This window comes from Coptis chinensis, chromosome 1 (genome assembly GCF_015680905.1).
Source record: "Coptis chinensis isolate HL-2020 chromosome 1, ASM1568090v1, whole genome shotgun sequence".
Taxonomy (NCBI): Eukaryota; Viridiplantae; Streptophyta; class Magnoliopsida; order Ranunculales; family Ranunculaceae; genus Coptis; species Coptis chinensis.
In genome coordinates, this window is record NC_141456.1 from 37,556,543 (window position 1) to 37,628,631 (window position 72,089).

At 39.1% G+C, this 72,089-nt stretch overlaps 4 protein-coding genes across 4 annotated transcripts; all 4 read right to left on the reverse strand.

Annotated features, from left to right (window-relative positions):
* Window positions 1-37,466: 37,466 nt before the first annotated feature.
* On the reverse strand, window positions 37,467-39,325 carry LOC147523829 (uncharacterized). The gene is made up of 2 exons (XM_086572559.1): window positions 39,224-39,325; window positions 37,467-37,862 (listed from the first exon to the last, which is right to left on the reverse strand). Exons 1-2 carry the CDS (start codon window positions 39,323-39,325, stop codon window positions 37,467-37,469), a joined length of 498 nt encoding a protein of 165 aa, XP_086428685.1.
* Window positions 39,326-50,362: 11,037 nt separating this feature from the next.
* LOC147523830 (oleosin Ara h 11.0101-like) lies at window positions 50,363-51,103 on the reverse strand. The gene has a single exon (XM_086600067.1). It carries the CDS (start codon window positions 51,009-51,011, stop codon window positions 50,592-50,594), a length of 420 nt encoding a protein of 139 aa, XP_086456193.1. The 5' UTR covers window positions 51,012-51,103; the 3' UTR covers window positions 50,363-50,591.
* Window positions 51,104-51,768: 665 nt separating this feature from the next.
* LOC147523831 (Protein kinase superfamily protein) lies at window positions 51,769-57,458 on the reverse strand. Its single transcript, XM_086600054.1, has 3 exons — window positions 57,246-57,458; window positions 55,484-56,901; window positions 51,769-52,898 (listed from the first exon to the last, which is right to left on the reverse strand). The coding sequence occupies exons 2-3, from the start codon at window positions 56,713-56,715 to the stop codon at window positions 52,019-52,021; spliced, it is 2,112 nt and encodes a 703-aa protein (XP_086456180.1). The 5' UTR covers window positions 56,716-56,901; window positions 57,246-57,458; the 3' UTR covers window positions 51,769-52,018.
* A 12,707-nt stretch (window positions 57,459-70,165) lies between these two features.
* Window positions 70,166-70,973, reverse strand: LOC147523832 (uncharacterized). The gene is made up of 2 exons (XM_086572570.1): window positions 70,826-70,973; window positions 70,166-70,710 (listed from the first exon to the last, which is right to left on the reverse strand). The coding sequence occupies exons 1-2, from the start codon at window positions 70,971-70,973 to the stop codon at window positions 70,166-70,168; spliced, it is 693 nt and encodes a 230-aa protein (XP_086428696.1).
* Window positions 70,974-72,089: the final 1,116 nt, after the last annotated feature.

Sequence of the window (72,089 nt, forward strand, 5' to 3'; positions counted from 1 at the left end):
TGGATTGAACAATGGTCATACTTGGGTGGTTTAGTATGTATTCTTTTCCATCAAGTAAGGAAAAAATGGATAGCCGGCCTATTATCTGAACTTAGTTGTACACGGCCACAACCAGTGGGTCTACTCTACTCTTATCCAATTTCATGAAGGACCTCAACTTCACTAATGTACTTCCCTTTGAGGTAATTATATTGATATCTAAAGACAAAAGTTACAAAGATAAAGACTGCATCTGTACATTTTTACCTTTGAAGTAATGGTAATATATTCCATTTTTACCTAACTGTGTACATCTCCATTCACATCTCCATGCATTTCTCTCATGCTCTCAGCTCTACATGGTAACATTGTACGTGACATGCATGTTCAATGAAATTAGATCCTGGTATAATCCACCATACACGTACTAAAGGATCAAGATTAAGGGATGGTAGCATTGTAGCAATCCCCAAAGAGTTGCAAGTATTAACCATATATGTAGCAAAAATTTAGATCAAAATAACTTACAGCCATTGATAACCACTTTCGCAGCCAATAATACCATCTTTTGGTAAGAACTTGACCCACTTTTCACTCAGGGACTCAGGGTGCTATCACTTCTTCTCTTCCCTCCACCACACACAGAGCTTAGTAGACATATTACCTTCCACTTGTGTGAATAAGATGTATCGTTCAATTCAAGACAACAATATCTTTGTATCTATCACTGTTGTTCTGTGTAGTGTACCATAGTATAAAATATCGGATATGAGTATTTATTGATACTCAATTTCTTGATATGTATCGTGGATATATCCTTTTCTTTGGAGATATTTTACATTGTTTTGCAAATATTGTTGATATATAAAAAATATCAACAAATATCATAGATATTGTGGATATTTCTTGATATATCAAGATATATCATTTATATTTATTTGAAATATAATGGTAAATATTAAATAAAATTGTTACCTACACAAAATATCACCAAATATCCCCATATATCCCAAATATCGCCAATATCATTGAAATATCGCTGATATTTGCAATCTTATATATCTTTAAACATATCGTGATATTTATGTATCCCTTGTTGAAATCTCAATATATAGCAATATTTTGTACTATGGTATGTACTATGCCCTAGGGGTGTAATATGGGCAGGCCGGGTCAACTTCGGGTCAAATAGTGATGGGGCGGGGTCTAGAGGATACAAATCCAGTGGTCCCCGACGGGGCGGGTTGAATTGTCATGTCTTAGTACCATCACCCGGCCCGTTGGGTCAGCTTACGGGGCAGGTCATCTGGGTCGGGTGGAAATTATCATTTTAACCCAATTTCACTCAAAAAAAAACTTTCTAATTCTGTAAGTAATATATTTCTAATTCACAGCATAGAGAAAAAATGGAATCAATCAATAAAAAAAAAAAAAAAATAAAAAAAAAAAAAAAAAAAAAAAAAACTTGAATTTGAACCCAAAACCATATGTGTAAATTTGAAACTTATTTATCGTGATTTACCATTTGTAAATTGATTATTTTTCATAGTATGATAAAATGAAGATGGGAGCAAGGATCTATAGTACAAAACAATAAAATATAAACTAAAAGAATTCAAAATTAATACAAAGATGAATGATTTATCTTCTCCAAAATTCGAAACTTGAATATGTGAAATTGATGTTGAACTCATAAGTTTGTATTCATATCTATCAAATTCCTACAAAAGTTAAAAGAAATTATAAACAAAATACAAAAATATTAGAGTTAGAGTTTTGAAATTGTGCAGGTCAACGGCTTTTGACACAGTGCGGGTCGGGTGGTTTGACGGGTCGGGTTTGAGCATAGAACCTACACCCATAGCCCGACCGCACAAAAACGGTGGCGGGGCGGAGTGGGTCTATTTTCGGGTCAGTGCGGATTTGGGTGGCGGGTGAAGACCGGATACCCTATCGGATGATGGGTCAATAGTTTTTTTTTATACTCATACTATGCCCACATGCAAAAGCGGACCCTCATTTAATATAGCTAGTCTACACTAAGTATCCAATACTCTATATATGTCTCTATCTAGGCCATATATAGTCACAAATTCGGAATTCATCATTAATTCGGCAATGATGAAATCATTAATTCGTACAAATTCGTTAAAAAAATCGGAAAAGCCATAAATAATTAAAACATAAAATAGTATGCAGTGTGTGATTGTACATCATGTCAGGGTTACTTCAAGCATGTATCAAATTTTCAAAATTTGAAAATATATGTGTAAAGTCTTGTTGTATCCTATGATATCCTACAAATATTTGTAATTCATAAAATAAAATATTAAAATAAATGAATTGAAAGCTATCCATCATAAAAAAAAAAAAAATGAAAAAAAATCGCTAAACATCGAGAATTATGAGACTTTTATCATTAAGTTTTTATTGTTTATTCGTTTAAAAATTCGGTAACCAGTCAATTCGGAGACTTTTTATCTTTTTAAAAAAAAAAATTGAAGATTTTGTGACTATGATCCAGGCAACCTGAATTAGAGAAGATAGAGAAAGTATATATATATACACACACGTTCTACTTTTAGTGTTTAATTAACAAATAACAATTATGCAAAACCAGATCTCCTGTACTTATCGCAACACTTTGCTTATTAAGGTACTAGGTATTATCCATGCCTACGACATGCATGGTTTGTTATGAGGTGGCATTAATCTTGGTACACCCTAGTATTTTCAAACGTGTGGCCTATATATGTGAGAATTTGTAAATATTTTATATTTTGAAGTGGTACTTCATGTTGGATAATATACTTCCCTGCCGTTAGTTGTTTATTTTGTAGATGTCAGTATGTGGTAATGAATGCAATTTTTAAAATAGTGTAGATCTTGCTTTATTTATAAAACCCAATTTGAAAGTCATGAATTGAACACAATTTCATCCACTTTACTCCCACCAATGGATAGTTCACATTTAATCAAAATATGTAAAATGGCACACACAACACCAAATCTACAAACAAATCAAATTCATCCCAAAAGAGTTTGACATGGTTCAATTAAGGTTAATAAAAATCCGCTACGGGTACCTTCCATTTTGTGTTGGGCAGACTAAAAAAAAGAATTATCTAAAATACATGTTTTGTGATTGCCCTCCCCCTAACTACATCACTGGCAACTAGGGGTGTCAATGGGTTCCAATAACCCGATAACCGATCCGAACCAAACCGATAAAAAACGGTTTCGGATTTGGTATTTCGGGTTCGGTTCGGTAATGGGTCCATTTTCTAGTACCGATAAGATATCGGTTTGGATTCGGTTTGTCCTTCCACCGAACCGATATTAACCCGAACCGATAGTTTGGTATAAGTTTTAGAAAATTATATGGCTGAGATCAACTAATATAAAATCAACGGCTAGATTCAATGTAGATGGGTATGCCCACTTTTTGGTGAGAATGTAGATCGATTGTTTCTCAAAACCCCTTTCTCTCTCATATCAACAAAAAGCGTCAATTTCCCCCTCGTTATCTCACTCAATCCGATATTTTAGAAACGAGGTTGCTATTAATTTCCGATATACACCGATATAATAAAATATTTTATTTCGATATAATCGAATATTCGGTTGATTTATAGATCCCGTGAATTTAGGCGGTCGCAAGATCAATTTCTCATTCACATTTGAAAGGTCAATTTCTTTTACTGCCCAAGTCCCCAATCACCTTTTTTTTTCCCTAAAAAAACACTTATCTATTTGATTGAATGATGGGACGTTTGTTCTGTAGCCAAGTAGGTGAATTTGTGAAAGCAACCGATTCTTTTAAGTAAGGACGATCTTTAATTTCTATCTTCATTGATTTTGGAAGGAGATAATTTGCTTGGAACGAAGCTTTGAGATTTTTCTGGATATGCTGTCTTTAAAGATTTGGGATTTTTCACTTGGTCTTTTGTTTATTACTTTATTTTGTACACTATCAGATCCTTAATACAGTATGTGGATATCTGATTATGACTCTCGATCTTCTATTCTTAATTCTTCTATATGTGGTCTGACTTGAAAAAAAAATGATAAAAATCATGGTTTTTGTTCAAAGAGACAAAGTGCTAATTATCGGTTCGGGTTGGTTCGGTTTCGGTAGACAGTATACCTTATCGGTTCGGATCGGTTTCGGTAGCTAATATACATTATCGGTTCGGATCGGTTTCGGATTCACTAAATTTTTATCGGTTCGGTAATGGATTTTACAAAATCCGATCCAAACCGATCCATTGACAGCCCTACTGGCAACCTTCTAGTGCCCTTTCTCTCAAAGATCCAAACTTCTTTGCCTTCTCCAACACTCTCCAATTTTAAAATTGTCAAGTCCTTAACAACAAACACAATTAAAAAGTTGATTTTAATTTTAAAAACACACAATTATATGGATTAAAATACACATAGAATAAAAATGATGCTATTACATGAGATTTTCATTACATTACTTCTTTTGGAATGTTTTCTTAGCAAGGGATTTGTGAAAACTGCTTTAATTACATTCACTGGAACTCATCTTTTATTTAGTTGCCTTCTGCATAATTTGAACTATATGCAATGCTCTAAAATAGTCCTGCTACCAAGAAACTAGTCAACAAAGGCTTAAATATTGACATATCAAGACTATTGTTGTCGTAAATGACACTACTACTTAATCAATCAAGAATGGTTTGTGGAGTTTGGAGGCATGGAAAATCACACTGTTACACAATAATAAGATCAAGAATGGGTTGGGGAGTATGACAGTATGGAGAATAGAATCTGTGTGAAGGTGAATGTGATAATGAGAATAGCATCAACAAATAAAAGGATCGCCCACGGGTTGTTGAAGTAATCACGTTTAATGCAGCCACCCATCCATGCCACCTGCTTTTGCAATATGCGTTCACTTGCTCGGAGAGGTTAAAGAAATGGTAGTGGTGTTCAAGATTAACTTCAGCACAAAGTTAGTTGAATAGAAGACTGACATCTTCGTAGTTGCCCAACCAGCTATCAATTATTCCATGGTGATCCAGCATTGCCACGTCATCTGTGTTACTGATGAGGCTATCCATAAGAGAAGCATATGTTGTAAACTGGTTGGTACAATCTTTATGGTATTGTTCAAAGGCGATAAGGTTTCGGAAAAAAGGTTCAGTTAGATCTTGGATGGTCAAAGGTGGAATTTCCAATACCCCATTACTGAACTTCATGCTGCAAAGGTTGTCATCTTCACCCTTCTTGAACTTGATTCCAAATTGTCGTAGTGTCATTGCACAAGGTATACGCTTTACAGGCTTAACAGCATGTTGATTGCTGTCTTTTATAGCAGTCAATGCAGTATTGGAGGGAAGAAGAGAATTTCGTAGTAATTCAAGTAGATGACTGCTTTTGAGCCCCAAACTAATTTATGGAGTTGTTGGCATCATCCAAGAAAAAAACACCAAGTGCGCTTTCAGTGAGGTAGTGAAATGGATCATTGTATGGATCTGTTATGGATAAATCAATGCGGAAACAATGTTATCCACTACAAATAGATTAACTCTACACAAGGATTGATCTTTCTCTCTGGACAAGACTTCAACACCCTCCAAGTACTATCCCAACGCTTCCCATTAACAATTTAACAAGCATATAAAGTAAAGATAATAATGCAAAAGAGAACCAACTATAAGACAAGGATATATCGTGATTCGGCAATTTGCCTACGTTCACACTGGCGAGTTTCAAGCTTTACTAGATGTCCAGAGTAACAGATTACAAGACCTCTCTTCGCTCAAAAAGAATGAACACTCAACTCACTAAGAATTTCTCTCTTACAATCTCTCTTTTTTTCTTTTTGGTTAGGTTAAGTTTTTACATAAAAAACTTTATATTTATACTGTTTTCAAAAACAATCGAAGTCGTCTTTGAAATCACGATTGGCAGCGCACCCTTGGCCGAGCAAAAGTCGAAGGCGGCGCTATTAACAACTTTGATCGTTTGCCAAGAGAGGAGCACGAGCGCACCCTTGTCCAAGCATACATAAGCGCGGGCGTGCCTTACACGAGAGAAAGAAAAAAAAACTCCTTTTTTCTCTACATTCTCCACCTCGATGAGGTTTTAACACATAAAACCAAGCCGAACACATCCAGCAAGAAGTACTAGTCCTCGAAACTCGCCATAACTGCCCCGAAGGGCCATGCCCACAAAGGGCTATGCCCGCGAAGAGCCACCCACAAAGAGTGTCTTGCTCACGAAGAGCCACCCACAAAGAGTCATGCCCACAAAGAGCTATCTTCACAGAGAGTCATGCCCACAAAGAGCAATCACGCCCACCAAGGGCCATGCCTACAAAAGGCATCAATCAACAATGCATGAGCCTCCACCATTTGTAGAGTACCTCCAACCAATGTTAGAACTCAACTCTATAGATAATCTTCTACAACCCAAATCCCTTTTGCCCGTAGGCAATGAAACAAATTCCCAAGTACAAAACTTGTCACGAGCCTCCACCATTTCATGCATATCCACCGACCAATATTTGCAATGACCATCTCTAACAACTTCTTCGAAGTCGTTTGGTTCATCACCCTCGATATTCAGTGCGTAGGCAACCGAGTCCGGTTGACCATAATGCTTCACTGGCTTATCATGCCCATACTTCGTAACTTGTTTCACACTTCTCTTTGGCTTTGATCTAGCCAAAGTTTGCTGCTCAGGTTGTTGTAGCTCTACTTCTTGTTGAATAGTTCTTTCATTAAGAACCTCACTCTTTATAGCATCCTCTGATGCTTCCATCTCAATCACTTGAGATTCTATAGAATCACCACTATTTCCAGCCTTCTCCGGCCTGCTAAAATGTAGCACCGAAGTCTCATCAAAAGTAACCTCACTGCTGACCAGGAACTTGTGGTTCTCAAGACACCACAATCCGTATCCCTTTCCTTCCTTTGCATAGCCCAAGAATATTGCTTTCTTAGCTTTAGAATCAAGCTTATTATCCCTCATGTGGTAGTAAGCACTAGGTCCGAACACGCGCAAAGTATCATAATCAGTTGGTTTCCTTGTCCACACCTCATAAGGTGTCTTGCAGTCTATCGCCGGAACTGGTGATCTATTATACAAGTAACACGCCATGGCCACTGCATCTACCCAGAACTCTTTGCTTTGAGATTGGCATTGGAAAGCAAACACCTAGCTTTCTCAAGCAACGTGCGATTCATTCTTTCTGCTGCAGCATGCCCCTCACTGTTCAGTGACTGGCAATTCTCTGTTGCGCACAAAACCTTTGGAAAGGCCTATAGGTATACTCAATACCATTATCATATCGTAGAGTCTTCACCTTCCTATCTGTGCGATTCTCAACCCTTGCCTTCCACTTTTTAAATGTCTCAAAAAATTCATCCTTGGAGTTCAAGATATATACTCACACATAGCGTGTATAATCATCGATGAAAGAGACATAATACCGGTTACCTCCCTTAGAAACCACTCTAGAAGGTCCCCAAACATCCGTATGCACATAATCCAGGATGCCTCTCGTCTTATGCTTGCTTGTACCGAACTTAACTCTGCACTGCTTGCCATAGACACAATGCTCGCAGAATTCCATACTTGGTTTCTCCAAGTCTTTTAGTAGCCCTCGCTTGCACAACTCATACAATCCATTTTGGCACATATGCCCAAGGCGCATATGCCATAATTTTGTACATTCAGAATCATCACCACATGTACCCACTGCTACACCACCTATCACTGTACTACCCAACAAAGTATACAAGTTTTTATATCTTTGACTCTTCATAATAACTAAAGAGCCACTAAGGATCTTTAGGACTCCACCATTTCCCACAAACTTGTGGCCTTTTGAATCCAAGGTACCAAGAGAAATAAGGTTCTTCTTTAGCTCAGGAACATGCCTCACATCGGTTAAAGTCCTCACTACACCATCATGCATCTTGACCCGTATAGTTTCAATTCCTACTGTCTTATAAGCAACATCATTACCCATCAAAACGGAACCTCCACTCAAGTTCTCATAGGTAGCAAATCACTTCCTATTTGGACACATGTGCTAGGAACACCCAAAATCAAGAATCTACTTTTCGGTCATGTGGGCGTCTTGTGTAAACACCGAAAGACTTACATCATTCCCATCGAAGCCGGAAGCAAGACTTGCTTCAATAACATCCTCATTCTCAAACTTACCACTTATCTTGTTACTCTTTTTCAGGCTAGGGCAATCGCATAGATAATGCCCCTTTTCTTTGCAATTGTAGCACCATACATATTTTAAAGGTTTCTTCAAACTACCCTTCTACTTGCTGGTGGAATTCATCTCATTCGACATCACCCTCGCCGTCTTTTCTTTTACTTCTTTATCAAACTTCTCTACTTCAAATCTAACATTTGACATCTTGGGAGCCTTTTTTCAAGTCACACACAATAACCCAAAAAAATATCTCACTCAGGAATTTTATCGAACACCTTGTCTACCCAAATTTTGGGCACTATGGTTCTTCACCAAAACTCAAAATCTTAGGTCGTATACCCCGCTCTGATACCAATTGTTGTAGATAGAACAATTAGGAAACAACGTTATCCACTACAAATAGATCAACCTTACACAAGGATTGATCTTTCTCTCTAGACAAGACTTCAACACTCTCCAAATACTATCCCAACGTTTCTCATTAACAATTTAACAAGCATATAAAGTAAAGATAATAATGCAAAAGAGAACCAACCACAAGACAAGGATATATCGTGGTTCGGCAATTTGCCTACCTCCACACTAGCGAGTTCCAAGCTTTACTAGATGTCCAGAGTAATAGATTGCAAGAGCTCTTAATTCACTCACAAAGAATGAACACTCAACTCACTAAGAATTTCTCTCTTACAATTTCTCTCTTTCTTTCTTTTTGGTTAGGTTAAGTTTTTATAGAAAAAACTTTATATTTATACTGTTTCCGAAAACAATCGAAATCGTCTTTGAAATACGATTGGCTGGCTGGCTTTGGCCCTCGCAAAAAAGTCGATGCGCTGCGCTTAACAACCTGATCGTTTGCCAAGAGAGGAGCACGGGCGCGCCCTTGTCCAGGCATACATAAGCGCGGGCATGCCTTACAAGAGAGAAAGAAAAAAAAACTCCTTTTTTCTCTACAGGATCCACTTGATTAAGGATGAACAAACCGTAGAGAACAGAAAGGAATTTGGTTTTCGAGTGACATCAGATCACGATTTAAGGATGTGAGTATCCAAGATGTATTGAATATGGGGTCCTCTTTTTCTCTCCAATCATTTATCCGATATTTCAAAAAGAGCTCAATAAGGAAGCAACCATCGACTAGCAACATTTCAACGAGCACATTCCTGCTTAAGTTGATAGTTTATGCATAACATCTACGTGCTTTTTGTTCCAAATCCATGATGGCTTGTACACGGTCCTCTAAGCTTACTGGACTTCGACGCATAAAAGACTTCGATGCATATAGACTTCAGTCCATTTATGCTTTTCCATAGCTTTTAGATTTTCTTTGCCATGGTGATAAGGACCAATCAAGAGTAACTGAGGGACATAAGTCATTTCGTTCACTGCACAAAGACTATCATGAACTCTATATATACAACACTCTGAAGGTAATCTAGGGACGTTCTCGAGTTTTTGTTTGATAGAAGAAACTAACTCATCGTCTATAATCTCAATTGATGAATGTCCCTGGCCTTCTTCCATATTTTGCAGCCAGACACTGTCAATGTCTTTGATTAAAACCTTTCGTGCTTGAAGAAATTCTCTTGAGAATGATATGAAACACAATCTTGCAGACTAATTCTTGAGCAGGGGATATGAAGATGAAATTTTGAACAGAGAAGAAAATGAAACCAAAACTGGTTCTAGCCGGGTTTCTTGGTTTGTTTTTTGTTTGGGTTATTTTAGAGTGACGTGGGTGGTGTACTAGACCATGCATAGTGCCCAACACAATTGCAAACCCCAATTTAGATCGGGGTCTGCCCAACACAAAATGGCATCTATCAATAACAGGACCCATAAACCCAATCACTAAGAAAGGACTCGATAGATTCCTAACAAAAACATTACAACCTTTAATTGATAAACTACATAAATGAGTATTCATTAATATGAAACCCGCAACAATCCAAGTAAGAGGCCTAATTATGTTGAACATGGAATGATCACAAACATCGGTCAGCGACAAAACATTTTGGGGTAGTTCAAATAATTACATAAATATTTTGCCTCACTTAGGTATGTTTTGCATCACCTACCCTTTTTCGATCAGATGTCTTCACCAAATCATCACCTAATACTCTTTGCTTCAATTGTCTTTACATGTTGCATAAGTTAAGTCCTTCCTTTCCTCCCTCTTAAGTTGCGGCACATAATTGCTACTTTCTTATCAATTCTCTTGAAGCACTCTAAAATAGCAGCTCTCTTCAACAAAAATAAGTATAGCTGCAAGTTAAACAATAGACAAAAAGTGAGTTCTCCAACATAACCAAGACTTATCATTATAGCCGAGGAACCATACCCACCAAAAATATGTAAGTAGGTGTTTATAACTCCATTTCTGTAGCAAGCAACCTCTACTTCTTTTGTGCAAGTTGCTTTCATAAATCGATATGGTTATGCTTGCTAAAACCTCAATTTGAAAAGTTATATGACATCACGAACACTTGTAATTAACACATAAACACAATCAAGAACATATATGCATGTACATACCGATAGTCTATTTGTGAACATTATATTAGTTCCAAAATCACATAGATGACAAATGTATCAACTACCTGCTGCTATTGTAAACCGAAGTTCATGTGTGCCAAACGAAGTCCCAACTACCAACTACAAAAAGGAGTAACTAAAACCAAAATGTAGTAGTACCATACTACACCAGCCAAACAGTTGAATACACTTTCAACAAATCATCACCACTTGAACCATCACCGTTCAAGAACCAGAAGTCACATCACACCACTGTAGATTCCGCTTGACAATATTCTTTCATCTTTTTTCATGATAAAGTCTATCTCTGCAAAAACTTAAAATCATTATATGCAAGTAGGTTCCTATAAGATCATTGTGTTGGCATTATTTTCTATATCAAGATTGTTAAAGCACATCATAACTATATATTAAAGAAAATTATTAGAAAATTAATAGATTACGAACTACGTACACATGTTATGTAATTACCTAGTCAAGACAGTTTCATAAGCGGTAACCCATGGCAACGCCACTGAAGACATCACGGCATTTTGAGCTGCATTTTACCCACGAAGGTAGTGGCAATACATTAGATTTCACAATGAACAGAGGCTCTAAATCATGCATAAGATGATATAATTTAAAATCATAGATGATACCCACATTTGGATCAATCTAAGAAAAAGAAAATTTTGGAACATTTGTTACACACTATATTGAAGTATAAATGCTTCAAAATTGTAAATTTTTTATGTACGTAAAAATCTAAGTGGTTACTAAATTAGAGTAATTTTAATTTCACCTGGAGAGTTGGTTGTGGATACTTTGTGTCCTGTAAGACTTCATTTCCATCTTAAGCATAGTGTAAACTTTGAAAAGATTGAAAAAAATTGTTGAACCACATAAAACATTACCAGCTTTTAGTAAAATTCCAAGAGTTTGTACTGTCTTAAAAGAACATGAAGTCTGCAAGAAATTTACCAACATTGTTAGTTGCTCTAGAGATCTAGATCCATGGTGATAAAAGAATCCACTCTTGGCAAGCTTGAATTGTTAACCATTGTAGGGGAGCAATATCCCCACTAAGGAACATTGCAGACGAAGCACAAGCGACCTCAACGCATCGACCTCCAAGACCGATCTGCGAGCGACTCCTTACAAGTAGGTGTGTTTTGCAGACGAAGCACAAGTGACCTCAACGTATCGACCTCCAAGACCGATCTGCGTGCGACTCCTTACAAGTAGGTGGTACGAACAAAGATATACTTCAAGATTTAACACTTTGCCGAGACGAACGCAGCCCCCCGATGTAATCATTGCCAAAATCTTATTTGTATTTCCCACCACCGGAAATAGGGACTACCGCGCCAACTCCCAATCAGAGTATGACTTACACCAAAACCACTCCAGCACTCATTCACGATCTCTACCCTACATTTGTACACAAAGGGTACACGTGTCTGAAGGATCTCCACTCCCAAAATCCTATAAATACCATCTACTGGAACTACGTCGGACCTGATTCTTCTCTCCCCAAGAAAAGGAAGAACGAGAGAAGATACGTAGGCAGTTCGCTCACAGCGACCTCGGTCCCATCCAAAGTCCAAACCCATCTCGTCCTCCTCTACTGTAATCAGGAGAAAACTAAAACGCTCCTTTACATTGGCGCCGTCTGTGGTTTCGATTACTGGAGAGCCACTTTAGATCAGTTCATCCATCTCTAACTCCCACCCACCCTAAGCATGGTTAGCATAGAAGATCAAGTTCAGAACCTTGCCCACCAGTTAGGAATAACGAATGAGAGCATTTCCTTGCTCAGGGAGGAAAATGCTACTTTACGTGCTCAGGTGGATAGTTATCAGCAACAACAAGTCGGCAACGGAGCCGAACACAGCATCAATGACGTTAATCAGCAGCTTAACGAGTTATCCCAAAGGATTGGCCAGACCTCTGCGAAGAAGGACTCGACACAGATTGTGCACAAGATGCTTAAGACGTATCGCGCATCTCCGTTCACCGCAGAGGTCCTCAGTAAATCCTCTCCACACGACTTTATCCAGCCACGCTTTCCCATGTACGACGGCAGCACATGCCCTGGTCAGCATGTGGCTCGCTATATTCAGAGTTTGGCACTCTACAGCTCACCCGAGTTTGATTATCTCCACTGCAGATTATTTCCAGCCAGCCTCAAGGATGGCGCTCTCGATTGGTTCTTTTCACTGGAGTCTGATTCTATAAACACTTTCGAGCAGCTTACTGATTTGTTCGCCAGCCAGTACGTCCACAACAGGCGGAAGAAGGCAGATCTTGATTCTCTGTTTCAATTATCATTCAAGGAGGGCGAAACTATTCGTGAATTCCTAGGACGGTTCAAGGCCGAACTGCTGTGCATGGAAAGTGGCTTGAAAGAATCTTTCGCCACACTGGCCTTTTCCAATGCTTGCCGAAAGCGAAAACAAATGACCTAGCTAGGTCGTTGATGAAGGAACGCCCAGAGACACTGTCCGAGCTCTACGCTCGCGTGGACAAGTACATCAAGTTGCAAGAAACTTTAAAACTCCATGGTTTAGCAGAGAGCCACGAGGTCGCCGAAGTCTCAGATCGTTCCCCCCGGGGCAAGAAGCGCGCCAGGTCGCATGCCCCAGCAGCTCGTGCACGATCAGATAACAACAGAGAGTTCACTGTCCTGACACGTTCCCCCAGTCACATACTGGATAAGATTAAGCGCGCCTCATTTTTCCGGCCAAACATCAGGCAGCCCGCAGATCGACCTGGCAAGCCTTTTTGTGCATTTCATAAAGCAAAGTGCCATGAAACTGATGCATGCTGGGGGCTCAAGCATTATCTCCAAGACCTGGTGGAAGCTGGTTATATCAAACATTACACTAGCATTCCTGATGGCGACCTGCGTCACAAGTTGATGGCTCGTCGTGTACGTAGTCGGTCTCCACCTCACCATCACCGCCAAGGGGTACAGGCTCATCCTCATAGTAGAGGACGCTCCCGTGATCGTTCTCGTCACGAGAGAAGGCAACACTCGTCCGATCGTGACAATGCTCGCACTATTCATGTGATTACCTTTCCGACGATTCCGCGACCTCTTCCCCGAGAAAAAGACGTCGGGTTGGCGCTTCGTGAAGTCTATCATTTTACTTCACAGGGCAGCCTCGCCCCGCGTGGTTCAGTCGCAAAACAGGCGATATCACTTTCCGCGAGGCCGACTTAAGCAAAGTCTGCCTTCCTCATAATGACGATTGGTCGCTCATGTCAAAATCAGCGGACCGGACCGGTCAGCGTGTCCCGATCGACCACGGCAGTTCTGTGACATCTTATTTTACCACACCATGCAAGAGATGAACCTCCCCAAGTCCGTTCTCGTCGAATCCAATCGCCCCTTTTACGGGTTCAATGGCTCCGAGCCGACCCCATTGGTGACATTATCTTACCAATATCGGTGGGATCTCGAGAGGATAAGATTACCCTGTGTAATACCCGGTTCTCGCGTTCGACACAAAGTCGCCATACAATGCCATCCTCGGACGACGGCCGGATTCATCGGGATGCGGCCGCATCGGCCCACTCTACATCAAGTTCTCCGTTTCCCGGGACCTCGAGGCATGATGGAGCTTAGAAGCAATCAACTTGAAGCGTACCATTGTAACCGTGTCCAATCAACAGATCGACCGCCGCGTGAATTGCTTCCCACCATACGGGATCCCTCCAACACACAATGGCACGTGACTTTAGTCGCCAACCCCCAACCCCAACCGCCAAACGCCGGGGCTCTTACAAGCGAAGTTCTCTCCAATGCCGATACCGCACTTTCGCCCCCCGAAGTCCTCAATGCACCGGGCGAAGACCTCTAGCTTTAACCCAACGACGCTGGCCGTCGATTAAAGTTTCGAGATCGTCTCAGCCCATGCAGCGCCGCCCGCGGTTACCAATAGCAGCCGCACCATCAATGTGTTTGCAGCCGGTCCCACTCCCGGTTAAATGGCTACCCACGGCGCGTTGCGAGCAATTCGCCTCCACCATCAACGACCGGTCGGATCGTCCACCGGCCAGTTCAGCCCTTCTCTCGGAAGTGAAGTCGCCAAGTAGTGCTTCGCCACCGTTGTAAAACCCCGGTGGCGAGAAAAAAAAAAGTGAACCTTAGGCACGAAGGCGACCCGGTTTGTATATGTAGGGGCTAACCTCGACCCCACACTCAGATCCCAACTTGTAAATTTCTTATCAATGAATAAAGATGTTTTTGCTTGGTCGTATATCGATGTGCCTGGAATCGATCCTAACCTCGCTTGCCACAAATTAAACGTGAACCCCAATGCTAGACCAGTTCGACAACGACCTCGTCGACTATCCCTGCGCTTTCAAAAAGCCATCAATGACGAGGTCGAAAAACTCAAGCAAGTCGGTTTCATCAGAAAGGTAGACTACCCCGAGTGGATTGCCAATATTGTTGCCGTCCCCAAAAAGAATGGCACAGTTCGCTTATGCGTCGATTTCACAAATGTCAATCAGGCCACGCCTAAAGATAGCTTTCCCTTGCCTCGCATTGACCAACTGGTCGACCAAACCCGCGGGTCATGAACTCCTCTCCTTTATGGATCGCACGATTAGTACAACCAAATCCCACTCGCCAAGGAAGATCAAGAGAAGACTTCGCTCATTCTTCGGAGCAAGGGATCTATTGTTACAACGCCTCCCGCTCGGTCACGAAGAACGCTGGAGCGACATACCAACGCCGGGTCACGGATATGTTCCAAGACATGTTAAAGCGACACCATGGAGGTCTACATTGGCGACATGGTGGTCAAAAGCAAAAAGCCGGTGATCACCTCACCCACCTAGAACAAAGCGTTCTCCAGGACTCACGCCCGTCACGGGCATGAAGTTGAACCTTAAAAATGCCTCTTTGGGCGCCCCCCGACAAGTTTTTTAGGGTATCGGTGTCGCAGGATCGAGGCAAATCGACCGGATCCGGCGTTCTTAGATATGCCCGATCCACGCACAAAAAGAAATAGATCTGAAGTTGTCGGGGAATGGTCGCGGCGCCAACCGTTCATATCAAGGGCCTCGGATAAATGTAGACCGTTCCTCGCAGCTCCTCAAAAAGGCGAGCCGTTCTCATGGAGCGATCAATGTCATCATGCATTCGCTACTCTCAAAGAGTATCTCACCACGCCTCCGCCTTAGCCAAACCAAGATATGGAGAGACACCGGGCTTTATCCGGCGTTTCGACTTAGCCATCAGCTTTCGGTTCTCTTTAAAGAGGAGAACAATTCAGAGAAGCCGATCTACTTCACGAGTAAGACACTCACGCCAAATTTAAAAGAATTACTCCTTCCTGGAACGAGCCGTCCTTGCTTTGTTGTATTCCGCACGGAAGTTCAGGCCGTACTTTCAAGCACATCAAATCAAAGTTCTTACCGACCTTCCATTGAAGAAAGTCCTTCGCAAAGAAAACAAGACTACTCGAATGGCAGTTTGGGCCGAAGAACTCGGAGAACACCACATAGAGTTCGTCCCCCGCACTTCTCAGAAAGGTCAGGTCGTTGGCCGATTTCCTAGCAGATTTCCCAGTCGAGGACCCCAACTGGGAACAAGAAACCGAGCTCCCAGACACAAAAACGGGAGTCAAATCGCATTGGTCTCTCTTTGTGGATGGTTCGAGTAATCTCGGTGGAAGCGGCATCGGAGTCGTCTTAGTTTCCCCTGACGGAAATATGATTGAAAAGTCAGTCCGCATTGATTTTGCAACTTCCAACAATGAAGCGGAGTACGAAGCGCTAATTAGGGGACTAAGGATGGCGCTGCAGCTCGGTGTCGAAGAGCTCCAAGTCTTTAGTGACTCGCAACTGGTCGTTCGCCAGGTTGCAAAAGAGTACACTACCCACGAAGGTAACCTTTCCAAGTATCTTCAGGTCGTTCATCAGTTATTGCCTTCTTTTAAGCAGGTACACATACATCATTTCTTGCGTGAGGAGAACCGCCACGCAGACAGTTTAGCTTATTTGGCTACCCAGACCCCGAGCTGCGTTCCCCGACAAGTTCTCATAGAAGTCGTCGACCGACCTGCATACCAAGTCGACCACACCTTGATGATAAGCGACCTATTTCCTCTCTCCGCCAGTCAGTTGAGCCAAACATGGATGCAGCCCATCATCGATTATATCCAGCACGGCACGCTCCCTGAGGAGCGTACCATGCCCAAGTGTTGAGTCTTCTCTTAGCAGATCGCCTGCATGAACCCAGCCATTCTACTGAGAGGGGGCTGTGTAGGGGAGCAATATCCCCACTAAGGAACATTGCGCACGGCCGAAGCTTAACGACCTCAACGCGATCGACCTCCAAGACCGATCTGCAAGCGACTCCTTACAAGTAGGTGTGTTTTTGCGACGGCGAAGCACAAAACCTCAACGTATCGACCTCCAAGACCGATCTGCGAATTTAACTCTTACAAGTAGGTGGTGCGAACAAAGATACTTCAAGATTTAACACTTTGCCGAGGCGAACGCCCCCACCGGATGTAATCATTGCCAAAATCTTATTTGTATTTCCCACCACCGGAAATAGGGACTACCGCCAACTCCCAATCGAGTATGACTTACACCAAAACCACTCCAAAGACTCATTCACGATCTCTACCCTACATTTGTACACAAAGGGTACACTTGTCCAAGGATCTCCACTCCCAAAATCCTATAAATACCATCTACCGAACTACGCTGGACCCGATTCTTCTCTCCCCCAAGAAAAGGAAGAACGAGAAGATAATGTGGGCGGTTAAACTTCACAAATGACCTCGGTCCCATCCAAAGTCCAAACCCATCTCGTCCTCCTCTACTGTAATCAGGAGAAAACTAAAACGCTCCTTTACAACCATATTGTATATGGCCTCATTAAACTCCAAAGGAATTTTGTTCAATCATTTAGTGTTAACTTGAAAATGGAAATGGTTGTCGATCGAACTTCCTAACATCGTTGACATTCTTATTAGAAATTGTCTTAGGAAGCTATAACATTGTAGACTCTATTCTATGCCAATCTAAGACTGTCTAATCGATCTGCCTTAGTCAAGCTCATTGTTGACATTCTTATGTGAAAATGTCTTAGGAAGATATGGCATTGTATACTCTATTCTATGTCAATCTAATCTGCCTTAGTCCAGCTCTGTACTATGGAGTTTTAGCTACATATTTAGCGGCATTTCCCAGGCCACCATGAATGCCCTAACTACATCATAGTATAACCAATACAGACTGCGCCCAAGCCTGATGTTGTTCATGTTTTGTTTTGGCACACCATTAACAGTCAATCACTTGATCACTCAATCTGGTAGCATATAAAAATAGCATCCTAAATACCTTTTGTGCCTTTAATGATATGTAATTTAAGTAATGTGAAGGTGCTAACACTTTAAACACTAAGTCTTAGTTTTAGGACCATTGTATATGAAGCTTTAGTAGTGGTGGAAGTATACTTCAAAAGAGTTTATATTAGAAGTTGAGGTTCATCCTAAATTGTTTAGCGTTTGAGTGAGGGAGATATGAAGAAGAAAAGTAGACTCTTGTAGGATTAGAATGGTTCTAAGCTAATGAAACTTGAAAGCTTTGATTGTTGTATTGAAATGAATTGAAAACATGAAAGGGAAGATTTATTAAAACATTGAAATGAAAGCAAACAAACAAAATTGAAGATTAAAACAATGAAAGCAAGCAAACAAGATTGAAGATTAAAACAAACAACAAATAAACAAGATTGATTGAAATAAAATAAAACAACAAGAAAGTAAAAATATGAATTGAAAAACAAGACAAGAAATTAAACAAACCAAATGGTTTGGATCCTAAGACAATGGATGGGTTCTCTCTCTCTTGCTTTTAGCTTATATACCCCTACTTTTACCTTTTTACAAATTTGCCCTTCTCCATTACAAACTAGACACCTCACCCTTTCACTTTTGCTTTTGTTTTTGCTTTTACTTTTTGGTTTCTTCATTACCAAAGTAGGTTTAGGGATAAAGTCTTCATAATTTGAGATAAGGGCCTCCATCTTTTGTCTTCTGATTTTAGGACTTTGACTGTTGACTTTGACTATTGACTTTGACTTTTTCAGCACTTTTCCATAGCAGCTACTGGTTTTCATAATAAGCGTGATTAAGGCTCCTTTTGGTGCTACGACGTAGCTTTTATAATAAATGGTCTGAAATACTCCTGAACCTGAAAAAGACAGTAAAAGCTATGAGTTGTCTTTTCATTAAATGTAAGAGAGACTGTAATGCAGCAATATACAGGTAATAAAACACACATTTGAAAGTTGATCACCACCCCCAAATAGCATCTTGCTTGTCTTCAAGCAAGGATGAGAGAAAAAAAACTAAGATCACAAATGAGTGATTTATTATCAGTTATACTAATCTCGTTTCGCAGAGTACGATTGCATTGACCATATGCAACAAGGTCTTAAACCACTAGAAATTTCCTAGTGGACAAGCTTTAAGCCTCGTGAAAGTTTTCCAGTGAAGGTACTCACAAACTTCTTCTATGTAGTACAAAGGGTCTTGTTTCCTTATTTATTCTCAGAAGTTCATACATCTCATTAGCGGGGAATAAGCTAGGATAAGCTCCTTTAAACTTAGAATAACATATATACAGTAATTTAATCATCTAAAGATAAATGTACAAAACATGAGCAACGAAATGCAAAAGCAGAGTTGTTTCTGAGGCTTTTGGATAGCTTCCTTAAGGTGGGTTCTCACAGGGGTGTGTTGCAATCACAACTCTCTGATAGATTCACTCTTTCAAGTGCAACGGGCACTTATATTTCTTGCATACTCAAATGACGTCCAAAGAAATCGGGGTCGATTGATCACGCTTGCCATTTACTATCATACCATCATATTCCTAATCGAGCTAAAGGTCTTTTATTAAGGAGTTACGGGGATAGGGTGATGGTTTAGAAAGAAAAAGAAAGGGAAAACAAAATCTGATAAGTCGAAAAATTGGGTCTTCAAGATATTTGTAACCAGAGAAGAACCTCATTTTGTTCTTTTGCTTCCGAATTGTGATACATTCTTTTAGCCCTTTGGCTTTGTGACTCCATATGATTTTGAATTTTAGGAGTTCTAACTTTGCTTTTGATTCTTTTTGTTTTTGATATCGTCTCCTTCTGATTTTGAACTTTTGGGAGATTTGATTGTTTTGACTCCTTTGGATTTTTGGAGTTTTGGTTTTTGATGGGTCTTTCTTTTCTTCTCTTTTTGAAGCAAATAATTGTTCTATTTTTGTACAAGGTCTTCTCTTCTCTTTTTCTGATATCCATCCAGTTCTCAACTCATCAGCTGGGTAAGCTTTTTATTGTGTGTTATAACGAGTTAAGAATTATTGGTGAAGAATAAAAAAGCTTTTAGAAAGGGTGAAGGCTCAAGAGGGGTAACTAGAGGAAAAACTATATTTTTGGGTTTTTAACGTTTATTTGGCTATATCGATCTAAAAAAGGCCTAAATTCCCTCATAGGATATGGCGTGATGATCAAGCAAGTAGATGTGTGGTCTATCTATCCGGACATTCTTTGTGTCATCACTCAATAATCATTTAGACGAGGCTTTTGGCTAGATTCTCATAGGATATGGAACTTAATTGTTCTAACCTTGGTTTCAGAAACTCACTGCTATATACAAGCATGCATGCTATTCATGAAATCATGAAAAAATGTAGAAACTATTGTACGTATATTAGTCTAAGTACGAAGAACAAGTCCTTACTCTATTGCTATAATGAGACTTTTAAACTTTTTATTCATCATAGAAAAAGAAAACAAGACTTTTTAATACTAAATAGAAAAATATTTTTGGCCTTTTTCGAAAAAAAAATTTAGAAAGGAAGAAATATACTATTATATAGAAAATGCTTAGTTTTTGCAAAATGTCACTATACCATATAGAACTATGTTTGTCCTCAAAATATGAAGAGATAAGGGAAAAAATTACTATAGAAACATGAGCAAAAACGGCGATACACCTGTATTCTGTTCTTCATGATGAAAATACGTCACCCCCAAATAAGTTTGGGGCGTAGGTTGTTTGATATAGAACGAGAAATACATGGTTTATTATACTAGGGATATTTATTATACTATAAAATCTTTTTGGGGTTTTTTTATATTTTTGAAAACATATATGAAATGCATGAAAGAAAAATGGAAAATTTTGGCATGATGTATCTGTTTTACCTTCTACTCATATACCAAATTCCATAAGAAAAACAAGCAGATAATATTAAACATAAAATTAAACTTATACTATGTTATACACGTGAAAAAGAAACAGAAAAATAAATAGATCCAACTATACGGACACTAGGAATCCTAGTCAGAATCCGTGTGTGACTCGTCTCGACGTCTAGCAAATCCTTCTCCTTCCTAACGTAGAGGCCTGGCATGACTATCACTATGTAGGAGCGCGTCTCTGATGCTCTGCAGTGTTTACATTGTGCTGAAAATGTCGATGCTCCTGCTGGAAAGATCGTTGCTCCTCTCTGAGGGTATGTTGTTCCGCTCGGATAGTCTGCTATTTCGTTATGATGTTCTGCTGAGTTTCCCTAAGCTGGTAGAGATATGAGTGCAAAATCCTCTGGCCTCCATGGAGGAAGTGAATTCTGTCAATGGGCTGAGTGAACTATCGAGTGGCATCTTTAGCGAAGTAATCCACCTTCTTGGTCGGGCGTGCTTGCTCACTGGCTCTAGCGGCAAGTGGTAGCCATGACTTCTAGATGCAGTGGGCATAGATAAGACCTGTGGTAGCATCCTTGACCTCCACTATGGCGTCTGTGGCTTGGAACCCCCAGTGTTGCATGATCTTGGTGACCAGCACTGGTAAAGGGGCAATTGACTTCTTCGGTTTGCAAAGTTGCTTGAAGATAAAGGAGACGATGCAGAAGCTATTCTTCTACTCTTAAAGAATCCATAAAATATGAAGTATCATCTTACCTATATCCGAATGCTTGGCCGAGCCTAGCAGGTTGTATGATGTCCACTGAGATACTGCTAGCTGGTTCCTTCATAGCGAACTCTGGTAAGCGCAGTGAAACTTGGAGTTTTTCACCCCCTCGAGAAGCGTCTCTATTATCATCACATCGATGGTCTTTCCGTCTGGGGACTGTTCCGTCTGAACATAAGTTTTCAGAGGAATCCCCATAACTCCACTCACCACCTCCTTGGTGAGCACCAGAGAGCGGCCATCTTTAACAACTATAACACGGTCATCCTCCCTTCTAGGCATGCAGGTATAAAACGAAAGAGTAAGAGAGAGAGAGAAAATAAACTACATCTTCCAACAAAACCAATGGTTCTCATCCTCTTACTCTGATCTCAGCCCTGAAGTACACTTCAAACAGATCGGAATAGAAGTGGTCTTGAAAATTTTGCTCTGGCACGATTTTAAGAACTCGAGCCATTTAGAGTAGGGATTTCAAAAATTAGGGTTTTGAGTTGGAATGGAGGTTGAAAATGGGAAAGGTTGTGAAAAAATTAGATGGAGGTGTGTTGAGGTTTACGGGCGGTCGCGAGCTAGGAGGGGGCGAGCGCGAGTCGAGTGGGGCGGCTAGGGTTGGGAACTTGTGAGGAGGAAGAAAGGAAGGTGGGTGGGTGCGAGGGTTTAATGGTTTGATGGCATGTGCTTTGCACGTGCCTCTTTTAAGAAAATGAAATTTTGGCCCAAACCCAAATGAAATCAGGAAATTCCGATCTTGTCTTTAGTGCCTTACCAACTTCCAGAGCCGATCCGTGTTTCGTTACTCGTTCGATCTTGACTTGTGAGGTACCAAAACGATTAGCATTGAAAATGCAACGTAACAGTATAAGGTACACTCACATCCAACGGTGGATGAAAAATGGATAGTGGAAAAAACTATACAGGAAGGCAATACTACCATTTAAGCCTATGAACTTGTTAAAATATTACACTTTACCCCATATACTTTTTTTAGAGCGCAAACCACCTTAAAATTGTAATGAAATTCCATTTAACCTACCCTAGCCCATTTCAGGCACTAGATTGCTGATGTGTCTTATTTTATGCCTACGTGTTTTTTGTCTTCATCCGACACAGTGGCGTGGCGGATGATACATGTTATATATCATCATGATATATGACATGTATCACCCTTTTACACAATGATACATGACATGTATCACGATGATACATGACGTGTAGTACGATGATACAAAACATGTATCATCTGCCACATCACTGTGTCGGATAAATGGAATGAGCCGGATAGGTAAAATGGAATTTCATTACAAGTTTAAGGTGGTTTGCGCTCTAAAAAAAAGTATATGGGGTAAAAGTGGAATATTTTAACAAGTTCATAGGTTTAAGTAGTATTATTGTCGTACAAGAACTGTGGGGAAATATGTACAAGTAATAGAAAAAAATATTTAATTAATTTTTTTGGGTTTTGAATAAGTTTGATTGGAATTTTAAAAAGGTGGGTCGTTTTAAGTCAGATCCCTAAGACTTGGAAGTTTTTGAAAACTCGAGTCAATCCCAACCAGATGACTGGATTACTCTCTTAGACCAAGCATAATGCACTGGGGGATAACACATGTAAACTTTGTAAATAGAATTATTATGTTGTTGAAGACCGGGGCAAGTTGGTGTTTGACAATTTTAGCACCAGATTCTCTCTTAGCTCATCTTTTACGTGCGTATAAACTCTTATCTAAACCAGGAATGATTTTCGGTATATGTGTCCATTATCTTAAGCCGCAGTTCTCTAGGAAGTGCTTGCACACGATCATTGAAACTAATCCATCTAGTCTTGCTAGGTGGAGGGTTTTTGTTTGCTACAGAAGACATTTTTGAAAAAAAATTCAGAAACGAGAGAGATTTAGAAGGGGAAAAGATTTAACCGAAAGGGGAAAGATTTTTAAGAAAGGAAAATTTTGAAAATTTGAAATTTTTTGAGTCTTTTAATGTCAGATTTTTTAGACAAAATAGAGAGGTGGAGGCAAAAGATAGAACTAAACATATAATAGTATCACTTTGGGTTACTCTATTTGTTTAATTCTCGTTTGGAAATGCCTCGTCTTTTTTTTTTTTAGTTGGTTTTCTCATTTAAAATATATCTCTATCCATATAGAAGTTTTCCTAAGAAGATAAAATTATACATTAATCCGGTATCATTTTGGTTACTCCGAACGTATAAATTTCATTTTTATATCTTCTGGTTTTGAAAATTATGGAGATATGTTTTAAGAAACTCGTACTCAAAAGCAGTGATTCTAGATGTTACTTACTTTAAAACAAATCATAATAGATAATCTTAGGCAACTTTCGTGTCGACTCTGTGGCGAACCCAATTTAGACAGATAGAGCTTCAGCTACGCGAGTTGGGGGATTTACTGCGCAAGATATGGAATGTCCTGACCCGAGCAAATAGCTCGGTGATATAGGCGACCCTTAGTAAGCAAAGTTGATCTCAAACCGCCCCTAGATTGTATTGTTCTAAGGGTTGGTCTGTGTAAAATTTATTGTCCGTTTTGAAAAAAAATAAACACTTAACTATTGATGTATTGAGAATCTATCATTAATAGCACAAAGAAAACAACATTTTTGAAAAAGAAGTGTAAAACAAGGAAAAGAAAAGTTGTCGTTCCACAGGTTCACACTTACTCCAACGACGAGTAAAAAGTGTTTTACAAAGAATATGCGAGATATATTGTGGACTAAGGCTCCGGCACTTACAACCACACCCTCCAAGTGGAGAGGTCTGGTTACCTTATTTATTAATGTATCCCCTTAAAGCAAAAGATGGAATGGAATGGGAAAGGAATACATCGGAACAAGAGGAGTCAATCCTCATAGATGGGATCTTAGAGAAGGATTTCTTCAACATTCGTAGACCGTAAACTCATGAAAATGCTTGAGGTGCTGACCATTGACTTTAAGGGTGTTGACCATTGACAATGTCTCTATAGGATCCTGTCCTTCTATTGAAAACACCTGGGCTGGTGATGTCTCCTTATGTTCAAGTAACTCATCATCTGAATTGCATAAGGGAACTAATTCCAAAGCTACCAAGGTATCTTCTTTATACTGATCTATATCGAACTCTGAATCTCTAAAGGATAAGAACTGATGCACCTCATTTTCTGGGAAAGTCTGATCACAGTACTCTTGCACTACGCTTACTATCATACTAACTTCGGCATCCAACTCTTCTTCCATCTGTTGTTGCATCATCTTGAAAATATTGACTTCTACTGAGAGGTTTTCAAAAGGCATGGTCATAGATCCATTACGGAAATTTATGAGGACGTTGGCAGTTGCCAAGAATGGGCGCCCTAGAACTATGGTATGGCATCATGAGCAATTTCGGTGTCGAGGATGACAAAATCAACAAGGTAGTAAAAATCCTTAACCTTGACAAGCACATTTTCGACCACTCCTTTTGGGTATTTGATGGATCGGGTCGGCTAATTGCAATGTCATAGTCGTAGGTGTAAGCTCGTGGAAACCGAGTTGTTTAAAGATGTAGTATGGAAGGAGGTTAACACTTGCTCCAAGATTGAGCAAAGCAGTTGCAGTGTACTTGTCTCCTATAGTGCAAGGGATGGTAGGACGACTAGAATCTTTATATTTGACGATTTTGTTGGTCTTTGTGAGGGATGGAAATTGTTCTGTAAGGAAAGCATCTTTTGGAATGTTGTTTTTCTTTTGATGGTGCACATATCCTTTAGAAACTTGGCATGCTTGGTAAATGTTTGATGGCATCGAGAAATGGCAAGTTTATGGTTAGGCTTTTGAATATTTCTCTGATTTCATCAAAATTTTCATCCTCCTTGGGTGTCATGAGGCGAGCTGGAAAAGGTGTCTTTGGTTTGTATTGTCTAACTGGGTTAGGTGGAAGAATTGATGGTTTAGGGACTAGAACATTGCTAGGAATACGTGGAGGTATTTGGGTTTCAATTTTCGATTCTGGTACTAGAATGGTTACCTCTATAGATGTAGGATCTTCTGGTAAGACTACTTTGTTATCAACAATTTTGCCTGATCGCAACGTTGTGACTGCTTTAATCTTTTGGGTTTGAAGATTTTGAACTTTTTGGCCTGGTAATGAACTTTTCTAGGCTAACAAGTTCAGAGATTGTTGCATGGATGCTAGGATTTGGGTTTGATGTTGCATGACAGATAGCATTATTTCGGTGGGCTTATCTGTTTGGACATTAGTTGATGGTGTAATGGGGACTAGGTCGCTTTGGTTGTTGATAGGTGGGTTTTGATAGTTATGGTTAAACTAGGATTGAACCAATGCTCTGTTCTGATAGTTATAGGTACCTTGTCCTTGTCCTTGTTTGAAGGTATTTGTTGGTTTATTGAATCCTGGTGGTGTTTGATTTTGAGGAATGTTAGTCTATGGGAAGTTTGGATGTTGTCTCCATGGTGCATTTGGTACATTGAAAGCACATACTTCTTCTGGCTGAAGTGATAATAGGTTTGTGATCAAGGGATAGGTGGTATCTATATGATTTAAGCTTAAACAGAAATTGCATGGTGAGGTATTTATGTTCATGACAAGATGAGTGGTTTGGTCTTTTTGTTTGGTTGTGAGGGCATCTATCTTTCTTGTGAGGGTTTCTATTAGGGTTTTGATTTATGGATCTGATTTCACCTCAAAAATACCACTAGCCTTAGATATACTGGGTTGGGCTTTCTAGAATTGTTTATGTCCCCCCAATGGGTACTCTTTTCAGCTTGGTTTTCATGAAACGTTAAAGCTTCGGTGCACCTCTATCAAAAAAATTACCATTACTCATGATGTCGAGGGTTACTTTGTGTTAGGCCTTTGAAGAAACATTGGACAAGAGTGGATTGTTTTTTATTATGGTGAGGACATTAATGGAGTAGGTCAAAGAATCTATCCCATGCTTCTAAAAATGTCTCACTCGGACTTTGTCTGAAGAACTGTATCTTGCTTCTTATCTCTTCTGTTTTCTTCGGCGGAAAGTACTTCTTCATGAAGGAGAACACAATATTTTCCCATGTATCGAAAGAGTCGGCCTTCTGTGAGAGAAGTCAAGCATGACTCTTGCCAACTAGAGTGAAAGGAAACACTCGTAGCTTAACCTGAACGTCGGTGATACATGAATGATGAAAGGTATTACATACTTCATGTATCCGGCATAGATGCTCGCGCATACGGTAACTCGTGTTCTAACCTGTGGAAGATGGGTAGAAGATTGAACACGTTCGGTGGAATCCTAAAATCGCTCATAAGCACTGTGAGTCATATACAAGATGGAGGCCCATCTTGCAACGGTGTGTAGAAGTTGGACAGAGGCTCTTCAGCTTGCACTACTTCATCAGCTATCTTATTAGGTGGAGGACTAGAAACAGGAGATTGTCTAGGTCGATAAACTCTCCTACGTGAGTAAGTTTTATTCTTGCTAAAACTAGAAGTGCCTGAATGCAGTATCATACACTTTTAGCAAGACCCCAAAACTATCCTAACTCATGTAAACAGTGCAATATATGCTCAAGCAATCCAAATTCGTTTTGCAAGTATAGAGTTTTGAAAACTTTGCTTTTGGTCTATATTTTACTATGCCCTGTTCAGAGGAACAGTTGAGCGCGAGACTAGGATGCCTCTACTACACCTCTCAAAAGAGTAGGTAGTCACTTCACCAAGTGGTATGCTACCAAGAATCTCACTCACGATAAATATGGGGGAGGGGAGTGAGGAAGGTAGTTAGTCCACCGGAATCTGGTAACTAATTACTCTAAATTCTCGTGGCTATATTTTTGTCCTTTTTCTGGAGGAGCGTAACTACTTTAGGCTCTAATTGATTGATTTTAATTAATTTTGTTGGTCTAGGGCTTTCAAGAATCAAGCAACGTCCAATTTACCTCTAATGACTTCCCAATGGTTGTTATGGCTCGTGTTTAGCCTTATGCACGAATGTAAATTACAGCGCGGAAAGTAAATTTCAAACAATCACATAAGCATGCTTGAACACACAAGTATCCTCTTACTTGGGCTTCGAGGACGTTTATAAATTACCTCTCAAGCCGTGCTTACACGCTGCTTGGGGAGAAGACGACGTCGGTTGGCACTTGATCTGAGAATCAGGCCCAACCTTTCGAGCTTTACCTTGTTTTAAGTTACAATAAAGGCCCATTTAAAAAGCCCACAAATTGGGTTTTTGACAATTTATACAACTTTGCCTTCAAGGGCTCAAACTTGAAACTAAACTAAGATTATACTAATCTAATTAACTAGTTTTAGATTAAGCACATAAATTAACTAGAGTCAAATGGACTTAGAGTGTTAATTACCAAGTTGATCCATAATGTGTGAGCTATGAGACACAACTTGCCTCACACACTTGATCTTCCCAAGGCAATTAAAACTCTAATCCCTTAGTAAGTATAAAGCTTAAACCAAGTTTAACCCATGTTCATCATAAGAAATCAATCAAAAACCAATTTTTTTCTTTTTTTTTCGTTTTTCTTTTTATCACTAACTATTACAAACAAGTTCCACTATTTTCTCCTATTCTATTACAAAATCCGGGATCGGAGTATAGGTACACACTTCCAAACAACCGATACTGGAAAAAATCAGGTACTAATATGCCGATGGTATCGGGCGTCGCCTCGCCTGTGATCGTGCTAGGCGCGGTCGCCCGTCTGGTGTCGACAATCGTTCGTCGATTTTTCTCTGTTTCTTCAGCTCCTCTCCAAGTTGTTTGTTCCGCAACCTGATTTGCAAGAAAGTGGATCAGTACTGTAAAACAATAAAATAAAATGATGAAAAATTGAAAAAAAAAAAAAAAAAAACATAAATGGAAAGATAAGAATGATGCTCAGCTCCCTTCTTAGATTCTCAACCAATCACTCTCACTCCTTCAATCCATGACGGCGCCGCCATTTGAAGCTTTAGCAGTGGTGAAAGTATTCTTCAAAAGAGTTTAGACTAGAAGTTGAGGTTCATCCTAAATTGTTTAGAGTTTGAGTGAGGGAGATATGAAGAAGAAAGATAGACTCATGTAAGATTAGAATGGTTCTAAGCTAATGAAACTTGAAAGCTTTGATTGTTGTATTGAAATGAATTGAAAACATGAAGGGGAAGATTGATTAAAACATTGAAATGAAAGCAAGCAAACAAGATTGAAGATTAAAACAATGAAAGCAAGCAAACAAGATTGAAAATTAAAACAAAGAACAAATAAACAAGATTGATTGAAATAAAATAAAACAACAAGAAAGTAAAAACATGAATTGAAAAACAAGACAAGAAATTAAACAAACCAAATGGTTTGGATCCCAAGACAATGGATGGGTTCTCTCTCCCTTGCTTTTAGCTTATATACCGCTACTTTTGCCTTTTATAGATTTTCCCTTCTCCATTACAAACTAGACACCTCGCCCTTTCACTTTTGATTTTGCTTTTTGTTTTCTTCATGACCAAAGTAGGTTTAGGGATAAAGTATTCATAATTTGAGATAAGCGCATCCATCTTTGGTCTTTTGATTTGAGGACTTTGACCATTGACTTTGACTTTTTCAGCACTTTTCCATAGCAGCTACTGGTCTTCATAATAAGCATGATTAAGGCTCCTTTTGGTGCTAAGACGCAGCTTTTATGATAAGTGGTCTGAAATACTCTTTAACCTGAAAAAGGCAGTAAAAGCTATGAGTTATCTTTTCGTTAAGTGTAAGAGAGACTGTAATGCAGCAATATATGGGTAATAAAGCGCACATTTGGGAGCTGGTCAGTATATACAAAATTTTGATTCGTTTTTTGCATAATATATAGCTCCACCAATATTGAAATGGAAAATGTTTTGCCAACATATTGAAATAACAAAACACTGAAAAAATGAAAATTACCAACAATGACTCACCCCACTCAGAATGTTCACTAATTCGCAAGCAGGCAATGCAAATAGTGACTAACCATTAAGGTTCAATGCACGTATGTAAATAGCTAATCTACAGACGATTGCAAAACAACAAAGGAGTTTGGGATTTAATACCTTTTTCGAGGGAAGTTTCAAAGATACGATTATCAAGTTTACTTTCTCCCCATCTGGGAAGAACACTAACAGCATCAATAATGCCTAGAGAGATCAAGAATTACTCTTAAAACTAACAAACATATTTTCAGAGCTGCAAAGAGGAGAAGATAATTTTTTTCAAATGATATTTGATCTTACTGAATCATTGTGCACTTTCTTAGATGCTTACCAGCAAGAACTATACATGTTGAGAATTTGAGACTGAAAATGTCAAAGAGACTACTAAATACGCCAGGGATCTTTTACACATTCTGTGTGATGTAAAAGGCTTCATTTGATACTTTTAACTCATACTAAAGTTTTATGATGCAATGTAACACAAGCACATATATTGAAGTACAATAGAATGCAATGTAATGCGTGCACAAAACCGAGAGGATGATATTGCTTCCAATAAACTATCTTAAATCTTAAAACTAAAGCACGCTATAAACTGTAACCAAATCAACAAAAGCCAAAGCTAACTAATCAGCTCCCAAATATGTGTTTTATTACCTTTACATTACTGCATTACCGCCCTTCTTACGCATAATAAACAGACAACAACTCATAACTTTTACTGCCTTTTTTTCAGGTTACAAGCCATTTCATACCACTTATCATAAAAGATGCATTTTAGTGCCAAAATGAGTCTTATTAACGCTTATTATGAAGACTCAAGCTGCTATGAAAAAGTGTTAAAAAAGTCAAAGACTCAAAACCAGAAAACTGAAAGTCACGTCCTTTAACTCAGAAGACTGGAGATGGATGGCCTTGTTACAAAAGAAGACTTGCTCAAAAACCTAGCTTGCTCAAGAAGATATGAAAAAGCAAAAGGAAAAGCATAAAGCAACATAGTGAGGTGTCTTCAAATGAGAGGGAGAAGGCAAATCAATCTTTGGCAAAAGGTGTAATATAAAAGCCAAAAGTAGGAGGAGAGAAGGCACCTAGACTTAATCTATGGTCATGTAGGAGTAGAGTAGATTTTAATTTCAAATCTTTTACATTTTCAAGTTTTTATTGCTTTATTTACTTTTTGTTCTTCAATTCAAGTTTGTTCTTCAATCTTCAATCTTCAATCCAAGTTGTTTTTCAATACAAGTTTATATTCAAGTTTGTCATTCAATCTTCAATACAAGTTTTTCCATTCAAGTTTTAGTCAAGTTTCAATACAAGGTTGTTTCATTCAAAAACAAGTCATGAACTTTAAGGATACTACCTTCCCACCTTCATAAACTCCCATCAATCCATCTCTATAAATCTATGGTGAACCTCAAACTAAACTCCCACTATACAACTGGTACAACTCCTCAATATATGACATGTTAAAGTTTATAAGATGCATACCTCCTCAAATTACGATAACAAATTGGATTCATTGAAAGAACCTTTAGTCTCATACTATCCCTGGCATGTACAAAAGCTGTTTTTTTTTAGTTTTTCAAGTTCCTTCTCTATGCTAAGCTGCTACAATGCATGAAGTTTCTTTCACAAAAAAATGTGCTTAAGTTTCCATTCTGTAACAATTGACTGAGCTACTCGTCCTATCTCTTTCTAAGATACCGTGGGAGTTTATGTTTGAAAATTTCCTATAGATTTTTGCCAAGATCAGAACCATCAGTGATCATAACAACATCCACACATGCTACTTCCAACAACTTAACTTTTTATTTTAAAAACTTGAAGGAATCCAAAACTGATGAGAGAAAAATGAGAACAAAGAAAGAAACAATTTGAAGTTAGAAACTAGAAAGCAAAAAGGAGAACCTCAATTGATGAGTACCTGGTTGAGAAATTAAAAATTGACGACAAAATCCACCGTTGTTATAAGTTTTTCTTCATTGAGAACTTCGAGGGGAAATCTTTTGTAACTTGGAGGGGTAGACCAAAAGGGTTTATAACTTTGGAGAACTATTTTTTGTTAGAAGAAGGCATGAAGTTGGAGAGTTTTTAATAAATCTATTCCACTGAAGGTTGAGAGATCGTCGGCTTTTCTTCAATGCATTTTAATTATAATAGTGCTAATTTTCTAATTGTAGACCATTGTGAGATTGGTTACCTCTATGAATGACTGACTATAAGAGGGGCTTCCACAATGGTTCCCATGTCTGATGGATATGGCTTCCATTGCATGATCCCACCCTTATAGTTTCTTTCTTGCTCTAACAGTAATCTTTTTTCATTTTTTTTAATCTGACAGTATCTGATACCTAGATAGTAATAAAATTCCAACTTGAGTTGTGCATATTAGGAATGATAACCGATGACCGAACATTAACAATCCGTAAAATAAAAATTGCCACATTATAAACAGAGTATCAAAGAAAAAAGGGCAAAATTGATAAGGTGAAAACATAGAACTACTAGTCTAACTGAAACTACATTAACAAAGTGGTGGATATATGAACATGCACTACAACAATGTATGCAAAGAAATAAAAGAACTGCAGATAGAAAAACATACATGACTAATTACCTAATCAAGGGATTTCACCTTTCAATTGTGGCAAGTTCAACGAAGTGCAAACGATTTCAAGCAATATGACATGTGCCGATAGCAAAATCAAATGTCAATTTCAACTGATGATTTATCATAAATACTTTATCGAGATATATCAAACAATGCACTTGCGACAATTGACACTGTGATTAATTACAGAAACATAAAAGATGAAATTAAAGTGGTAACTATTAATCAAAGAAAAACTCTGAGAATCCTAAAGCTCCCGTAATTGGTGTGTATTTTGTGACCAAAGCTAAAGTAAACAATGTTAAAAAAAAATGGATTTGCACAAATCCACTGAGATATGAATGAATAATTTGTCTCCCAAGTTACCCCACTTGAGATGAAATAGGTTTCACTTGATACAGTACGTAAAGAGAGAAATTATTTTTCGAAAGGGTGCACTGGCTCGAAACAGTGCATTATGCCGAAAACGTGCAACCTTTCGAAATAGGCATTGGTTCGAAACAGTGTTTTATGCCGAAAATGTGCGACTTTTCAAAATAGGCACTGTTTCAAAACATGTGACTTTTCAAAGAAGTGCCTAACTTTTTCAAAGAGTCATTGTGTTGTTTCGAAAAGGCACTTCTCACTTATAAATAGTGGATGAATTTGGAGAGAAAGACACCAGATCACACATTTTCTGATCTTTCTCTTCTCCCTCTGTTCTTAGTCAAATACTATGTTGTGTTTGCTGATTTTATAGAATTGAAGTGCTAGCTTTCTATAGAAGGAAATCCGTTCTATCTTGGGAGACAGTTTCCTATCAACCTTCAAGCACCGTGAGGGGGAAAATATGTCTTAAGAACATAGTTTTTCTACACTAGGCTCGAATTTAACAAAGAAGTACAAAACACTTACAACACAAAAGGTTTGTACTGTTTGGTGATTGGTGATTGGTGATTGGTAAAGAGTAAGTACATTTAAGTTGTATATTACTAACAAACAATTAATTGATAACCTAAAAAAAAGATGGAGAAAACACTTCTAAATTCTAAGCATGGCCCTTTTTCTCAAGAAGAAAAGAAAGAGTGGCAAATAGAGAAGAAAAAAAAAGATACCTATGAGAGGAATAGGTGAATGTTATCCATGTTTTACTAAGTGAGAGAGAAAGAACTCAAGAAAAGTGACGGACAAAATGATAAGTGAGAGACTCGGAAGTACAAATGTGAAGAAATAGATAAATAACAACTAAAACTGTTAATTCATATTTCATAATAGAATGATCGATGCATAATTCAACAATTCAATTGTCAAATTTGATAATGCTTCATAATGTAACAAATAAAATTAAATTGCTCTGAGAAGTTAAAAGCCTGATTGAAGTGATGACACAACCTTCCATTTATCCGAGGAGTACAACAAACAAAAAATAACAACAATTTGTAGAAGTGGTAAAAACACAAACATAGGGAGGAGGTGAAGAGGCCCCTTATTCTCTATGATTTTAGTGAGGGAGTTACACAAAAATTAAATTAAGGAGAAGAATGTACACATTTATTCACTTTCGAAAAAAAAATTAAGACCACCAATGCAAGACTGCAAGAGTCATAGTTGAAGGAGACTAATAAGAGTTAAACATGGGCGAATAAACAATTTTAATAATTTAATGCACTCCAACATACTCCTCAAATTTGTTTCATTCAATCTCTGTTAAACACATACCAGCATGTTACAGCGTAAAGCTTTATACTCAAGTTAAAATGGCAGTACAAAGAAGAAAAGTCCAGCTCCTAGTTTAGAAAACTTACCCGCAAGAAATACAAACACCATAAACATTACAAAGAAATTTACTAATAATATAAACATGGCATGCACTTCTAGGTACTTTTTCTAACCTTGGTAAGTGACATTTGTATTAAATCTTTAAAGAAAAAGAAAAATGTACAGGGCCAAAGCACTTGACACAAAAAAATTAACATTTGCATCAATCTCTGGTCATGTGTTAACAATTAAGGCATCAAACAATGACAATCAAAAGAACTTGTTCAAACTTTACATACAATTAGTAAATTTTGCAATGGAAGAACACATTTGCATCTTGGACACTTCATCATGTGAGGGGGGGGGGGGGGGGGAGATATTATCAATTGGATCATGCGACCTCACTTGCATCTTGAAGTTGGAAATTCTAACACCATCTAAAAGTGTGTCAGGTTCATGTTAAAATTCCGCAACAAAACTTGCTCACACAACAAAGGGGCTCAAAAATGACAATTAAGTCATGAACATATGCAGCAAGTGCCTTAATATCCATGAGACACCATTAGGTTTTTCATTGAAGGCACTTAAAGTCTCAGCACCGGATGTGTAGAACTGCAACATGCAGAAAATAGAAGAAGGTCATTAACTCAGGCGTAAAGTTATCAATGTGACATAGTTCTAGGCATCCTCTCGCCACACATATGACACTGCCAGTACCTTTGACCACCTAACATGCCTTCTACACTCGAAGGTATGCCCACCCAAGGCCACAAACACCAAAGACATACAATTTAGGAACCTTTGATTATCTTCTACACGCCTTTAACATGCCTACGAAGGCGTCACCTTGCAGAATATGTACGTTATAGGTCACTGAGACAACAATAACCTAAATCCTATATAAATACAATCTGCCTTGGTGACACTCAAGTTAAAACCATAAGCAAGAATGTCTCACCCTTAGAGAACTACATAGACTAATTAAGAAACCCAATACAATTAACATGAATAGTGGTATTTAATTACCAGCATAAAGGATCTCGGATAGAAAACACATGCTACATTATACTCAAGTCCAATCATATACAATCTCAAGGATAGTCTACCACTCTTTACAAATTGACGATAGAATCCTAACAACTGTTAATGAATTAGAGATCTTTTAGAGATGTTGAGTATTGATCCTAACACAATTCAATAACAACATATGATTGTTGCGAGATATTAGAGAGGTTTATAAATTATGTTGAAGGATTGATATGAGAGATTTTCGCCAAAAAGGAAAACCCAATTAAGACAAATAGCGAAAATCAATAAGAAATTTTTGCACAGAGAGACAGAGGGACGAGTTGCCCTATTGGAAACGAGCAGAGAAACAATGAAACTTTGAAATTGCTTGTGCTAAGGGGCCATTTGTTTTTGTCTCTTTTAAGACTACCTCTTATAAGATGTGGACCACTGATTTTGGACATTTGTATGTCAAAAAAATATCTTATAAGAGGTTCCAATTCTATAAGTACCAAAATTGGATCTACTTTAATTCTATAAGTCTTATAACTTAGAAAATGACTCAAACACCCCCATCCATATACCCCTAGCCCCATTTCTTTGTTATTCCATTTTCACTATCTTCTTCTCCAAATAACTCAATTGCCCTAGCCACCACCTCCACCACCAAGCTATTAAGACCACTACCACCGCTGCTACTACCACCACCACCACTATACTATTAAGACCAATGCCACTACCACCACCACCAATGTACTATTAAGACCACCACCACCACCACCATCATGATATTAAGGCCAATACCATTACTTCCACCACCACCGTGTTATTAAGACCACTACCCCCACCGCCACTACCACAACCATCAACACCACTACCATGCTATTAAGACCAATACCATCACCTCTACCACCACCACCACCACCATCATCACCATCGTGCTATTAAGATTACTACCACCACCACCACCACCTTGTTATTAAGGTAATTTTCTAAAATCGATATTCTAATTATCAAAATTGATTTGAAACCGAAAATCAAATTATACACTTGTTTCAAATTAATTTATTAAAGTTAAATGTGATATAAGGCAGGGTTATATTTGTCAAATAACCATCTATAGGATGTTGTGTATTTATTTTTTCTATTTTTACAAGTACTTATCAGAGGAACTTAAAATGAAAAACAAACCACTTTATAAGACCATCTTATAAGACCCTCTTGTAACTTAACCCAAAAAAACAAATAGCCCCTAAGTAACTCATTCAAACTAAGTAGTAGACCTACATTGAAACCTCAGTTTTTTTTTGGGTGACCCAGACTTTACTATTCTAATTTCTAAAGTAGGTAACTACATAAGTGAGACATAAAGAGGAAGAGAAATGGGAGCTAATTAATGTGAGAACTTTACTCAGGTATACTATAATTCGAGAATACAAAGAGTTCGCATATGGAAACGCTAAAATAAATGTTTAAGACATTTTTTTTTTAGAAAGATAAGATATATGAAGGGTCACGGTATTGACACCCCACTTTATGGGATTGGCACCCCTTTGACCAATTCCAAGGTATTGGCACCCCTCCATTAATCACATAAAAAAACACCCATGGCAAGAAGTTAACACGAGATCGCACAATTCGCGGTATCAGGTTGCCGTGACATCTTATATCCCACGGAAGGTTGTTGTCGTGGGTCTGTTTTTGTTTTAAATTTTTTTTAATAGTCACTGTAAAAAAAGTTAGTTGTCGCGAGATGGTTGTGTTCACTAAAATAGAGTCTTTGCTTGTGTTAATTATCAAAATTCTTCTTCATTAATTTGATCACAAGTTTTTCTTATAGCATATGAAAATATTTGACGCGAGATAGCAAAATTATGCTTCAATTGTACATTTTTTTTCATGGTTTTGGTGTTGTTCTTAGAGTGTATAAAGAAGCTCTAAAGAAGAAAATGAGATATCCATATGTTGTGTGTATTCAATACGCAAAATTTGAAGTGAAAAAAAAAAAAAACACAAAAAAAAAATCCTCCGCGGCAACTCCTTGCCGTGGGATATAGGATATCGCGACAACCCGATACCGTGGATTGTGCTATCTCGCGGCAACTGCCTACCATTAGATATGGGATCTCGCGACAACCCGATGACGTAGAACTATCGAGCATGTGGAGTGTAAAAGGACATATAAGGAATAACCATTATTGTTCTACTTTTTGCCAAAAGGGTGCCAATCCCATAAAGTGGGGTGTCAATACCGCGCCCCTATATGAAAGGGTTTAAAAGTGAGAAATCAACAAATGTTCAATAATGCATTAATTGTGTTAATAAAAAAAACATTTAATTCATTAGTTATATACATTAATTTAGTATTGAGAATACTCTAAAAGGGGTTTCAAAATGATCTTCTTTTTTTTCTTTCTTTTTTTTTTAAATTAAGCTAGGGTTAGGCCAACCCCCACCTATATTGATTTAACTGTTTCATACATAAATTTGTCATCTTGCATCATCATTTACAATGCATTGTAGTCTATGATCTAACGGATGGACAAACTGTACAACAAAATTAGATGAGTCATGAAGTGAAGCTAGATAGTCCGCAGCTCGGTTCACTTCTCTATAGGCATGAGAGAAGGAGATGAATGTGAACTTGGACCTTTTCATGTCTATTGCTTTAATCACATCAAGGCAGAACCAAGGTGGTTTCTCCACCTTGTTGATTGCATTCACAACTTTCAATGAGTCAGACTCTACCTCCACTTCCTTGTAACCTTCTACTATACATCTGTGTAAACATGTGTCTATTGCTTTGATTTCCTGAAATAGCACAGAAGCCATGCCGCCACTGCCACTGAATCCAACTAACACTTTCCCATCTTTGTCTCTTATTACCTGATAAAGTGTAAAACAATAGTTTTACCTACTCTTAACTATTTATACTATAAATAAGTAAAACTAAATGCTTACCTATTGCTAGATTATCAAAGTTATCTACTCTCGTTTATCGTTAAATATATGGAGTAGAGAATTCGTTCCACTCCTAGCTTGTTAAATGTAAGTTTCCACTAGTTTAATCTATTCTACCAAAATAAGTGAGAGTAATGAATTGAAATTATACTAATATGGCAATTGAACTAATTTCAATGTTTTAATTTATACTATGACAATTAAATACTAAAATGTGAATATGGAGAAGGGATTAGGGGGATTTGATTCTATTTGATGTATTCCTAATATGCTAGTTTAGATTATTACAATCCTAATCAAATAAGATTAAGTGTTTGATCCCTAATTACTCATGGCAATCTCTGCCAACTAATAATTAGCATGTGAGGAAGTTCAACCCATTCTCATGGCGAATCAACTAACCTACTAGAGTGAAACTCTTAAAAATCAATAATCCTAATTAACACATCAAATCTTCATCAAGCTTCATCAAACCCCTCTAATTGAGGTTTAGCTAGAAGTCATTAGACTATTATTACTATATAAATAAGAAGAAGACATAAAGAAGAACAAACTTGGATTTTATTAATCTAATTGAATAATGAAGAACAAATAACTAATGAAGAAGTTAATGAATTAAAACTTAAGTTTAAACTAATAACTAAGTCTAAGTTCTAAATATCTATCTCTAATTAAGTATATCTATCTAAGTCTAAGTATATTGAGAGTTATGCCTTAGTCCTCTTTATATAAGAGATGGATAGGTTTACAATTTCGTGCATGGGCTTTAGAGCCATGTTTTGGGCCCTTAAATCAAGCCCAAAACCTAATTACATATGTCCAAAAAGGGTTTCTCTATTGGAAATTACTGCAATAGACTTTTCATCCACTTCTTCTCCTCTGATTGGGTCAAGGCCTAGACCGTTAGAAATCTCTTTCCAAACCGGTCACTTTGACATATAATAGGCCCAATTCTGAGGCTTGAGTCCAAAGATACGGCCTGCGGAAGTTCTGTTGACTTTTCTACTCTATTTCTGCCCGCGTTGACTTTGATTTGTCAGCCTTGACCAGGCTTTAAAAAGGCTTTTTCTCCTTGAATATTGGCCTTTAATCATATAACTTCTTAGTAACCAATCTTTGCTCTTTTATCTCGCAAAAGTGATATGTTTCTTTACATATTTGACTCCAATACCTGAAATACATAAACGCACATAAACAGTATTAACTCATATTTATTATACATATAATTGGTCCAAATGTAATGATATTAGGGGGTTAAAACTATAGTTTTGGGCTCTTATCATTACCCCACCTTGACCAACTCCATTACTACTCAAAGTGCCATTAGTATTTGCTTTCACTCGATTACCAATTGGTGGGCACCAAACACAGTCTATTTGCCTTTGCATCTTATATCTAGTATCAATGTTAAGTCTATGAAAAAGAATTCTAGCTCTAGCAGAGTCATTGATTTCAGGTCTTAAGACTTGCAAATAGTTCCTTGTATCCCTTACCAGTTTCTCAAAAATCCTCTTCGCTAACTTTGTAGATTGCTGGAATCTGCGAGCATTCCTTTCCTTCCAGATGTAGTCAACTGATACATAGAATAATACCTTGTATATCGCTCCCACATCTGCCTCTTTTCATATATGAAGCTTAAATATTGTAGTGAGTATACTTCAAAAGAGTTTAAAAGTTGAGGTTCATCCTAAATTATTTAGAGTTTGAGTGAGGGAAATAGAAAAAGAAAGGTAGACTCTTGATTATAAGAATGGTTATAAGCTAATAAACTTGAAAGCTTCGATTGTTTATTAAAATGACTTGAAAACATGAAAGGAAGATTGATTAAAACATTGAAATAAAACAAGCCAACAAGATGAAGATTGAAACAAAGAACAAATAACAAGTTTGATTTAAATAAAGAAAATGAAATAACAAGTTGATTGAAATAAAGAAAATAAAATAACAAGAAATTAAAAACATGAATTGAAAAACAAGATAAAAAAAATAAACAACCCAAATGGTTTGGATCCTAAGACAATGGATGAATTTTCTCTCCCTTACTTTTTGTTTATATACCCCTACTTTTGCTAATTACAGATTTGCTCTCATCCATTCTAAATAAGACATCTCACCCCTTTCACTTTTTCTTTGCTTTTACTTTTTGGTGTCTTCTTGACCAATATAGGGTTAAGGATAAGTCTTCATAATTTTAAATAAGGGCCTCCATCTTTGGTCTTCTGATTTGAGTCTTTTGACTGTTGACTTTGACTGGTTGACTTTGACTTTTTCAGCACTTTTCTATAGCAGCTACTGGTCTTCATAATAAGCGTGATTAAGGCTCTTTTTGGTGCTAAGACGCAGCTTTTATGATAAGTGGTCTGAAATACTCCTTAACCTGAAAAAGGCAGTAAAAGCTATGAGTTGTCTTTTCGTTAAGTATAAGAGGAAATGTAATGCAGCAAAATACGGGTAATAAAATGCATATTTGGGAGCTGATCAATATACGAAGATGTAGTCAAAATGATCTTTGTCGTACACCTGTCCCCATTCAACGCAGGTCCCTATGCGATCCCCACCACCCTTTGTCTTCCCATTATGTTTTGTTATAATAGATACTAGATAATGATGATCTCTAAGAGAATGAGATTGAGTTATTTATAGATATTTCTACAGTATCCCCAACACTTGTTTTGCATAAGAGCTCATCAAGGTATGTAGTGTCTTCTAAGGATCAAAATCAATGGACTGCTGTGTAGCGAAAAAGAAGCAAAAGGATCCAAGAGTGTTATTCAAGAGAAATAGAGCCTACGCTTGCAATGATGAAGAACGTAAAGTTGATAACGAAAAACAAAAAGATGAGACATCTTGAGGACTACACCAAAGAGTTTTGGGATGATACTTTGGGACTCACTTATGTGTGTTATGCTTGCGAAGGTTTCTTTGCAACTATGAGAAAGCACAGACTCATCTTAGGAAAGATCATCCTAAAATTGTTAAGGAAATCATGACTATGAAGCAGGACTACTATATATACTTTCTTAGGTTCAATTGTAGGATGACTAGTATGTTATCTTATATATGTTAGGCTTGAAGCCTGTCGGTATAGTGTCTTTGTGTTCCTCCTTTTAATGATATAACTCTTAGGGAGATCTGTAAGGTTGAACCTTTTGCAATAATAATAGGTGGGGGTCTGCCTTAACCATACCCCAGCTTAATTTTTCAAAAAAAAATAAAAATAAAAAATTATATGCATACCTATTCTGGAATCTGGATATTGTACTCATGTTGATATGCGCAGTGCATAGGCATGCAATATTCATTGTCTTAAGTTGAATTCTTCCTTGCAAACTTTGGGTGGACAGACTGTATAGTTAATGTGTTGTTACTTGTTAGGCTACATGGCATCTACCCTTGGGGTTTGTAAGGGACATCGATCTTACGTCCCACACACTCCACTCTACCTCACATGAATACTTACCTCACATGCTACCAAGAGAACTTGTCATTATCACCACTAGTTCACTCAACATAATCTACCTACTCAGGACTACACATGTCACTACACTATGACAAGTACGTGTGAGGCATGCTAATACAAGGCTTCATCATTCACAACTAGAAAACTTCTCCACCCGAGGCTCTCTCTCTCTCTCTCTCATGGCTTCCAATGCATTTATATGTAAATGGAATGAAGTAGACTATAAACTCATTCCATACACACTCAAATCATTGTAATCATCTCCACCACAACCTCCATGAATAAAGATGAAACCCAACCCTTGTGGACGTAAGCAATGACTATGTCGAACCACTTAAATTCTTGTGTCTATTTCTCTTTATTATGTGCAATCTCTACTAATCAATACTTTCCCAATAAATCTCTAACAAGCTAAATTCATATATGGTGTAATGCCCAAATGCCTTTGGTTAAATTTGTGCATTTACTTCTACTACTTTGAATCTGGTATATATCAAACTTGAATTAGTACTCGTTTATTTTTAAACTTTAAAACGTTAAGAGTTATATAGTTTCTTTTCAAATATTCCACTACATCATTTTAAGGGTAAAAGTTGAATACCTCTCTTGAGCCAGGATATTATGAAAAAAAAAAAAAAAAAAAAAAAAAACCCCATTGCACAATCATGAGAAGTGGTTAAATTAAGAAGCAATTTATATAGGTTATGGTTTTATACGTGCAAGGTCAACTCAATGACTCAGAGGATTCACCTCAAGTTAGGGTACTTATGGATAGACTATATAGGCATCCTAGTTAACTACAAGGTCAAGCATTTAAGTGGTCAAACCAGCTGCAACTATGTTGATTAAGCTCAATACTGCTGGTGGATCATTATCTGGAAGAAGATATAATTGGTATTAATAGCAAAAAAAAATTACAGTTAGTTTCTTTGAAGACTTTGGTCTAGGATCCTAATATTTGAGTATTAGGGTGTATTTGAGGTTCACCATGGAATGTTCAAGAAGAATGAATGGGAGTTTGATGAAGGGGGAAAGGTAGTTTCAATGGGTTGATCCTTTAAAGTTCCTACTTTGATTGGTTTTGCAAAAAGAATATGACTTATATTAAAATGAAGACTTGAATGAAAGCAGTGATATGAAACTTGAGTTGAATGAAAACATTGATTAGAGCTTGCAAAACATAGAGAACTTGATAAACAACTTGGATTGAAAAGAACTTGATAAATAACAAAGAGGAAAAAAAAAAAAAAAAGACTTGGAAAAATAAATGACTTGAATTGAAAATCTACACTACTCCTACATGACCATAGATTAATTCTAGGTGCTCTCTCTCCTCTCACTTTTTAGTTTATATATTATACCTTTTCCAAGTTACATATTTGCCCTCCTCCCTTGGATTCAAGCCACCTCATGAGTTTGCTTTATGTTTTTTCTTAGATGCAAGACACCTCATGAGTTTGCTTTTTTGCTTTATACTTTATGTTTTTTATTTTTGCTTTTGGTTTCTTCTTGAGCAAGTTTTAAGCAAGGCTACTTTTGAGACAAGGCCATAGGCTTCAGTCTTTTGGGTTTGGGTCCTTGACCGATGACCGTTGACTTTGACTTTGACTTTGACTTTTTAGCACTTCCTCATATAAGCTCGAGTCTTCCTAAACAGCGTTAATAGAGCTTCTTTTGGCGCTAAAGTGCATCTTTTACAATAAGTAGTCTGAAAAGGCTTGTGACATGCAAAGAGTAGCAAAAGTTATGAGTTGTCTGTTTATAAAGTATAAGAAGGATATATTTGAAACATTATAAATATAATGTAATAAAATGCACATTTGGAGTCTGATCAGATCCCCATTTAATTAATGTAAGAACTTATTTACACAAGAGCTTCTAACTCAATTGGTTGTGTACCCCTTTCTTCATGGGAGAGGTTGCAAGTTCGAATCTCACCAAGTGTTGGTTGGAATTTCTTTCTTGTGTAATTATGTGATGGGCCTTTGGGCCAGGTGAGCCTTCGGGCTAGAGATAGGGTGCCGCTAAGATGGGTGGACCAAGGAGTGAAAACAAGTCTTCATTGACAAGGTGGATGCGGTTGGGTCTACTCAAAATGGCACATCGGCGAAAGTCTTCGGGCTAGGTTCCATTTGGGGTTGATGAGCCTTCGGGCAATGTAAGCCTTCGAGCTAGGGTCTTTCAATGTAACCGGTGTGGGTCTGCCTTAACCCTCTAAATATTTCAAAACAAAAAGAAATGATTTTCTACTCTAAGCAGAAAATTTAATCTGTGAGTCCATCATTGCTTCACTCCATTAGGTAGAGGCTGCCTTTTTGGGGTACAAGTTTGCCCCAGGCCCAAAGTTTGCTTCCCTCCATGTACCTGTGAAGCAGTGAAGGTGATGGTAGCTTTTCTTTAACCTATTCTAATCTACATGAACCCTCCAAATCATGTTCTACGTAGCTCTAACAAAATGCTCTGAGCACGTGTAGTCTCATTTTTTCTAGAATTTTGACCGTTACCAGTTGAGGGGCGGGACTTACCTCTAAAGAACCTTTGTTCCTCTCATTCCAAATGGCATAGATCAATGCACAAACATATGCCTTCTCACTTCAGTCTCAATGTTACTTCCTTGGCAAGTCTGCAAAACCATTCTGTAACTAAACTATTAGAAGCAGAACCCATACCAAGCTTGGTCTTAACACCTTGCCAAATAAGCTTAGTCTAAGAACATTCAAATTAAATAAGATGCCTAGAGTTCTCTCACTACATTCCACACAGACTACAACATGAATGATGTATAATATTATATTTTCACTTACCAATTAACAATTATTGTAAATGCATAAGGTAGTAGCTTATGCTTTCCCATAATGAATGTGATACTTTAACAAGTACAACTGAAAACTAAAATGTACAAATGTTGTTGTATGGTGGAATCCTTGTGGAGAAGATGTACGTCATACTGCCTTGTCATTCTTTAAGAAGCCCAGGTGACAATGTACAGGCCGGCGAGTTGCAAAATCTAATAATAATAATGATGTTTAATTCACAAATAGGAAAAAAGTTTATTTTAATAGCTTCTAGCCACAACTAATAAATTTTGTACTTCCTTTTGGTTAAGATATATGCCACAACTAATCGTAACCATCATTATGCATAGTGAACGTCGGGTTGTTGGGTTGGTTATCGGTTTACCCTAATTGCCGGGGTTTGCGGTCTCCTCGTCTTGCTATCTCTCTATGTAGTATGTACCTCATTTTGCATGGAGATTGGGTGCTAGTGGTGCTACAAAGGGATTTGCTACTGCGTGCTAGAGATGTAAGGAGAACCAAGGCTCGAGTCATTACTAACTTGCGGATATTGCTTATCCGATTGGCATGCGACTCTTTTTTATACCTTAAGTGTGATGGACTAATATACACAACCAATGTATATTACATACGTGTCCAGCACAACTCATCACGGAAAAAAATTCCCTGACGAACTTGTAATAGCTCGCTCCATAACGAACCAATAACGACCTCCCAGTTTGATGTGATACCATAACGGTCAGTAACGTACGTGACAACTATCTTCATCAAGACTATAGCTTTAGCCACACTCATCAATGCTTTGCCATTACTCTCCATCAATGCTCTATAAAGTCTCACATCAACAAGACCTGACCTGACATAAGAGAAGATAAAAGATCACCAAGAAGACTATAAAACGAGGAGAGCAACTACGTCTAAAGGATCGAAGTTCTCCAGAGAACTTAACACATGGGGAGCTCTCCATCTATTCAGGGCTCTACGCTCCATGCTCCATGCTCAATTCTCCCTAGATCCACTCTAGGCATAATCTTTTTCACTTTCCATCTCACTCCATAAAGCCCAATTCCAAACATGAACTAAGTTTGACTTGATTCCAATTCACTGGAGAATTGGATACATAGGCAGCTTGTACAGACCTGAGCTTAGTCAATATACCACATTTCCACCCAATTTTCCCACGATTCTGCACAAAAGGAACATTTACACTGAGGAATCTCTAGCTAGATTCTCCTATCGTAGGGAACATGGGCTGTGGTTTCCCAAACTATACCGATGTGTAGAAAACATGTGCATCAATGTTGGCATATATAAGTGTCCCCGAGCCTACTCTAATAATACTTTAGTTTATTTTATTGAATTTGTTTTGGATTGTCAGTTGTGGGCCATTCCAACTCAGATCTATGTCTCCATCTAACGGCTATTTGCCTCGATCTCTCCATGTCATGGAGAGAATGATCTCTCCTCATCACGACTCTTATTAAATTTTCAATTTCTCCATAAACTTGAATTTATGTCAATTCTATTAATATATTAGAGTAGGCTCGGGGACACTCATATATGTCAACACTCTCCCTCAACGGGACACGCTGAAAATACACAAGTAGAAAGACTAAACATTTTCCTCTGGTAGGAGTTGAACTAGAAATACACAGTTAAAAGGACCTAGCAAGAGTTGAACCCAAAATCTCTCAGAAACCAAAGGCTATTAAATTGACAATTTCTCCATAATTAAGCTCTAACTTATGTACTGTTATTAGAAGCGATATGAAGGTATACAAGAAATTTCTTTAGTTATTTAGTTGTCTCTTAATTAAGTATTTGAGTTAGTTAAGTCATAAATGCATGTTAGAGGCAGCTTAATTAGTTGTGTTAATTGAAGGGATGTTCAATAAATTCGCATGGAGTACCAGTACCAAAGGTATGCATATGTGCTTTTGATTACCCCGGTGATATGTATTTATGTGGTGATACATGAATGATATGTATTTTTCCTCAACACATCAGTAGGGCAGGGAATCGGGTCGAGTAGATCTAAATCTGACCCGACTCGATTACCGAATATATTGGGTTCGGGTGCATTTTTATATTCGGTTCGGGTTCGGGTATGTCAGGTTCGGGTTCGGATATAATTTTTGGGCTTTTTTTGAATTTTTAGTGTTATCCAATCGGATCAATCGGGTTCGAATATTAAATTTTGGTTTTATTTGGGTTCAGATATTGTGAAACTATTCGGGTTTGGATTTGGATATAGCCATATCCGACCCGATCCCTGCCCTACACATCACCCTGAAAGCCAACTTTGATTACCATTGTAAGTGGGTCGGATCACTTAAGTCCACACCCACATGGATCAATGATCCATCTCTAATATAAGCTACTCCCTGGATCGTGGGATATTATGCACTATGGGTTATCCTACTAGATAGAATAGAATCTATCTTAAATCCCTTGTTGCGCAATTAAAAGTAGGGGGAGTTGGCTATTTTCTAGCTTTCTTTTAAATACCTTGTGTAGGTATTATAAACAGAGTAAGAAAAAGAACAGAAAACTATCTCAAAGATTTTACTCTCTACTTTCTCCATTCACCAAGGAGTGGGTTTAAAGTGTGGATTCTAAAGGTTGCATCTAGTAACAATCCTACTCAAGAGATGAGGCTTGTAACAACAAACAAGGGTTATCATTCTTCATATTCGGGTTTCTTCAGCTAGGACTAAGGTATGTTCTATAACTCGAATTAGCATGTTAATGTGTGATTTACAACCATGAAACACCAAGTTTTGACTAATACTAACATATATATGTATATATACACACACATCCTAGTAGATACCACTTGAGCCAAAACACTTTAGATGTGTCATCTTATGGGGTGATCGGCATTACATTATGAAATCATGTAAGCTAGCTTGTATTAGTTATTTTTTATGGTGATTCAATCGGGCGCCACACAAATTGGATTGGGCAGCCTCCAACCCAAGCCCAAACAGCAAAGTCCAAAAGAAAGCCCAGTACACCCCCACCTAAATCGCAAAAATCGGAAAAACCTTCTCAACCGGTATCATCTCTCTCGCGCACTCACCCACCAAAAAAGCAAAAAAAAAAATTGCATATTCTCGCTTTGAAACAAATTGCATTCGCCCGACTATTGGTATTACACAAATTCAAATTGTATTCGCCCGACAATTGTATTGACAACCACCGAATTTGATTTGAAATCTCGCAAGTCTGAACCCAAAAAGACAAAAAAAAAATTGTATTTTCTCGTTTTGAGACAAATTGTATTACAAATTGCATTCGAAATTACATGTAAGTGGAATTTGTGTTTGGAAGGGATATGAAAGTGACCAAAAAACAAAAATAAACTTCTCAATTTTTTTAGTCCAAACGACCTGGCTATGTCACCTAAGAGAATGCCCAAAAGACCCCATCATATCGTCTAGCTAAAAACCCAAAAGTTTTGTCTCAAACGACACTCGGAAACCGCTTAAGTGTACACTGAAACGACATGGCTACACCGTTTGAGTGTACGCTCAAATGACATGGTGACACCATTTGAGTGTATACTCAAACGATATTGCAGAACCGTTTGAGTGTATACTCAAACGACATGGTGAGACCGTTTGAGTGTACACTCAAACGACCGTATGGTTTCGTTATGGCGAGACTGGTTGGATTAGTTTTTGGGCCGGCTTTGATGGCAAACTTGTAATATAGTAAATTTGTAATATTTCTTTTTTTTTAGGGGGGGGGGGGGTTTACCCAATACAATTTGATGAGTGCCCAGTACAGGACCCTTTTTTATCTTTTGTTGTATTTTCAATTGACTTATGCATAAAGCTACAATTTGGTTAGTAGGTGCCTATGAATGCACTTTGGACAGTTTTATTTTGACGCTCTAATTGTTAGTGTAATGTGATTTAACTATATCCGCGTGCATTAAATTAAAGCTTTAATTAAAGGAATGTGATTGTACCTGGTTTTGGTTCTTTTCGGAGTTTCTGGAATGTGTTCTTATAAAATATTTTTGTAGACTCTTTCATCTTCACCGGCTCGAAAGATTGTGAATTCTTATAGTTACCTCTATGAATTTGTATTTGTGCTTATATTGGTCATATTATTATGTATATTATTATGTTTTTTTCAATACAGATTATGAAACAAGGGTTCAGTATAATGCAAGTTTGCAATTAAGGTTGTGTAATTGTTCGTTTTATTAAGTCTTAGGGTTTTACCCAATTTAGGGTCTGTTTTTGCCGAACATGTTGAAGAAATCGTCTATTGAAGATGAAGATGAGGCCTCACAGATACATTTTGTTGCAAAATTATCCACAATTAAGCTACTCTAATATCTATGGAAATTCAAAATACATTTTAAAAAAATTGAATGTGTTTTTCTTTATGTTTGGATTTATTTATTTTTTTTATATGATTTGAAGCTTTTCATACAACAAATGCAACATTTTAAGATGACAACCAGGACAGACAATCCTCCTTTGGTCCCATTGAATCTACAATTAAACTTAAAAGATTTGCTTTAAACATCGTAGGGTTAAAGTATTGCACCCCAATAATACACACACAAAAAAACACGATCAACCCAATTTTACTTTTTACTTGTGTGTATTTGAGGGGAGACCCTAATTTCCCATATAGTGGGGAGGAAATCCTAATTGGCTCATCTATAGGAGGAAATCCTAATTGGCTCATCACTAGTTAACCAAAACATTGTATAGCAGGGTTGTGTAAATGTGTGTGGGTAGTTAACCCAAACATTGTATAGCAGAGTTGTGTAAATATTATTTTACGGGCTATTTGAGTTATAGGACCGAGCTTTTCAACTCTCCTTATGTGGGTTTGTTCGAGTATCACACTAGAATATATCTTGCCTTCATATATTATATAATATACTAGCTTGTAGGTGCATATGCACCGTTTCTTTTGAAAACATTTATATTTTTTTTAGAAAATTGGGACTACTGTTTTAGTCGCTAATCCGTTTTAATTTTCTAACAAATTGTTTTAAATGAAGTTTTAATTAAATTTTAAAAACCCATTTTTCAATTGGGAGAGAGATCTTGTTTTAATAGGATAATAATTCTCGTTTTAATTAGATATGCTAGATTTTCTCTTTTCAATAGGGGAGAAATTATTTTAATAGGAGAATGATTTCCGCTTTAATTAGAAGTGTTAAAATTTGTTTTAATAGGAGATGAATTCTCGTTATAATAGGAGATGAATTCCCATTGTAAAAAAAAATATGGTTTTTCAAATAGGAGAGAAATTTCCGTTTTAATAGGAGATGACGTGGAATTTTAATAGAGCTCGAAAAATACTCCTTGGGAGCTTTAATATTAAAATATAGATATGTTGCCTTCACCTATAAACTTTTTCGTTAATTGTTCTTTCATTAATTGTTCTTTCAGAATTCTTCCAAGCCCATTATATGAATGAACTCCGACTTATATGAACTCTACCACCAAAAGAAGCATGAACTCCGACTTATATGAACTCTACCACCAAAAGCGGACTCTCCCTATAAAACATCATCCCAAACAAAGTGATTTCAACTTATATGGAGAATCTCCCTATAAAACATCATCCCAAACAAAGTGATTTTGAAATTTAAGACCGTTGGATAATTTTGTAATATTGTAAGCTAATTTTGATTTGTCTAGATCCACATCTTCAAATATACCGATTTTTTCTAAAAATAATCTGGGGAGAATCACTTCCAAGGAGTTTTTTTTAGAGTTCGTAGGTGGAGTTCATATCACGAGCAGGTTGATCTTTTCCTGATAAACATCTCACCGTTGTTGAAGCAAGCAATCCGTTGTAAAGTGACTGGGAATAAGCGCAAAAAGAACCATTGTGGATCTTTTCAAGTTGGGGTGAGGAGGAGTTAAAATTAACACGTGTTTTTCCTTTGTCAATTGGCATAATTAGTACCACTCTATCGATAACTGCATTATATCGGACAATATCCAACACCCACCAAACTTGAATTTTATAATGTGATTTTGCACTAAAATCATTAAAATTAAAATTAAAATTCTTGGCAAGTTTTACTGCAACATATCATCAGCATATACTCATGGAGCACACGCAATAGATACGAGTAAAACGAAAGAACGCGTAATACATATTTGAGGAAGCAATTTGAAATATAGTGGACGCGAAACACACATACATATGCATATATATGAGCCACTTATTCAGAACCCACCAACAACACAGAAACTTATATAATTAACCATACATAGCAACCATAACACAGAACTGACACACTCTACTACTAAATCTTGCAGTAATAGCCGTTGATCGATCTCCTCCCACATCAGAAAACAACCAAGTACATCAAGGAGAAGAATGCATGCACACATGTTATTGTTTTCTTTCTTAGTGTCCACCACTACTACCAGTGAGTTGTTGCTGCCCGAACTCCTTAATATCTCTAGCCTTACTAGCCAACTTATGACGTGCCTGATCAAGTTGGTCAGCACCAGTTGGATGTCTACCCTTGATATAATCATACATCCATTTTAACGCAGTTATAGCGCCGATACCAAACCCTCCAGACGTCACGAACCCACCGATAATCAAGACCACGGTGATAATTGCAGGTACTAAAACTGGACTACATATGACCAGAACTGGTGTTGCTATAGTGAGCATAATCACTGTTCCTACCAAAAGTAGACCTGAAAGTAACAGAAGTGAACCACCAGCTGTTACTGCTGTTGCTGCTTTCACTAGTTGATATCCTAGTGAACGGTTTTGTTCTTGACGGCCGTGATGTTGTGGATCAGACATTTTCATTAAATCTACGGTGGTGATATAATTGAGAGAGTGAAAAAAAATGTAAATATATGATCACAAGACGAGTTGTGAAATTGAGATGTGTGTCTGGTGAAGGCTTATAGAGAGTGTTTATATAGCTGGAAAAGAATAAGAGGTGTTGTTGCACGTGTTAGGAGGATGTGGCACGTGGGACCTAAAGGTTTGCATGAAACGGAAATGGTTAGTGTTTTGACACGCGGTTTTTGTCTTATTTTGAGGCGATATGCACGAAGAAGTCCGTATTATTTTGCGAAGTTAAAAGTTGAAAGACAAATCCCGTGTTTTCTCATGCATTCCATCGACTAATAACCAGTTTTGGTGGAATCTACTGCTCAAGTTTGTACAGTCTAAAAATGTCTAAATGTGGAGTTCCTACGTGTGTCAGGGAACACAGTGTTTACTGTTTAGGCTGGCAACTTGGCAATGTGGTGAGATTCTTGTGAGTTGATATTGAACTGGACTTTGAATTGGATTATTGGATTAAGCAATTTTTTTCAAGCCCAAAAAATTGAGTCCAACCTGACTTTTCAGTTTTCACTCGCCTAAACACAGTTATTATTCCAGCATTTCAGAATTTCAGATTGGTGTAATAACATTTAGCAACCCTCAACAAACTTGGTTTCATAGACCTAGGCTCGAATGCTACCAAATACGTGACAGAAAAATCGCGGTGAATGATGAAGAACCTATGTTCATCTCCATATTCGGCTACTATACCTGCTGCATTAACAAGAGATTCACTTAATACTGTAACTTGGCATTTTGCCTTCAATCTTACGATTATTACAGAGTCTCTACATAAAGACTCCACACAAAACCTATCAAAAAGAGTATCCTAGTTCTCATTTCAATGTTCCGACATTAATAAGTAGGAGCATGACTAACATTATGGTTGCAGTTAGGTAGGAAAACTAGCAAAAGTAAGATCTGATTAGAAGGTGTTTCATAATTAAGAATAGAACAGCGCAAGAATCTTGTAATCCAAGCTAGAAGAACTCAAAATCAAGATATTTACCCCCCGACTTCATGTCTGTACCAACCATCCTTTTACTGCTACTTCCAACCCCGACAGTGTCAACTGTCCCAAGCTTCCCTGGCAAATCGGTCTCCATTGGCCTTGGCACTTCAGGAGGTGTACTGCAGCGTATCAATGCCCAATTGACACCCTCAAAGAATGGATGCTGCTTGATCTCAGTTGCTCCCCTCTTCACCCCAAGACGGTGTTGGGGCTCCTTTACCAGCAAACCCCTGATTAGATCCCTACTCGAGTAACTAGTTGCAGGTGAATCAGGGAACCTCAGCTGCTGTCCAACAACATTGAATAATGTTGCTCGATTGCCGGATCCCTTGAATGGAGTCTTTCCATAGAGAAGCTCATGCAAGAAAATACCAAATGTCCACCAATCCACTGCACTTCCATGACCTTCTCCTTTGATGATTTCTGGGGCAAGGTACTCGTGCGTACCAACAAAAGACATAGAACGTGCGGCTGTTGGCTCAGCTAAAAGCTCAGGCAGAGTGGTAGTTTGCAGCCCAGTTTCAGCACGATGTTTTTGGGTTTTTTTCTTGCTTTTTTGAGGAAAGATTCGTGGAATGAAGCATGAAGGCTGGATACACACGGAAGAGGGCTCAATGCAGGCAGGTTGAACACAGAATGCACCACCAGCTCCTCGTTTGGAAGGATCAGACTCTAACGAATTCCTTATTAGGGTGGGTGAGACTACACATCTTAGAGAAAGATCAAAGTCTGAAAGCATTATGTGGCCATCATCACGAACGAGAACATTTTCTGGCTTCAAGTCCCTGTATACAACTCCAAGCATGTGCAAATACTCAAGGGCCAATAGTACTTCTGCTGCATAAAACCTGATTAACAAGACCAGGATTATCCACAGAAGGCAATAACTTAGACAAAATAAGAATAGCAAGTACCACCACCTAGGAAGACTAAAATTGCTAAAAAAAAAAGAAGAAAAAAAAAACAGGTAACAATTTAAATAACTTTTCCTTTGTAGCAACAAATTACAATAAAAATAAATTAAACCATCAGTGTCTGCATTGAGCGTGAGCTTATGGCATTTTGATGCTTACATATTTAAGTAACAGATTGAGTTTAAGTATAGTTTTCAATAAGTCCAAGTCAACCAACCCAATTAAATAATAATTCTACTTCATGTAGGGCCATAATGTAGAGTGTAAGGTAGAGTGACTAGTTGAGGTGTGTCACATGCACATGCGAACAAAATACACCAGAGATATCAAATAATAATTTGCTCAAAGCGGTGTTAGAAACAGAAACATACTTTTTAAATGCAATACTCCCCCCAAAAAATTTAAGTAAACCGAGGAAGGGAACAATAAATCCTGCATTAATTTACCAAGATTCAAGACTACCGAAAAGCTCCTTGAGCTCGGAGAGAAAGCAAAACCAACACACTACTTTGAAAATCCATTAACCAAGCTCAAAGAAATGAACACTGACAATTACACAATGGTGTAATCATTTTTATACATTTAGTCTGAAACTTCTATCTTTTATAAGAGGTGATCAAGGTTAAAATGTTAAATGTTAGCGTTTTTTTCATTCTACCCCTCAACAAAGCAGAAAAAACCACCTCTACTGTAACTATAGACATAAAGCATTCATCATTGACTAAACTTAGTTTTTCATCCTATCAGGAATAGAGAAAAATATGTAAAGAAACTAAAGATATACAACAGAAAAAGAAACTCACTTTTTTCAGGAAAAGACTAAGTTACATTGACACGGATAGGTGCGTTCGTATCCAACACGGATACAAAGTGTCTGACACTGCGAAATATAAAAAAATTGAGGTATATCATTTTCAAAAAAAACCACAGATACAAAGTATCTGCAATATGTGTCCGATATTTGTCCAACACGGACACGTGGATACATATCCAACATGGATTATTTTGGAAAATATGGTGTCCATGTAACATATGAAAAGACTACCCCATGTGTAGATATATATATAATGAACGCAAGCATGCCCTTTAGCAAGCTCCTAAAATGCCAAAGCTGAAAATGCCCTTTTCTCAAAATAACATTCTCCGTCCATAACAGGAGGTCCTTAACCCTCAATAACCTTGCCATTTAGTTACATAAATCCCATACCCACACGGATACATAAAGGCTAACCCAGTGCGAGGTATGGGGAGGGTCAGATGTACTCATCCTCAATTAGAAAATTCATCTACTGCCACATAAATGTACCATTTTGCTTTACATTCCTATCTATATATAGACCCACCTTTAAGGTATATAAGTAAGTGAATCTGATACCTTCCACATTTTGTTAGAAGGATGTGACATTATATATTTACATGGCATCTCTGCATATAACACTTTTAAAAGAAACTCAAAAACTCTTGCTTTTGACTGTCACACTTTCAAAGTGATTTCGCAACTTAATTAGAAATTCAATTATGAATATGCCATGAGGTGAAGTGTTTATCTAAGGAAGTCAGCGATAACCCCAAACTCTTTTCTAGCAGTTGGGTGTCATAGATGGTTTTAAGTGCAAGAGTTTAGAAGTATAAGCAACTTTATCTTAGTCATTACTCATTAGCATAGATGACACGACTGAGTACAGCCAACCATATTATCATATTTCTGAGTTACACAGACACGGCAAAATACCAAAAATTGAGGTTTATCACATACAAATATACAATATGTGTGTGCGTTGTGTCCGACACAGATACGTGGAAACGCATCCAACACTGATTATTTTTGAAATATGGCGTGTCCATGTAACTTGGACATAATTTGATTTTGAAGGAGGAACTACAAACTTACCGAATTAGAGGAGTGCTAAATTAATTTAAGATTTGGTGAATAATCAGGATATACATCATAATACTTGTACAAATAAATCAGAAAATGGAACACGCTTTATTTTCTCTTTACAAGTTATGGTATCGATAACTTCACTAAAATCATTATTATTTTTTATTCCCCAAGATCATATCATTTTGTAACTATACAGGCCTGATTTTCTAATTTATCGTCGCCAACTTATTACAAAGTGAACTAGAATTATTGTGTTGCTAAATAAGTAGTGCAATTCACAATCTACAAAAAGAATCACAAAGACCACCATGTAAATCACTACTTTGCATGTGAAGTAATATTTGTGAAGAATGGCAATAGAGTTTCTAAATGTTCCGTAGAAATCAATGATCAGTCGAAAAATAGGTTTGAAGGCATGTATTGCCATAGAGTTTTCAACAAGGATAGAGGAAAGAATCAAGCTAACAAGACAAATGGTGCAAAATTTAAGAATGTTGCACTTTGTAAACTAGAGAAAACAGTTCGGATGCACGTCTACACATATAATTGGGATGAACAATAAATATCACGACAAAAGAAATGGTAAACAATTGAATTGAGACATAAAACTGTTATTCAGCATTAATAGCCATACCGTGCTGCATACTCAGAAAAGTGTTTTCCAGGTTGCCGTTGCCTCAGGGTATGCAGATCACCTCCTGGACAGAACTCCATGACCAAACATGAGAACCTATCGGTCTCAAAATGTGTGTACAAGGTTGGTAGAAATGGATGGTCCAATAGTTGGAGAATCTCCCTCTCCGTCTGAGCTCTAGTCAACTTTTTCCTGCTTGCTAGGGAAGCTTTGTCCATAACTTTCATTGCAAAGTAGCACCTAGTCCCACTTAACTCTGAGAGATACACACTCCCAATGTCCCCACAACCAAGCCGTTTGAGCAGCCTAAAATGACTCATACCCAATATGCCATCCCGTGTTCTAACAGCAAGAATAGCTTTCCATCTAGGATCATTTCCTTTGTGAGGCTTATTAGCACTGCCAGTAATATTGCTCCAATTGCTGTCATCACTGAGGCCACTACTATCACTCGCTCTGCTGACACTAGTTTTTGTACTCTCAAGTGAGTCTCCTTTCACACTCTCTTTAGCACTCTCACTATTTCTCTCCGCACTAAGCATACCATCACTAGTAAGTCCGTCACTCCTGTATGTACTGGTGCAGCTGTTGACAATGCTCATAGCTGTGACAACACCCATACTTTCAATGCTGCTGAGGGGACTCACATTACCACTGGGGGGCAAAGAGGCATCCCAGACGCACTCCTTCTCGTCTGAATCTGGTGGGAGAGACGTGTTATCTGTAGCATGAGATCCACGAGGAACTGGAAATGTAGAAGGCGATGCTGCACCTACATCAGTAGGCTCTTCAACCACACTTTCTGCAGGCGAGCGAACAGAGGTACTCAATTTCTGACCAGGAACCCAAATTGCAAGATCATCCAGAAATGGACCCTTCACAGACAAGCTTCTAACCAAGCATCCAGGCTCCACTTTATTCTGTCCAATTGCTACATAGACTGGCCTCATTAAATCCGTGTCAACTGGTTCCGGTGGATGACTAGCCCCAGAAAAAGAACTACGACCGCTCTCTTCGTTAGAATCACCACTGTCCTTAAAGGCTACAGTGTCAGGCATAGCTTCCTCCTGCTCAGGTAATGACCCTTTCCCTTTCCATGATTTTTCATTACCAGGTGATGCTGAATTTGGAGATTTTTTCCCCATGGATTGACCTTCCCTACGAGCATCCGGTATCTGACCCACTACAGGCAACTTCCCCGAAACGATTTTTGAGTCCCGAGCTCTTTCCATTTCTGACAAACTATCATTACATGTAATCCACTAAAAATTACACAAACACTCAACCAAGCTTAATATTTCGACAATCTACCTTCCCCAGCGACAATTTTCTCAGAACTATCTTTAACTCTAGAAGTACAAACTAATGATATACCAAAGTTTGATAGTTCCCAACACACTCTATTCATTCACATAAACCTACAAAATATTTTAAAAAAAAATCACCAATTAATAGCTTGTAACTTTCTTCACATATAATCAAGAAACAAGGATACATTTAAACACATTTCCAAATCAAACACTTGAACTAACAAAACCCACATATACTTCAAACCCTCTTCAAGATCAAGAACATTGAACATAAAATATTCCTACTTTACCTCAAAAACAAGCAAAGAACATAAACATAAACAAGAAACTAAAAAGACCAAATCCCAAAACCAACACATTTTTCTTACTCTATATAACTTCACTTAAAACACATAGTGAAAAAAATTTACATGCAGGTAATAATGAAAGGATATTCATACACACTAACACACCAGTTCAAGAAAATGACGAATCCTCAGAACTTCTCTCTCTCTCTCTCTCTCTGCAATGAGTGAGAGAAGTGAGTGAGAATTTTTCTGCTTCTTGTTTTGCTTTTTGCTTTTGATTATTTTTTTTATGTTTTTAAGTTGGGACTGAAAACACTACTGACTGGAAAGAAAGAAAGGAAGTCGTTTTCGTTTTGCTTTAGTGGGGTCCATGGACTCAATTCTGTTTTAACTTTTGGGGCCTACATAACAGTATTGTGGACCAACTCTGTACCCTTTTTAGTCTACACTTTGCTGTTTTATTCATGAAAGATACTGGGACTCGTTTTCTTTGACAATTTGTTCACTTGGTCCCTAGAATAAAAAAAATTCGATGCTAGTCTGATCCTATTTTTGGGCTACTTGGAATTTTGTTTTCTTTTATGAATCATTTTTTCCCCTGCTTTGATGTTTGAAATATGAATTATAGAAAGGATTATGAAGTACATTATCCATAATAACTCGTAAAATGATGTAGCTGGAGACATTTCTAGTACATGAACATTTTTTTCCCTCTTCAGAAAACAATTTAAGGCATGGAGAGAAGCAAAATGGTCTTTAAAGTGAAATATGCGATTGTTGGACCAGATGATCAGAAACTCTGACGGGTGCCCAACAGTTCTTTGTCTATGGCTGCTTGATGACCGGCATTAACAGCATACATCATTTTCATACAAGCCTGAAGGCTGTGGAGAAAACTGAGGAGATTCCACTTACTCGATCTGTTTATTTCAAGTTTTCAGCCATGGACTTAGTGCCAGATATGGGACCACGCACACTTCACCAATTCTCCTTAAGCTTGTTAACTTGATTATTGAAAAGAAAAGATGCTAGTACATAAATTCACATGAATCCTGAAGGAAATGTGGAACAAAGTGCCGTATGAAACTTAAAAAACATATGCAAAAGTGAGTTGCAATCTGGCTTATGGATAGTGTTCCTTTTGGCCCTCTTCCCCTTCAACATAGTTCCTTTTAACACAGTCATCATTGCCAATGACATATCTCCTCTTCAATTGTACTTATCCACTTGGGTAATTGCAACCTTCACAATCTTTAAACAATTATATATGATTCAGCTTCGTCAAGTAATCAATTGTGGACTGCGTGAATTTTGATTTTGCCAATCACAATCAAACAAAACCAAATCAGTAAAAAGTGCACTTATTTTTTCTACTAATGAGTTGTAAAATGATAAATGCATATCCCGATCAAGTTGACTTCGTAATTGTTAAGGAAAAACTCTTGAATTCCATAAACATTAGAACATAGTTAATTGGTGGTTCGCTAGTGTTAGAAGAAAAAAATAAAAGAGTCCATCACAATTTAACGCAGATAAGGAGTGAATCTGGCGTAGTTTGAGTAGCAATTATTGGCGGTCCGATCGCCTAACTCTGAGAAGTGATTTGATGAGCAATTTTCTTTTATGAGAGGTCGTTGGAGGAGTTTGTGGAGCTCTTCCAGTGGTTTATCGGATTGCCATCTAGTGTAGTAGTTCAAAAGTAATCCATGAGTCCATAACACCATGTTTAAATTATTAGAGTTTTGAGTGCACTATTTAAGAGAATTTGAGAGGGAAAAATATGAACAGAGAAAAGAAGAAGGTGAAGGTGTTTTGGGTGGTGGGTAATCTCGTATTAGATAATCATAGAGGGGCATTGGCATTTTGTTTCGGGCGGTGAGCTTATCGAGTACCCTTTATTTTCCATTGATCATCAAGCATTATACGTTCTGTTGTTCTTGTTCATGCGAAAGTAATGTCTATCAAGGCACGTGGGATTTGTGGATAGGAAGGTATTAGGTGTGACCCGTGTAAATTACTGTTGTATAAAGATGTCGGAGTTATCTCTCACATGAGGATGAGAAAGAAGTTATGTTTGCGTGAAGAGATCTGAGCTCGCGTGTGCTCAGATTGGTCTAAACCCAAAGGCGCAGGCGGTACTGGAAAACGAAACAGGCACTTGAGGGCGCACGCACTCGACATTAGTTTTACCGAGAGCGCGCCCGCGCCCATGTTTAATTTCACAGTTTCTATTTTGCTACAGTAACCACGAGATTGTGGTTTACTATATAAACAGAAACAAAGTTTTGGAAAACCTAAGCAACACGAAATTGAAACCTAATTTTGAAAGCAATCAAGATTGAGAGAAAACATTTGCAAAGAGAAAAGCATGTAAAGATAGAGGAGTGATCTAGTAAGGTGGAGAAACTTGAGAGGAGTGATTGTAATCTTCGTTCCCACGTTATAAAAGAATTAGCTCTTGTGGAAGTAGGCATCATTGTCCAAACCACGGTACATCTTTGTATTGTGGTATGCTTTATATTTTCTTTGCATTATTATTTATTGTTAATAGTTGTTTAGAAAGTTGGGCATGCTAGGTTGGTTGTAGTCGATATTTAGAATTTGTCTGGAGTAGTAGTGTGTTCATATTACAAGTTATCTATGTAGTGAGAATCGATTGAAATCATTATTCCCCAACAAGTGGTATCAAAGCTAGGTTAGATTAACCTAGGTGTTTTCCAAATTTTGCTCGGAAGGTGTTTGACAAAATTCTTGAGAGAAAGTTTGAGTTGAAATAGCTTGTAGAGATGGATCATTCAATGAACACTTGCATGACTAGTCTGAATAGAGCAAACTACACTATTTGGAATGCCAAGATGGAAGACTTGCTCTATTGCAAGGACTTGGCACAACCCAATGAAAATGAGTGAGAAAAACCTGAAACGATTGCTGCGACTGAGTAGAGCAAGCTTGACAGAAAAGCAATAAGGTACATTCGACTGTGGATTGACGACAATGTCTTCCACCATGTATCCCAAGAGCCTACTGCTTTTGGCTTGTCGAAGAAACTTGAAGACCTCTATGAGAAGAAGTCGGCCGGAAACAAAGTGTTGCTCATTAAGAAGTTTGTCAACACGAAGTACAAAGAAGGTTCTTCAATGTCTGAGCATCTTAATGAAGTACAGAATACCATCAATCAGTTGCACTTGATGAAGATTGATATGGGTGACGAAGTTGAGGCTTTGTTACCATTAAACTCTCTACCCGACAGTTAAAAGACTTTAGCAGTTTCTTTTAACGGAGCCGCTAAGGATGGAGTTATTTCCATGGAAATGGCTACTGGGACATTGTTGAATGAGGAGACAAGAAAGGGTTCACAAAGCAACTCCTCTCACTCAGAGATACTTGTCATAGAGAAGCGGAGGAGAGGTAAAAGCAGAAAACCATCTCATTCTAGAGGTGATGACAGAAGCAAATCTATGGGTGAAGCTAGAATTCCTAAGGTAGAGAGACAATGTTACTATTGTGCCACCAAGGGTCATTTCAGGTATGAGTGCAGAACACTGAAGAGGGATGAGAAGAATAACTATGGACATGAAGACATGGTAAAGAGGAACGAAAACACAGGCAGAGATACTACCGCACTAGTAAACGATGATCTAGTAGGAATTGTGTCAGATTGTGGTGTGTGTTGTCTTAGGCTAAGTCCAATGGCTCCCTATCCCTTTTAAAAGTAGAGCTAAAGTCAACAGATTTTACTCTCTATCATTAATTTCCTCTTTATATATACAAAGGATTTTACTCTCTATCTCTATTTTACTCTCTATATATATAGAGAGTAAAATAGAGATAGAGAGTAGAATCCTTTCTATATATACATAGAAAAATAATGATAGAGAGTAAAATATGTTGACTTTAGCTCTACTTTATTGACTTTAACACTACTTTTAAAGGGATAGGGAGCCATTAGACTCAGCCTTAGTACCTTATGCCAGGATACAGAGTGTGTGATAGATACAGGAGCATCCTATCACGTCACACCGCACAGGGGATTCTTCACTACCTACAACTATGGTGAATTTGGTGAGGTAAAAATAGGTAACAGTGGAGTCTTAAAGATTGTAAGCATTGGTGATGTTCATGTAGAAACAAATATCGGCTACACCTTAACACTCAAGGATATAAGACATGTCCCTGACATTTGGCTAAGCCTAATTTCTCCTGGGAAGTTAGATGATTATGGCTTTCTAAACTCATTTGGTAACGGGGTATGGAAACTGTATTGACCCTAAATCTCTCTCTCTCACAATCTCTCTCTTTTCTCTCTCTCACTATTCTCTCCCCTTTTCTTACCCTAGCGGCCTCCTCTTTCTCATCTCACTTCTTCTTTTTATATACCTCTCCTCCCCTTCTAGGCCGTCCATCTGTCGCATCATCGCATGGCTCTTCTTCATACCGTACGTATGCCACATCGCGGTCTAGGGTTCCGCGGTACTGATCTCGTACTTCCCCTCTTTTCCATCTTATGTTGCGTCCTATCCGCTGCACAGCTGACCCAGTCCAACTTCCAACACTATGCCACTACAAATGCCCATTCTCGACTCCGCGGTCCTGTTAATGGATCTGGGGTCGAGAACTTTCCTGGTTACTCTCTTTTCACTATGCACGTTTCCCTTTCCTCGATTTGCATGTGATGGGACTGCACTCAGCTCGCGCCTTTTCAGCCGCCCCTCGTATATAACACCCCATGTTTTTATACGTATTTTTCTATTTAATTAATTAAATAAATTGTTTATTTTAAAAATTCGTCGGATTGGACTCGGGATACGTGGGCTTGGTTTTGGGCCCGAGTCTGTGTTGGGCTTGGGTTTCGGACCCAAGTATATAAACACATTGTTCTAGAAAATAGGGTTCAGAGAATAATAAAATAATGAAAATGGAAGCAGATGAAAATTTGGATTTCTCGGAGGTGGAGCGGCGGCTCGGACTCGGAGAAATTCGTAGGAGCTGTTCATACCGGTGAGTAGATTTTATCTCTCACCACTACTAGAACTATGATTTTGGTGTGTTTAGAACTTATGAAATTACTGTCCATATAAACTGTTATTGTGAGTAGTTACTTTTTCTAGTTCGGCGTGAATATGGAAAAAGAAATAAGCTTTATTGTTCAAAAATTCTCAGCTTAGTATTTGTCTAGTTCATTCTGCGTCATGGGTCGAATAGAACAATGTTCCCTGGTGCCGTATGGAGTGATGGAGGTTTGAAACTCCAAATCTTTGAACTGCTGGCTCTCTAAAGTGACTGTTATGACAGCGCAAGCCATCGTAACAACAACAAAAAAATCGTTGGGTTCATTGCTTTAGGTGCAGGTGATTTGAATTGTTTTGGTTGGTGGAGTGTTGTGTTTGTTGTTGTGGGTTGTATTGGTTTTGGTGGTTGAACTGTCGGAGGGCTGTCGAGTTTGAAATGGGGGTCGTGTAGGGTGTGTGAGGGCGATAGATGAGAGCTGTCGAAGCTCCATTAATGGCGGCCAGAAATCTCCAGTCTGATTTTGGATCTAGATGTTGTATGTTGGGTTTTTGTTTGTTTTTGACTGGGTGATTGAGGGTTTCGATGGGTGTTATAGGGTGCTGTTAAAGCTTGGGAAAAGCTTGTAACAAGCATTAATGGCGGTCACGATTTTGTGTTAGATCTAGATTGATGAAGAGTTGGATTTAAATGATTTTAGGATTTTGGCTTTTGTAAAAGTGGTTTGGGTTGTTATGGGGAGTCGAACCAACTTGAGGAGGAGATGAAGGGTGGTGGCGTCTTGAAATTCTGGGTAGTGGAGCTGGAGGAGGAAGAAGATCAGAAGATCAGTTGTAATGGTTGGGCCTTGGGCCGAATCCACTTGCTATTTGGGCCATAACCTAGTTTTGTTCTTTGGGCCAATTTCTATTTGCTTTCCTTGGGCCCGGTTTCAGTTGTGATTAGTTGGGCCTTATTTGATTTGTTTCTATGGGCCGATTTTATTAGTTGATGGGGCCAGCTCACTTTTTAGTTTTGATTGGGCCGGTTTAAGTTTAATTTTCGGGCCGAACTCAGTTGTGTTTTGGGCCCGTTTCTAATATTGCTTGGGGCCAGTCCATTGGACTTAAAATAGATCTTTCTGGGTCTTTACATGTTTGGACTTTCGGGTTCTAAGGTTTGGGCTTGGCCAGTTGGGTCCGAACCATGACCTTAGCCATGAGCCCATGAGCCATGCACCGTGACTTTGACCATCGACCTTTTGACTTTGACCATGATGGGTTGACTTTGACTTTGACCATGATGTGTTGACTTTGAGCCATGCACCTTTGACTTTGACTTTGACCATGATGGGTTGACTTTGACTTTGACCATGATGTGTTGACTTTGAGCCATGCACCTTTGACTTTGACTTTGACCATAGTTGACTTTGACCGTTGACAAGAGTTGACTTTTAACCCGGATTATGATTTGGGCTATTTGGATAGGTCTAGGGCTATTAGCATACTTGACTTTAGGCTAAGACCTCTATATATACGTGTGTATGTGTATTAACTACTATGTGATTTTGCAGTATTTTATGATATGCAACGTTATGACACTAAGACATTCATGAAATTAATAACGCGTAAACCAAAAAAATACGTGAATCAAGATATTCTGTCGTTCTCTGAAATAATAATACATGAAATAAAGTTCAATAATGCGTAAATAAATTTACCGCACTCTTTTAGAACTCACCACGCCTCAAGTTTTGAAATTTAGTTTTTATGACTGTTGATGTCATAGGTTAGGTGGGCATTTATTGAATGTGCCATAAATGGCCCGTTAGCGTTATATAAGGGTATTCATTGAATGTGCCATGAATGACCAAATTGTTTGGACTACCCTAGAGAGGAACTAAAGTATTCGCCTTGCGGGTTAGTTGTATTCCTTGAGTGTACGGGAATGTAAGTTTGGGTATTCCTTGAATGTGGCGGGAATGACCTAAGGTACATAGGTTGTGAAATATGTGTATAAGAAAAGTAATTGATTAATTAATAAGAGAAATTAATTTGATTGTGCGAGTGTGTTTGGGTTTGCATTGGAATACCTATAGGATATCGACAAATGATAGAAGTTCTAACTTTCTTTTGCAGGAGGGTAGGACTTAATAACCTTTTGTGCAGGGACGCGGTCCTACCCTTATACAGCAGTGGATATCGGTAAGTTTTAATGCAATGATTTAGATATTAAAACGAGTTATTATAATGAGTTAAGATAATATAAGTTTTGCTTGGGAAGAACTATGCCGGTTGAGATGACGGAACTACCTGTCTTCCAAGCTGAGAATGATTAGGTTATGATAGATTTAAAGTGTGAATTGGATAAGTAAAGTTTGAAATGTTTATATGTATTTAGTCTACTCATACCAAAGAAATTCAATTTCTTTGACCCATGTTTGCTTTGTTTTGGCTAACGTGGGTGTGTTCTTAGGAACATAGGTGGAAGGCGGATGGAACCGGCGTGTGATTGGGATTCTCGCCTGGAGCAGTCTGGGAGTTTAGTTTATTAGGTCTGATCTTTTGGAAGGATGTAATAACATAGGTTACCTTTTTTATATGACATGAGAATACGATGTTGGAAATTGTTTTTATTTAAAGTTTGTTGATGTTTTATTGGGACAGAAGATAGACTTGTTATAAAGTAATAAAGAGAGGTTTTGGAGATGATTTTGTTGTTAAGTTGATCCTGTTGTGATGTGGGTTTTAGGTTTTGACATGTGTTGTATCCCCCGTCATAGCCTGGGTTTTTAGACAATTGAATATAGTGATGTTTGAGATATTTATATTTCAAATATTCATTTTTTTTAATTGTTTAGAAATTCGGGCTGTGACATCGTACCTCGCGCTTCCACGTGTCTCAATCTGGCTGGCGGTCTACCCGACTCCTCGAATTCCCCAATGTCAATAATTACCTCTTTGCCCTTCCTTTGTTTAAACTTCCTTCTTCTCCTTCTTTTTCATTTTATTCCCCCCTTCATCTTCTCTTTTTCACTGCTCCTCCATTTTTGCTCTCTTTCTATCTGTTTCCGGCTTGCGTGTGCTCCTTCGGTCTTCCGGCGGGTCCTTCCCCTCACTGGCTCTCTACTCAAGCATAAACACTCTCTTTTTGGTTATCGTCGGTACGTTTTCTAGGCCTTGCTTATTTTTGTTCAAGCTAAATAGTAAATTCTTTCCATTCTCTGCATCTGTCTCTCTGTTTTTCCGATGTCGGGCTCTAAATCCGGCGATTCTTCCACTTCTCGTTCACCCCAAGTAGCGTCTTCGCCTCCCTCTGCTCCTACAACGGCCCCCTCCACCTCTGGCCGCCCAACCTCATTGCTACCTCCACCCTCACGTTGTCGCCGCCCTAATTTAGACGCAATTAGGGTTGCTTATGGCATCTCAGCCAACATAACTCTAGAGCATGTGCCATCCATCACACACTACCCTCACTTAGTTCCCCGTCGCCCCGGTCACCTTGTGGTCACAGTGGGTCAAATTGTTGCCGGTCTACAGCTGCCCCTCACTCTCTTGGATGTCGAGGTGTGCAATCACTTCAACATCCCCCCCTGCCAAGGCATAGGAAACTTTTTGAGGACTATGTATGCCACAAATGCATACAATAGAACTGGTGAGCCCAAAATCACCAACCGAGACATCTTCTCCCACTACTTCCTTAAGAAAAACACTAAAGACGTCGGCGTGGGATACCAGTCTTTTTGTGTACTCCCTCAGAAGCTATCCCTCTTACTCCGCATTATATCCTCAAACAAAGTGTGGCACCATTACCCTTTATATGTATCAGGACAATTTCTACCCGCGGACCTTCCTTCTGATTTACATCTTAACCACCTTGCCTTCATCCCCCGCGGTAAGTAACCTTGTCTTTCTCTTCTTTCTTATTGCACTGTTACCATTATGCTCTAACTTGTTGTTTTTCCCTGTGTTGTAGGTTGGCGGTCGGACTCCAAATCCCAATTCTACTCTGGCATATCTTGTCCCATTTTCCAAAGACTCCGTGACCTCGGTCCCGCTCAAGCCAGTCACCTAGGCATCCACCCTACCACCGCCACCCCGTTGTTGCAAATTCCCTGTCTACAAACCTTCTGTGGCTTCTCAGCTCCCTTTTACCGCCCTCCCCCTCCCAAAGAGCGAAAACCCAGAGCCTCCCCGCCTACCCGAAAAAGATCCCACCTTTCGTCCTCCCACCGCCATCGTCCTCGCACCTCCTCTCAATCCCTAAGATCTCAGACTCTCCCACCACCTCCGCGCCCGAAGACATCCCCTCCTACCGCTCTATTTCCAACTGGGACGACCAGTATACTTCTCCTCACACCCCCACCGACGATATGAACGTCCATAAACAGAAACTTTTTGACAGTGACTCTGAGGATGACGAGGTGACTGAGATTTCCCCACCGAGGCGGTGGCTTCTACCGAAATTCCCCCGTCCAAGAGACAACGGACCTCAGCCTCTGAAGGGTCAGTCCCTGTAGTTCCGCAGACCTCCGAATCTGAAGCACCTGCCCCCCTCACGTCATCACTTCCACCCGCTCCTTCTCCATTAAGCCGCCGACTGCAAAGAACCGATTCCACCAACGACTCGGTTTAAGATCGCCCCTGCCGAAGACTTCGTCCTATCTTCAACATCGCGAACCGCCCGGTATCCCATTGGTGACTCCGCCCTAGACAATGCGGCGGTAACCTCCTCCCTGTTTTACAATGCCCATTTGCCTAGGGACATCGCCTATGCCGATAGGGGTTCGTTTGACACCCACCACACTTCTTTTTATACTAACTGGGCACGGGTAAGCCTCTCTCTCTCTCTCTCTCTCTCTCTCTCTCTCTCTCTCTCTCTCTCTCTCTCTCTCTCTCTCTCTCTCTCTCTCTCTCTCTCTCTCTCTCTCTCTCTCTCTCTCTCTCTCTCTCTCTCTCTCTCTCTCTCTCTCTCTCTCTCTAAGCCTGGACATTTCCTTCATGATCCGTGGTCTTCTCAGCACCAAGAACAAGTTGGCTGCCTTGGAGAAAGAGGTCAACGGCCCTTCCGGTCTGAAGGCCGCCTACGCAGGGCTTCAATCGGAGCTAGCCACTGCTAACTTAGCCAAACTCAAGGCCCAGGACGAACTGCAGTCCACGGAATCTTCATACCAATTTACATGGATCTTCACAATGACCGTCCCGAGTCGCCAAGGTGAAATGCTCCTTGAAAAACATCAGCTCAACCTATCTGCTTTAGCCCAGCAACACCAAGCTGCCCTCGACACCCTCTCTCAAAACGAAAAGATGCTACGCCGCCCCTACTTCCGGAACATCGGGGATGACATGGCTATTCTTCGCGAACGCTTCAAGCTTCTTGCTGACAAAAGAGTAACCAAGAAGATCCAGGAAGAGCTTGCCCGCCTCACCCAAGAAGGACGGCTCCTGCCTGAAAAGCCCTACACCCCAGCCACGGCCCCCTCCAGAGACGCCCAGGAAGAAGTGGCTGCCACCGATAACCTTCCCCACTCCCCAGTGTATGAAGAGATTTCCAACTCTATCGCGGCTACCGATGAGACCCTTACCGAGACACTGGAGAACGTTACTGCCGCACACACCACTACACCTTCTGAAGAAGCTTCTGATGTCCTACCTGTCGCCGACTCTCCCTCCAAGAAGCACTAAAAATACTTTATGTCTTCCGCACCTTTTGTAATAAGTCATGTTATCCCATCTAGGCCACTGATGGCAGTACAATTGTTGTGTTTATGTTTGAATATTAATCTCTTTCATGTGTGATGTTTGATTTTGCTTAGCATATCTATCATCTCTTCCCCTGTGGTTTGGTCTCTTTACCTTACTCCGATGTAACTCTTTGCCCCCGCTTTTTTTCTCGATGTTTGGCTACTCCACCAACTTTAAGCCAGCCTCCATGCTCCTCGACTAGTTCCTTGCATTAGTGATAGGCTCGTTCCTCTCGTTGTTTTTATGATGGTTGAGTATATCTACAAATGACTCCAACTCCCCTCTATCTCTCTCCATGTTTGGGCCTCATGCCCCCACGTGGTGCTAGTATCCCTACTCCACGAAGGGCTCCTCCCCCCCCCCCCTTGTCTTTTCCCGCACTGGGACTTCGTGTCCCATATGCAATTTGCACCGCTCCCCCACAGAGGGCTCATCCCATTCCGCAGTTCTGCAATCTCAGTAAGTCCCTTAAGGCAACTCATCTTGCCCCGGGCTCATCTCTAGCCTCGTATCAGCGAAGGGCTCAACCCTTCCGCTATCTCTCTCCATCCTTGCACTCCATGCCCCACATACTATTTGCGCCTTTTTCCCGCTCCGCGGGTTTCATAGTTTTTGAAAAACCATTGGGGACCCTCCGCGGTCTCGTTAGCATTTCACGTCTCGTAGTTATTTTGGACTCCTACCTCTATAAAAGATGATTTCTTCTCAAAAGTGTTGTTGCATTATATATTTATGTACAGCGCCAAATTCAGGCAATAGATTTCCATTACATTCAAGTGTGAAATTTTTTTAACATTCTCACATTCCACGGCTTCTCTATCAGTTTGCCTTCCTGTGTCCGCAACCTGTAGGTGCCCGCCCCTCCAATATCCACCACCGTGTAAGGTCTCTCCCAGTTTGGACCCAGCTTTCCATCTTTCTCTTTCCTGGTGCTAGGTGTCACTCGGCGGAGCACCAGGTCGCCTATGTGGAACTGCCTTGGCTTGACCCTCCTGTTGTACTGTTTTTGCAACCTCCGGTGGTACTCCTCCAGCCTTATACGGGCAATGTCTCTTCCTTCCTCTGCTAGATTCAGATATGCTGCTAAGATTCTCCAGTTTGAACCCTCCTCCACGACCTTTGTTCGCGTTGTAGCTGCCACCATCTCCGACGGGATCACAGCCTCCACCCCATAAGCCAATGAAAATGGGGTCTCTTGTGTGGATGACCGAGGTGTGGTCCAGTAGGCCCATAATACATGACTAAGCTCGTTGGCCCACCCACCCCCCCCCCCCCCTTCTTATCCTCCAACTTCCTCTTTAGGTTATTCATGATGGTCTTGTTAGAAGACTCTGCCTGTCCATTGCCCTCGAGGTTGTAAGGGGCCGAGAACCCCTATCTTACTTTGTAGGTTTGCAAGAACCTGGCCACCTTTGCTCCCGTAAACTGAGTTCCATTGTCTGCTATGATGGCGTACGGCAACCTAAACCTGCAGATAATATTCTCCCATAAAAACTTGATGACTTGTGCTTCCTTCACCTGCAACAGGGGTACGACTTCAATCCATTTTGTGAAATAATCCGTGGCTGCAAGCATGAACCTCCTTCTACCATTAGCCATGGGCAGCAGTCCCACTATATCTATTGCCCACATTGCAAAAGGCCACGGACTTGAGACATTGTGAAGGGGTTCAGCAGGGCCAAATATCAACTGTGCAAATCTCTGATATTTGTCACACCTCTTAGAAAATTCCACGACATCCCTCTTCATGTGGGGACAAAAATACCCCTGTGTTAGTAGCCGATGTACCATTGTTCTCCCCGAATGGCTCCCGCAATATCCCTCATGTAGTTCTGCCAACACCTCCTGGGATAGTCGTGGACCCAAACATTTTAGAAGTGGTCCACTGAAGTTTTTCCGATATAACTCTCCTTCCAGTAGGACATATCTCCTAGATGTCTGCTCCCATCTCCTTCTTTCTCTTTTATCTGTGACTTCCTTTCCTGCCAAAAAGTCCTTAATAGGCTCCATCCAACCCTCATTCTCTTCCGTGACCTGGCAAATCTCCATCTCATCCTCGGTGCTCGGTTTCTACAGCATTCCCACGTGTATTATTCTCTCCTCCGACCCGAGAATTGCAACTGCTACATATGCTAGGGCATCAGCGTGCCTGTTCTCTCCCCGGCCCAAGTGAAGGAAACAGAGTTTTGTGAATTTCTCAGCTCATTTACGCACCACATCCAAATATCTTGTCATCCTGGGGCATCGAGCGGCAAACCTTCCGTTCACTTGACACACCACTAAGTTTGAATCAGAATAGACTGTCAGCTCCTTCACTCCCAAATCCTCGGCCATTCTCAATCCGGCGATCACCGCTTAGTACTCTGCCTCATTGTTGGACGCCGCGAACCCGAGTATCATGGTTTGCTCTATTCTGCTATTATCAGGTATAACCAACACGACTCCTATGCCGCTATATGCATCGGTAGCCGATCCATCCGCGAATACCCTCCACCCATTCCTCTTATCCCACGGGTCTAGAAGGTCTGGCTCACTCTCCCGCTCCGGTTCCATAATCATTTCCTCTCCCCACGTGGGATCCTCTGTGGAGAACTCTGCCACCGCCTGCGCCTTCTCTGCGGTTCTTATCTGATACTGTATCTTATAAGAACTCAGCATCACTGCCCACTTCAACATTCTACCAGATTTTTCCGTTCTCAGTGCTTGCCTCAAAGGCAAATTCGTTACCACCACCACCACATGTGCTTCAAAGTAGGGTTTCAGCTTCAGGGTTGAAAATACTAATGCCAAGGCATACCTCTCGATTCTACTATATCGTGTCTCTACATCTAACAAAGTTTTGCTCTGAAAATATAACGGCTTCTCCACCTTGTCGACCACCCGAATTAGATTTGAGCTGACTGCATACTTCGTGGCCCCCAAGCAAGTACAAATACAACTTCTCCCCGGTCTCGGGCCGTGACAGCAAAAGCATTTTGCCCAAATATTTTTTCAATTCCTAGAATGCCTCCTCACACTCCGCGGTCCATACAAAATCCGGTGTGCTCCTCAACAGTCGGTACAGCGGTCTACACTTATCAGACGACTTGGAAATGAATCTATTCAGAGCTGTGACCCTTCCTGCTAACCGCTGTACTTCCTTCACATTCTGCGGAGATGGCATCTCTACCAGGGACCTTATCTGCTCGGGGTTAGCCTCGATTCCCCTATGAGTAACGATGTACCCCAAAACTTTCCCTCAGTAGTCACCCGAAAAGTACACTTCTCGGGTTCGGGTTTCAAGTTGTATTTACGTAGTATCCCGGGGTTTCTCGCAACCCTACATATGTTCCTCTTCTGACATACTTTTTTCCACCATGTCGTCTATATAAATCTCAATTCCCTTCCGAATCTTGCTTTCGAACATTTTCTCACCCAACCGCTAGAAGGTTGCCCCTGCATTTTTCAAACCAAACGGCATCCTCGTATAGCAGTAAGTACCGCCCTCCACCACAAACGAGGTCTTCTCCTGATCGGGCCCATACATCGCGACCTGATTATACCCCATCGACGTGTCCATGAAGGAAAAAATCTTGAACCCGGCGTCCTGTCCACCAACTCATCTACTCGCGGCATGGGATAGCTGTCCTTTGGACACTCTTGATTTACATCAGTAAAGTCTACACACATATGCACTTTCCCATTCTTTTTTGGTACCACGACTATATTAGATAACTAGTCTGTGAACTCTACATCTCGGATTATTCACGCCCCTTTCAATCTTACGACCTCTTCTCGGATCCCTTCAACATATTTTGGCCTAATATTGCGCATCTTTTGCCTCATGGGTTTGGCGTTATCTTTCATATGCAAGTGATGACATGCGAACTCGGGGTCCAACCCAGTAACATCCTCTATTGTCCAAGCGAAGACATCTCTATTATCTGACAAGAACTGTATCAGCTTACCCCTCCACTCCTCAGGCAAACTAGATCCTATCGATGTGAACTTCTCCTCTTCCCCTATCCCAATATTCACCACCTCTATCTCGTCGAGTGTCTTTGGATCCGCCGCTGTCTCACCCTCCCCCTCCCCCGAGGTGCACTATAATCGCTATGCCAGCTTCTTCCTAGGATTGGAAGCCTCTCCTTCTGATCCGTCGATCAACCGCTTCACGGTTCCCCGATGATTGTTTTTTGCCGTAACCTGATCACCGTAGACCTCATACATGCCAGTAGGGGTGGGGAATCGTATTACCTAATAATACGTTGATGGGACCGCCTTCATCTCGTGAATCCAT

What these genes read in the sequence shown, in the direction of transcription:
- LOC147523832 (XM_086572570.1), bottom strand. Translation starts at nt 70,973, where the DNA reads ATGCCATCTCCGCAGAATGTGAAGGAAGTACAGCGGTTAGCAGGAAGG. An exon ending in TTTTGTATGGACCGCGGAGT is followed by an intron (nt 70,711 to 70,825) that starts GTGAGGAGGCAT and finishes CGAAGTATGCAG; the next exon opens with TCAGCTCAAATCTAATTCGG.
- LOC147523829 (XM_086572559.1), bottom strand. Translation starts at nt 39,325, where the DNA reads ATGCAAAGGCAAATAGACTGTGTTTGGTGCCCACCAATTGGTAATCGA. An exon ending in ATGGAGTTGGTCAAGGTGGG is followed by an intron (nt 37,863 to 39,223) that starts GTAATGATAAGA and finishes ACACTTTATCAG; the next exon opens with GTAATAAGAGACAAAGATGG.
- LOC147523830 (XM_086600067.1), bottom strand. Translation starts at nt 51,011, where the DNA reads ATGAAAATGTCTGATCCACAACATCACGGCCGTCAAGAACAAAACCGT.
- LOC147523831 (XM_086600054.1), bottom strand. Translation starts at nt 56,715, where the DNA reads ATGGAAAGAGCTCGGGACTCAAAAATCGTTTCGGGGAAGTTGCCTGTA. An exon ending in TTTTCTGAGTATGCAGCACG is followed by an intron (nt 52,899 to 55,483) that starts GTATGGCTATTA and finishes CTTGTTAATCAG; the next exon opens with GTTTTATGCAGCAGAAGTAC.